Below are 72,089 nucleotides of genomic sequence, written 5' to 3'. Positions count from 1 at the left end.
TCTAGTTGGGTAGGATCATAGTAATGGACGCGTAGTAACTGGAAGGGGGAGGTGCCGGTAGCCCGAAAGTCCTAACTAGGTAAGCATTCGTATACATCCCAATCAACCGAGGGGCCAGTTTGCTTATCTGGGGACCAAAGGCGAGAGTTCCCAAACCTATAGGCCAAAGCGTGTCATTCACATTACTTTTGAGCCATCAAAATACCCGACCTTATCAAACGTATCTGAAAGGATACACTCCAAAATGGCCAACTCATTGGACTATTAAGTTCCCTAATGGGCCTAGAAGTGGGAAAGAAATGTGAAAACTTAGTTTTGTGGGGGCCCACGCAAGTGCTACATGTTTCACATTTAGTAACCATGGAAAGCCCAAAAGGTGCCCAACACTCCTAACCATGGCCCAACAAGTGTTTTACAATTATTTTACCCAATAATGTCTAAAAACTTTATTTCCATAATCAATTTACAAATAACTCACAAGTCCATATGCGTGTTTCTCGTAGATGGCATTACGACCCCCATACGCTGCTCGCAACAACAGAAGGCTAGCTGCCCTGGTCGCCAAGGAGGTAGCAAACGTCATCCCAACAATTGCAACCCAACTTCATTCTCTTCAGCCACAAGCTCCAGCAACAACTCCTCGTTGCTCGTTCAAGCACTTTCGTAACTGCAATCTGCCTTACTTCAAAGGCACCGATGGTGCCACCGCACTCCTCACATGGATTGAAGAAATGGAGAGTACTTTCATCCATAGCGAGTGTCCTGAGGACCTGATGGTCCGTCATGCTACAGGGTGCCTCCTAGGTCATGCTCTCACATGGTGGAACCTAGAAAAACGGGCAAAGGGAGAGGCTGTTGCCTTGGGAATGACCTGGTCAAAACTAAAAGAACGCATGATGGAGAAGTTCTGCCCTGACAGCGAATTGCAAACTCTCGAGGATGAATTCTGGAATCTGAAACAGGAGGGAGGCGACAACGCGACCTACACCAATAGATTCCATGATCTCTCGAGACTCCTACCTCACATGGTTCAACCTATGAAAACTGCAATACGCCGCTACATCAAAGGGTTACCACGCCAGATCCGTGATTCGGTGACCAGCAGCAGGCCATCTACCCTAGAATCCGCCATTGAATTAGCAGGTCAACTCAACGAGGACAATGTGAACGATGGTGTCCTCCCACGCAAGGGTTCAAAGATGTCAACTGAAAAGTCGACCCCTGAGACCCCCCTAATTGTCAAGTCCGAGTCCTCCCACTGACATGACAAAAAGAAGCGGAAAAGTCATCACCACAACCATGCTGTTATTACCCCTGCTACTCCTATCACCCAAGTCACCCCACCAGCCCAACCAAATAAAAAGCCGTATACTGGACCTCACCCCCTCTGTAACCACTGTAACTATCACCATATGACCACCAGCCCGTGTCGCCTCTGTACGAATTGTGGTCGCTATGGCCACTTGGCGGACACATGTCGTGCACCAAAAACTCAGCGACCACTCTATCTACCCTCAAATCAGCAAACACAAACCCGATATCCAACTGGAACATGCTTCAACTGTGGTGACCCCACCCATTTCAAAAACGCGTGTCCTAGGTTAGTCAATATCATCAACACCCAAGCCCAGGCAAATCCAACAATGCAGGTTCCAGCTCCCAAAGGCCGAGCCTTTGTCATTACCGCAACCCAAGCAAAGACCGATAACAAGGTCGTAAATGGTACGTTTCTCATAAATAACTGCTACGCGTCAGTACTTTTTGATTCAGGTGCCGATAAAAGTTTTGTGTCTTTGGAATTTGAGCCCATACTTCACACACCTCGCACGATTCTTAATGAGTACTTTACCGTAGAAGTCGCCGATGGAAAATACGTTTCACTCAATGCAGTCATCCAAGATTGCACTTTCGATTTTTCCGGTCATAAATTTTCTGTCAATTTAGTTCCTATGGAACTTGGTAGCTTCGACATCATCGTAGGAATGGATTGGCTATCCCAAAACCATGCTGAAATAGTATGTTACGATAAGTTCATTCGTATTCCTCTCGCCGACGGTCAAAGTCTTCGTATTTATGGCGAGACTCATTCGAAAAACCTTAGTCTTATGTCATGTACTCAAGCTCGATCATATCTACGAAAAGAATACATGGCTTTCTTAGCCCATGTGGTGGAAACAAATGTCAAAGAAAAGAAGATTGAAGATATTCCGATAGTACGAGACTTTCCCGACATCTTTCCCGATGACGTATATGGACTCCCTCCAGTACGTGAGCTAGAGTTCCGCATCGATCTTGTTCCTGAGGCTACTCCCATAGCCAAGTCTCCATATCGGTTGGCTCCAACCGAGATGCAAGAATTGGCAAGTCAGCTCCAAGAACTAACCGATAAGGGATTTATCCGCCCTAGTACTTCACCCTGGGGAGCCCCGGTTCTCTTCATCAAAAAGAAAGATGGTTCGTTTCGTATGTGTATCGATTATCGGGAGTTAAATAAATTAACCATCAAGAACCGATATCCGTTACCTCGGATCGACGACCTTTTTGATCAGCTTCAAGGAGCTTCATGCTTCTCAAAAATTGACCTTCGCTCGGGTTATCACCAACTTCGAGTACGGGAAGAAGACATCCCCAAAACCGCTTTCCGAACCCGCTATGGTCATTACGAGTTCACCGTTATGCCTTTCGGCCTAACAAATGCCCCTGCCGTATTCATGGACTTGATGAATCGGGTATTTAAACCTTATCTCGACCGTTTTGTTATCGTCTTTATTGATGACATCCTCATTTACTCCAAGACAAGGGCAGAGCATGAAAGACACCTTCGCCTAACTCTCCAAACGTTGCAAGGAAATCGGCTCTACGCCAAATGTTCGAAATGCGAGTTTTGGTTAAATGAGGTACAATTCCTTGGTCATATTGTAAGTGACAAGGGTATTTTAGTCGATCCCGCAAAAGTTGAAGCAGTCCAGAATTGGAAAGCCCCCCGTACCCCCAAGGAAATTCGGTCCTTCCTTGGTTTAGCCGGCTATTACCGGCGTTTCATTTCAAATTTCTCAAAGATTGCTTTACCGCTTACTTCTCTCACTTGCAAGGGTACACCATTTGATTGGGGACCCAAGCAGGAATACGCTTTCCAAACCCTTAAACAAAGTTTGTGTGACGCTCCGATTCTTACACTCCCTGAAGGATCCGAAGATTTCGTGGTATTCTGCGATGCCTCCAATCTCGGTCTAGGTTGTGTTTTGATGCAAAGGGGAAAGGTTATAGCTTACGCATCACGACAACTCAAAATCCACGAAAGGAATTATACGACTCATGATTTGGAGCTCGGTGCCGTGATTTTCGCTCTTAAAATTTGGAGGCATTACCTTTACGGCACTAAATGCGTAATTTTCACCGACCACAAGAGCTTGCAACATATTCTTAATCAAAAGGAACTCAATATGAGGCAAAGACGATGGGTCGAGCTCCTAAATGATTACGAGTGTGAAATACGCTATCATCCGGGCAAGGCAAACGTCGTAGCCGACGCGTTAAGCCGAAAAGAATATGCCCATGCGTTTCATCTAATATGTTCTCCTATCTTGTCCAATATCAGGGACCGAATTCGAGGAGCCCAACACTCGGCAATTACCGAAAATGACATGCCCACGGGAATTGATGGGGAGTTGGAAACCAAATCTGATGGTATTTTCTATTATCAAGATCGCATCTGGATCCCAGATCGTGACAATCTTCGCATATTCCTGATGGAAGAAATCCATAAAACCCGATATTCCATTAATCCGGGCACTGACAAGATGTATCATGGCCTGAGAACCAATTATTGGTGGTCGGGAATGAAAAATGATATTGCTTTATTCGTGGCCAAATGTCTTACATGTTCCAGGGTCAAAGTAGAACATCAACGACCCTCTGGACTATTGGTCCAACCAGAAATCCCCAGGTGGAAATGGGAAGCGATCGCCATGGATTTCGTAACCAAACTTCCCCGTACCACAAAAGGACACGACAGCATTTGGATAATCATTGACCGTTTGACCAAATCCACTCATTTCCTTCCCATCTGGGAAAATTTCAAAGTCGAAAAACTTGCTCGGATTTACATCAACGAGATAGTTAGTCGGCATGGCATTCCTCTCAGCATCATTTCAGATCGTGATGGGAGATTTCTCTCTCGGTTTTGGCAATCACTTCAAACAGCCATGGGAACCCGCCTCGATCTCAGTACCGCCTATCATCCTCAGACCGATGGTCAATCTGAGAGGACAATTCAAACACTCGAAGATATGTTGAGGGCGTGTGTCTTGGATTTCGGAGGAAACTGGGACTCTCATTTACCGTTGGTGGAATTCTCCTATAATAACAGTTATCATTCTAGCATCAAGATGCCACCATTTGAGGCATTGTATGGCCTTAAATGCCGATCTCCTATTTGCTGGCATGAAATCGGTGAGTCCCACGTGATTCGCGCAACAGTGGATTCTCCAATCGTTGGTCCTGAGCTTATCCAGGAAACAACCGACAAAATCACTCAGATTCGCGATAACCTTCTCGCAGCTCGTAGCCGACAAAAGAGTTATGCCGACAAGCGACGCAAACCGCTTGAATTTACCGTAGGTGACATGGTCATGTTAAAAGTGTCCCCATGGAAAGGTGTGGTTCGATTTGGACGCAAGGGTAAATTGGCACCACGCTACGTAGGCCCGTTTAAGATCATAAAAAGGATCGGACAAGTAGCCTACGAGTTGGATCTACCAACAGAGCTTAAGAAAGTTCACCCGGTATTTCATATAGCCAACCTCAAGAAGTGTTTAGCAGACGAGAACCTTCATGTTCCTCTCGAGGATATCCAAATCGACGAGACAATGCAATTTATCGAGAAACCCTTGGAAATTGCTGACCGAAAGGAAAAGCAACTCAAAAGAAGTCGCATTCCCCTGGTTAAGGTCAGGTGGCAGTCGGCACGTGGACCTGAGTATACATGGGAGCGTGAGGATCATATGCGTACCAAATACCCACAACTTTTCTCTTAAGGTACTCTCTTCTTAAATTTCGGGACGAAATTTCCTAAAGTAGGGGAGACTGAGACATCCGCCTAAAATGGATTCGGGTCAACCCAACCCAATTGGAAATTTAATAAACCCTACTCAAGATTACTTGACGCTAATAGGATCAAAACCCATAGTATTGTACAACGTTATAACTATAATCAAAGTAAATTATGATACCATATTAAAATCAAATCAAAGTATAATGCTCTAATTAAATTAAAAGAATCAAACTTGAATTCTCTAATTAAACTTCAAATCAAAGTAGATTGTTATAATCAAATAATAACCTATCTTTTATAAAACTCCATTTTTATAAACTTTACATTAAATTTTATAAAACTCTATTTTTTATAAACTTTACTTTAAATTTTATAAAACTCTTATATTAATTATGTAAAAGATGCTTGTGTTAGTGGGAAATTATGAATACCACCAAAAGCAAAAAGATTATTCCCATGGTCTCCCACTCACACCTCCCATCCACTTTCCTTTCCTTTTTCTCCCAACACATTATTCTCTTCACCACTTAAATCTTCTCTATTCTTTCTCTCACTCTCAATCTCGAAATTTCCTCCAAGAATACTCATATTCCATCCAAGAACAATCTATTATACTCAAATCTTCATCCCTCTTGAAGCATTCATCAAGGTATGTTGTTAAAAGTTTCAAATTCATACAAGAAACAAATTAAATCCACCAAAATATCTAAAACTCATTTTTTGCATAAACCTGATTTTTATCAGAATACCATCAATAAAATAAGAAGTTCTGGAAATTTTCAGAAAATAACTTATTTTTATTGAATTATCATAATTATTACAATAAAGTAGGGCAATAATTCACATAAAATACTTGTTGCATTCAATAAATTCTGAGAAAATTCTGGGATGACCTGTATACTGATTAAACATGATATATGAAGTTTCATGCATTTATATTACTGTTTACTATTATTTATGATTTTATTGATTAATTAATAATTAAATATATAAAAAATACTTCCCATAGTCACAAATATCTGAAACTTATACACTGGGCTCTACATCATGTTATAAAACTATGGTTAATTTTACAGATTTTTCGAGAATCATTTACTATTTTTCAGGAATTTTGTGTTGTTTAATCATTAAAATATTAAATAAATACTAAAACAGTTCAGAAAAATATACAAATTTTACAGTAATTCATATTGTATGAAATAATGATTTCCTAATAATTTCATAATTTTTCAATACTGTTTACTATTTAAAACTATTTTCCTAAGTATTTAAGCATGTAAAAATGCATTTTAATGATTATTTCATATAAATAATTGTTAAAATCTGTAAATAATTATAATTGGGCAAGTTATTATTTTAATAAGAAATTATTAAAATCTGGCCTAAATTGAAAATATAAATTAATTATGCAAAGTAAGTAATTCAATTTAAAATTCATTTAACAAATAAATACCTTAATATTATAATCAAAATGAATTATTGTTAATTCATCAAATATAAGAATATGTGTCTAATTATTTATTAATACTCCATTCTCGTTTAGCAGTTCCTAAACCAAAACTATTAATTATATTAGGTTCTACGCCATTTTGACCCGAATCGTCTATCGTACGACACACGCATTTCGTTTTGGGACTAATGTGAGTAATCTACCCCATATTTTATAATTTTCAATACTTTTGGGGTGTATCATGTGGTTCTAATATGTTCCAACTTCATTTTATTGTTTTATCACAATTGAGACATTGTTGGGACATTTATACGTGAGTCATTAATTGTATAACTATTGTTTGTTTACGCTACATGTACTTGTAGTGCATTACCATTTTTAGTCTAATCTCCATGACTATGCCCGTATTCTTGAGGTACGTTATGGACAATAATAGCGCTATTGGGTTGACCACCCCGCCTTGGGACGCTAAGGTGATTGATCACACGTGGTTGAGTGTGTATGATGATTAGATGCTCCATCCTATATATATTTATATATATACATATGTATATATATAGGGTGAGGACTTATTGAATCAATTTTTGATTTATAAACCGTTATCTCAAGTACAATTGTTTGGCGACTTCAAAAGAAAACAGATTTCAAATTATAAATGTTTCAACTTCACAATTTTCTCTACTAAAATTTGATTACTCACCAACTCTCGTAGTTGACCTGTTTTTACCCATGATGCAGATTTGAAGAATGAAGAATGATGAAAAATAGGTTGTGCCTTAGAAATCCACAAGACAATTTAAATTTGATGTAATAAATGTGGTTTGCATTTGTATTTGTACTTGTATGTTGTGGATCTTGTTTGCATACTTAGTACTTAATTGAATCTAATCACATTATAACCTAGTTGTCATGAGACTTTGAACAATATATCACGCCTTGATCGATTCCGACAAGGATCGGGGTGTGACAGATTGGTATCAGAGCCCTTGACTATAGGGAATTAGGTTAATTGCCTTGACCTAGTCTATAGCCTCTAGGGTCCTCTCGTATGCTAGTTTATAAAATGCACACACAACTATATGCAATTCGCACTTAGAAAATCCTAGGAATACCTTTGTGTGTTAATTGCTCCCTTATGTGCATACGTATTACTCCTGACACTTATATGTGTGCATACACTTGTGAATATTCTCCACTTTCTCTGAAAATCACACACATACTCAAGTTGTTTAACAAAATGTATATACATATATGTATTCCTTAGAGCTCATAGGAAATTCAAAGTCATCCACTCTAGTTGGGTAGGATCATAGTAATGGACGCGTAGTAACTGGAAGGGGGAGGTGCCGGTAGCCCGAAAGTCCTGACTAGGTAAGCATTCGTATACATCCCAATCAACCGAGGGGCCAGTTTGCTTATCTGGGGACCAAAGGCGAGAGTTCCCAAACCTATAGGCCAAAGCGTGTCATTCACATTACTTTTGAGCCATCAAAATACCCGACCTTATCAAACGTATCTGAAAGGATACACTCCAAAATGGCCAACTCATTGGACTATTAAGTTCCCTAATGGGCCTAGAAGTGGGAAAGAAATGTGAAAACTTAGTTTTGTGGGGGCCCACGCAAGTGCTACATGTTTCACATTTAGTAACCATGGAAAGCCCAAAAGGTGCCCAACACTCCTAACCATGGCCCAACAAGTGTTTTACAATTATTTTACCCAATAATGTCTAAAAACTTTATTTCCATAATCAATTTACAAATAACTCACAAGTCCATATGCGTGTTTCTCGTAGATGGCATTACGACCCCCATACGCTGCTCGCAACAACAGAAGGCTAGCTGCCCTGGTCGCCAAGGAGGTAGCAAACGTCATCCCAACAATTGCAACCCAACTTCATTCTCTTCAGCCACAAGCTCCAGCAACAACTCCTCGTTGCTCGTTCAAGCACTTTCGTAACTGCAATCTGCCTTACTTCAAAGGCACCGATGGTGCCACCGCACTCCTCACATGGATTGAAGAAATGGAGAGTACTTTCATCCATAGCGAGTGTCCTGAGGACCTGATGGTCCGTCATGCTACAGGGTGCCTCCTAGGTCATGCTCTCACATGGTGGAACCTAGAAAAACGGGCAAAGGGAGAGGCTGTTGCCTTGGGAATGACCTGGTCAAAACTAAAAGAACGCATGATGGAGAAGTTCTGCCCTGACAGCGAATTGCAAACTCTCGAGGATGAATTCTGGAATCTGAAACAGGAGGGAGGCGACAACGCGACCTACACCAATAGATTCCATGATCTCTCGAGACTCCTACCTCACATGGTTCAACCTATGAAAACTGCAATACGCCGCTACATCAAAGGGTTACCACGCCAGATCCGTGATTCGGTGACCAGCAGCAGGCCATCTACCCTAGAATCCGCCATTGAATTAGCAGGTCAACTCAACGAGGACAATGTGAACGATGGTGTCCTCCCACGCAAGGGTTCAAAGATGTCAACTGAAAAGTCGACCCCTGAGACCCCCCTAATTGTCAAGTCCGAGTCCTCCCACTGACATGACAAAAAGAAGCGGAAAAGTCATCACCACAACCATGCTGTTATTACCCCTGCTACTCCTATCACCCAAGTCACCCCACCAGCCCAACCAAATAAAAAGCCGTATACTGGACCTCACCCCCTCTGTAACCACTGTAACTATCACCATATGACCACCAGCCCGTGTCGCCTCTGTACGAATTGTGGTCGCTATGGCCACTTGGCGGACACATGTCGTGCACCAAAAACTCAGCGACCACTCTATCTACCCTCAAATCAGCAAACACAAACCCGATATCCAACTGGAACATGCTTCAACTGTGGTGACCCCACCCATTTCAAAAACGCGTGTCCTAGGTTAGTCAATATCATCAACACCCAAGCCCAGGCAAATCCAACAATGCAGGTTCCAGCTCCCAAAGGCCGAGCCTTTGTCATTACCGCAACCCAAGCAAAGACCGATAACAAGGTCGTAAATGGTACGTTTCTCATAAATAACTGCTACGCGTCAGTACTTTTTGATTCAGGTGCCGATAAAAGTTTTGTGTCTTTGGAATTTGAGCCCATACTTCACACACCTCGCACGATTCTTAATGAGTACTTTACCGTAGAAGTCGCCGATGGAAAATACGTTTCACTCAATGCAGTCATCCAAGATTGCACTTTCGATTTTTCCGGTCATAAATTTTCTGTCAATTTAGTTCCTATGGAACTTGGTAGCTTCGACATCATCGTAGGAATGGATTGGCTATCCCAAAACCATGCTGAAATAGTATGTTACGATAAGTTCATTCGTATTCCTCTCGCCGACGGTCAAAGTCTTCGTATTTATGGCGAGACTCATTCGAAAAACCTTAGTCTTATGTCATGTACTCAAGCTCGATCATATCTACGAAAAGAATACATGGCTTTCTTAGCCCATGTGGTGGAAACAAATGTCAAAGAAAAGAAGATTGAAGATATTCCGATAGTACGAGACTTTCCCGACATCTTTCCCGATGACGTATATGGACTCCCTCCAGTACGTGAGCTAGAGTTCCGCATCGATCTTGTTCCTGAGGCTACTCCCATAGCCAAGTCTCCATATCGGTTGGCTCCAACCGAGATGCAAGAATTGGCAAGTCAGCTCCAAGAACTAACCGATAAGGGATTTATCCGCCCTAGTACTTCACCCTGGGGAGCCCCGGTTCTCTTCATCAAAAAGAAAGATGGTTCGTTTCGTATGTGTATCGATTATCGGGAGTTAAATAAATTAACCATCAAGAACCGATATCCGTTACCTCGGATCGACGACCTTTTTGATCAGCTTCAAGGAGCTTCATGCTTCTCAAAAATTGACCTTCGCTCGGGTTATCACCAACTTCGAGTACGGGAAGAAGACATCCCCAAAACCGCTTTCCGAACCCGCTATGGTCATTACGAGTTCACCGTTATGCCTTTCGGCCTAACAAATGCCCCTGCCGTATTCATGGACTTGATGAATCGGGTATTTAAACCTTATCTCGACCGTTTTGTTATCGTCTTTATTGATGACATCCTCATTTACTCCAAGACAAGGGCAGAGCATGAAAGACACCTTCGCCTAACTCTCCAAACGTTGCAAGGAAATCGGCTCTACGCCAAATTTTCGAAATGCGAGTTTTGGTTAAATGAGGTACAATTCCTTGGTCATATTGTAAGTGATAAGGGTATTTTAGTCGATCCCGCAAAAGTTGAAGCAGTCTAGAATTGGAAAGCCCCCCGTACCCCCAAGGAAATTCGGTCCTTCCTTGGTTTAGCCGGCTATTACCGGCATTTCATTTCAAATTTCTCAAAGATTGCTTTACCGCTTACTTCTCTCACTTGCAAGGGTACACCATTTGATTGGGGACCCAAGCAGGAATACGCTTTCCAAACCCTTAAACAAAGTTTGTGTGACGCTCCGATTCTTACACTCCCTGAAGGATCCGAAGATTTCGTGGTATTCTGCGATGCCTCCAATCTCGGTCTAGGTTGTGTTTTGATGCAAAGGGGAAAGGTTATAGCTTACGCATCACGACAACTCAAAATCCACGAAAGGAATTATACGACTCATGATTTGGAGCTCGGTGCCGTGATTTTCGCTCTTAAAATTTGGAGGCATTACCTTTACGGCACTAAATGCGTAATTTTCACCGACCACAAGAGCTTGCAACATATTCTTAATCAAAAGGAACTCAATATGAGGCAAAGACGATGGGTCGAGCTCCTAAATGATTACGAGTGTGAAATACGCTATCATCCGGGCAAGGCAAACGTCGTAGCCGACGCGTTAAGCCGAAAAGAATATGCCCATGCGTTTCATCTAATATGTTCTCCTATCTTGTCCAATATCAGGGACCGAATTCGAGGAGCCCAACACTCGGCAATTACCGAAAATGACATGCCCACGGGAATTGATGGGGAGTTGGAAACCAAATCTGATGGTATTTTCTATTATCAAGATCGCATCTGGATCCCAGATCGTGACAATCTTCGCATATTCCTGATGGAAGAAATCCATAAAACCCGATATTCCATTAATCCGGGCACTGACAAGATGTATCATGGCCTGAGAACCAATTATTGGTGGTCGGGAATGAAAAATGATATTGCTTTATTCGTGGCCAAATGTCTTACATGTTCCAGGGTCAAAGTAGAACATCAACGACCCTCTGGACTATTGGTCCAACCAGAAATCCCCAGGTGGAAATGGGAAGCGATCGCCATGGATTTCGTAACCAAACTTCCCCGTACCACAAAAGGACACGACAGCATTTGGATAATCATTGACCGTTTGACCAAATCCACTCATTTCCTTCCCATCTGGGAAAATTTCAAAGTCGAAAAACTTGCTCGGATTTACATCAACGAGATAGTTAGTCGGCATGGCATTCCTCTCAGCATCATTTCAGATCGTGATGGGAGATTTCTCTCTCGGTTTTGGCAATCACTTCAAACAGCCATGGGAACCCGCCTCGATCTCAGTACCGCCTATCATCCTCAGACCGATGGTCAATCTGAGAGGACAATTCAAACACTCGAAGATATGTTGAGGGCGTGTGTCTTGGATTTCGGAGGAAACTGGGACTCTCATTTACCGTTGGTGGAATTCTCCTATAATAACAGTTATCATTCTAGCATCAAGATGCCACCATTTGAGGCATTGTATGGCCTTAAATGCCGATCTCCTATTTGCTGGCATGAAATCGGTGAGTCCCACGTGATTCGCGCAACAGTGGATTCTCCAATCGTTGGTCCTGAGCTTATCCAGGAAACAACCGACAAAATCACTCAGATTCGCGATAACCTTCTCGCAGCTCGTAGCCGACAAAAGAGTTATGCCGACAAGCGACGCAAACCGCTTGAATTTACCGTAGGTGACATGGTCATGTTAAAAGTGTCCCCATGGAAAGGTGTGGTTCGATTTGGACGCAAGGGTAAATTGGCACCACGCTACGTAGGCCCGTTTAAGATCATAAAAAGGATCGGACAAGTAGCCTACGAGTTGGATCTACCAACAGAGCTTAAGAAAGTTCACCCGGTATTTCATATAGCCAACCTCAAGAAGTGTTTAGCAGACGAGAACCTTCATGTTCCTCTCGAGGATATCCAAATCGACGAGACAATGCAATTTATCGAGAAACCCTTGGAAATTGCTGACCGAAAGGAAAAGCAACTCAAAAGAAGTCGCATTCCCCTGGTTAAGGTCAGGTGGCAGTCGGCACGTGGACCTGAGTATACATGGGAGCGTGAGGATCATATGCGTACCAAATACCCACAACTTTTCTCTTAAGGTACTCTCTTCTTAAATTTCAGGACGAAATTTCCTAAAGTAGGGGAGACTGAGACATCCGCCTAAAATGGATTCGGGTCAACCCAACCCAATTGGAAATTTAATAAACCCTACTCAAGATTACTTGACGCTAATAGGATCAAAACCCATAGTATTGTACAACGTTATAACTATAATCAAAGTAAATTATGATACCATATTAAAATCAAATCAAAGTATAATGCTCTAATTAAATTAAAAGAATCAAACTTGAATTCTCTAATTAAACTTCAAATCAAAGTAGATTGTTATAATCAAATAATAACCTATCTTTTATAAAACTCCATTTTTATAAACTTTACATTAAATTTTATAAAACTCTATTTTTTATAAACTTTACTTTAAATTTTATAAAACTCTTATATTAATTATGTAAAAGATGCTTGTGTTAGTGGGAAATTATGAATACCACCAAAAGCAAAAAGATTATTCCCATGGTCTCCCACTCACACCTCCCATCCACTTTCCTTTCCTTTTTCTCCCAACACATTATTCTCTTCACCACTTAAATCTTCTCTATTCTTTCTCTCACTCTCAATCTCGAAATTTCCTCCAAGAATACTCATATTCCATCCAAGAACAATCTATTATACTCAAATCTTCATCCCTCTTGAAGCATTCATCAAGGTATGTTGTTAAAAGTTTCAAATTCATACAAGAAACAAATTAAATCCACCAAAATATCTAAAACTCATTTTTTGCATAAACCTGATTTTTATCAGAATACCATCAATAAAATAAGAAGTTCTGGAAATTTTCAGAAAATAACTTATTTTTATTGAATTATCATAATTATTGCAATAAAGTAGGGCAATAATTCACATAAAATACTTGTTGCATTCAATAAATTCTGAGAAAATTCTGGGATGACCTGTATACTGATTAAACATGATATATGAAGTTTCATGCATTTATATTACTGTTTACTATTATTTATGATTTTATTGATTAATTAATAATTAAATATATAAAAAATACTTCCCATAGTCACAAATATCTGAAACTTATACACTGGGCTCTACATCATGTTATAAAACTATGATTAATTTTACAGATTTTTTGAGAATCATTTACTATTTTTCAGGAATTTTGTGTTGTTTAATCATTAAAATATTAAATAAATACTAAAACAGTTCAGAAAAATATACAAATTTTACAGTAATTCATATTGTATGAAATAATGATTTCCTAATAATTTCATAATTTTTCAATACTGTTTACTATTTAAAACTATTTTCCTAAGTATTTAAGCATGTAAAAATGCATTTTAATGATTATTTCATATAAATAATTGTTAAAATCTGTAAATAATTATAATTGGGCAAGTTATTATTTTAATAAGAAATTATTAAAATCTGGCCTAAATTGAAAATATAAATTAATTATGCAAAGTAAGTAATTCAATTTAAAATTCATTTAACAAATAAATAACTTAATATTATAATCAAAATGAATTATTGTTAATTCATCAAATATAAGAATATGTGTCTAATTATTTATTAATACTCCATTCTCGTTTAGCAGTTCCTAAACCAAAACTATTAATTATATTAGGTTCTACGCCATTTTGACCCGAATCGTCTATCGTACGACACACGCATTTCGTTTTGGGACTAATGTGAGTAATCTACCCCATATTTTATAATTTTCAATACTTTTGGGGTGTATCATGTGGTTCTAATATGTTCCAACTTCATTTTATTGTTTTATCACAATTGAGACATTGTTGGGACATTTATACGTGAGTCATTAATTGTATAACTATTGTTTGTTTACGCTACATGTACTTGTAGTGCATTACCATTTTTAGTCTAATCTCCATGACTATGCCCGTATTCTTGAGGTACGTTATGGACAATAATAGCGCTATTGGGTTGACCACCCCACCTTGGGACGCTAAGGTGATTGATCACACGTGGTTGAGTGTGTATGATGATTAGATGCTCCATCCTATATATATTTATATATATACATATGTATATATATAGGGTGAGGACTTATTGTTGTTGTTATCAATTGTTAATCAATTTTTGATTTATAAACCGTTATCTCAAGTACAATTGTTTGGCGACTTCAAAAGAAAACAGATTTCAAATTATAAATGTTTCAACTTCACAATTTTCTCTACTAAAATTTGATTACTCACCAACTCTCGTAGTTGACCTGTTTTTACCCATGATGCAGATTTGAAGAATGAAGAATGATGAAAAATAGGTTGTGCCTTAGAAATCCACAAGACAATTTAAATTTGATGTAATAAATGTGGTTTGCATTTGTATTTGTACTTGTATGTTGTGGATCTTGTTTGCATACTTAGTACTTAATTGAATCTAATCACATTATAACCTAGTTGTCATGAGACTTTGAACAATATATCACGCCTTGATCGATTCCGACAAGGATCGGGGTGTGACACCCATTCCAAGATCGGGTTGGATATTATTTGGATAACATTATAGGGCCATCCACTATCAGAACCAAGCCATCGATGGAATCTACTCGCATTTTCAGATTTGAACGCCAACCCAACATGCCACCACAAGCGCCATATATTCCAACTTGGGAAGAAATTTGGGCCTCACACAATTTCGGGGCCGTGTCGAGTGGAGCGTAAGGAGATGGAGATAGAGATGACGAGTGACTTACTATCCTTTTTATTTGAGTTTTTATTAGTTTTTATTTTTGGTGTGTTTTAATTTGTATTTTTATTTGTTTTGATTGTTTGAAATGATGTAACCGAATGTTGGAATATTGTTTTCTTGCAACCTAGGAGTTTGTTTTGTTTGCAGAATTGTTGATTTGTAGAGAGAGAGAGAGAGAGAGAGAGGAGGAGAGAGGGAGAGAGAGAGAGAGCAGTCGTGAGAGTTCAAGTTAATAACCAAAGAACACAATTTTTGATAAGTGTGGGGTGATATTCGTGTGCAAAAAGAGATTAGAGGAGAATTTGAGGTTTCCCACACGCAGAATTTGAGGAAGAAATGCACTATGTCAACATCCAGTTCTCACAATGTGAGCCTTTACAATTCACGTCGTGAGATAGATACTATCACGATCTGGAATTTAATTTATTCATATTCACGTCGTTAAGGCTTAATTCTTACAATGTGAGCCATCAGATGTCGTGTTTCTGCACTTCCTTTCGACTTAATAATGTGGCGTATGCTTTCCCACGTTATGATTGAAGCACAAAGTCTTATTTGGAAGCTTCTTGCGCCACACTTTTTCGAAGATTCAAGTCTTTGGTGCACATTTTATTGTAAAATTCACGAGTACCAGCAAATGTCCAGTTCCAGACAATCTAATCGAGATGTTCAAGATTTCCCACAAATGATCAGAATTCGATCTCGCCACTACTACCCCAAGGGAGTCTGTTCCTTTTTCTCCCTTTTGTTGATTTTTATTGCATTAATTGTTTTAAGCATACAATGATGGCATTGTGTGAAATAAGTTTGGGGTAGGGGTCGAAAAAGGATTTTCAAGCATACAAATCATTACGATGAAAAATGCTAGAATTTTAAAAAATTAATAGGCTTGCAAAAATAGTCTAATAAATCTAGTCATTTTAATACTATTGTATTTGGGCTAGTTTGTTAGTATTACGTTGGATGATTCAGAGAGAACCCTAAGATTTAGTTGAGCAAATATGTTATAGTGTATTTCTGGCTTCCCAGTCTTAGTGATATCGTGGAACAAAAATGCAAGCCTGTTTAGTTTGAGGGACATAAAAAGTTTAGCATCGTATACTAAAAATATATCCAGGAGAGCTTATTTAGTCATTGCACTTTAGACTAATACATTTAACCAATAAAGGTTGAAGTTAAGCTCCCTTGCTTAAGCACATATTTTTATTTTTAGGATTTTTTTTAGTTTCTGAGTGAAAAAAAGTGAGTTGTGAAAAAAGAAAAAAAAATAGAAAAAATAGAACATAAAAAAAGTTAAGAGTCTATAAAGCCATGGAGATCAAGAAATATTATGAAGAAAATTTCAAACAGTTCCAAATTATTGAAGACTCAAAGCTGAAAAAGTTCACGAATAAGGCAACATTGTCAAGTTATTATTGTAATTTTTTTTCTAGGTTATTTTACCATATGTATGCTTAGGAGCTTAACCAAAAATACCTTGAGGTTAAAAAAGTTTTTTGGGGATGGATTTAGAGGGATGCATAAAATGAATGTTTTCCAAAATAAGGGGGAAACGTTTATGAGGATCGTACGTATTTAAGGTTGAGAGGTAATTAGGATTTAGATATAAATACATGCATTAAGGTAAGGCATAATTAGTGGCTCAATTTGGATTGTCTTGTGTAATATTGGTGGGCAAGGTTCTATAAATAATATTAAAATATAAGTTTTGCCTGAGGGCAAGCAAAATGAAAGTGTGGGTATTTTGATATTGTCATATTTATACCTATTTATAGGTATTATTTTAATACATTTTAAGCTATAATTTGGTTAAAAGGAAAGATCTTTGGTACCTATTGAGTTAAATTACATTTTGCAGCAAAAAAGGACACTCTTGAAGAAAAAGGACCAAAACTGGCAAATACTGGAACCTGGAAGGACTGGAGATGATCTGGGAGCTTAATGGAGCTTAAAAGGAAGAAAAATCAAGCAAACACACTCCCTACGACGTGGCTAGAGAATACCATTGCATGAATCTTAGAAGAATCTCGATCATACGCATAATAATGAAGCTCACGACGTGAGCACTAGAATCTCACATCGTGAGGATGGAAGTTGTAGAAGATAACTACGCGTAATGCAAGTTTCCTTGTCAAACACGAATTCATATTGATCTCACGACGAGAGACCCTAATTCTCACGACGTGAGATACGTTTTATGGAAACTATAAATATCCTTATACATATTGTAAGTCCTGAAAATACTTTGATGTATCAATCTGATTCACTTGATGGTGCGGAATCCCAATCAAGTGAATGATGCAAGATAGAATATAGAACAAGAACAAGAACACAAGATGATTAATCTTCAAATACACACTATATTCAATATAGTCTGGTACATAAGATCTTGATAACACACGTTCTCTCTTGTTTTCTCTCCAAATCACGTTCTAAGCAATATGGCAGCCCCCAAAACGACCCACACTCATATCTAGGCTAAAATAACACTATTTATACCTAGACCTAATAACCAAGCCCAAGCCCAAAACCCAAACAAAACAATATAAAGCCCAACCGAAATCACATGTGATTTCGGTCCAAACAACACCAAAACATGGTGTTTTCGGTCCAAGACCGAGAACTCTAATAGCTTATGAAAAGAAAAGTATAAACCACAATTTATGACCTAAAAATCTCCCCTTTGGTTTATAGCTTTCTTTTCTCAAAGAATAAACCATAATTTAGTCCTAACAATCTCCCCCTTGGTTTATTGCTTTCTATTCTTTTCAGACTTCCTTGATCTTTGGCTTTCAGCTCTAATCTTCGATTTCTTCACAACTTCAAGATGAACATATGAATTTTTGCATGAATGACTTCATCTTGAACAGTTGGACTTCCTTCAAAGAATTTGACTTGGAACACACAGTGGGTGTAAGGCTTCTTGTAAAGGTTCTTGTAAAATCAGCACTTCCAGCTTTGAGAAACTTCAGAGATAATAACAGAGAGACCGATTCTTCTAGATCACATCAGCAAGTTCATTGATAGCAGCAAATTGATTGAGGAGGCTTCAATGTAATTTGTCACATAATTTCACGTACAGCTTCACCTTGCTTCTGGGGTTGAAAGATTGAGTGTTGAAAAATAACCTTTACTTCTTGTTCCTTCGAATGAGAATTCTTCAATGATCACTGTTGCGCCTTGAAAAGTAATCATGACTAAAAGTCCCTGTGGATCACAGAATCATAAAGACCCTTCTCACCACAGTTGTTCAAGGACCCAGCCTTGGCTCAGAAGGAGACTACTTGCAGTATCTGTGTGAACACGGAGGAACACACTGCGATTTGTTGAGTATCGGAGAACTACTCATGGTTATTTCGATGTTAGCCCCTGCATATCCTAGATCATAGACCTCAATGCAGTTCTTCAAGTTAAACAGGTTAACTTGGCCATTGGCGAGACGTTCAGCGATAATTGTTTCCTTGTTGGGTGAATCGCCCTAGTGTCGTGACAGTTCTTAGGTAAAGAAAGCTGACAAGACCAATTTGACAATATGTACAATTTCAGACTTCCAATTCCTTAAATACGACAATTCTTAGAAAAAAACTGCCTAACTGACATTTTGTACAGTGTCACATCAGGTATGAACCATTATCCATCAATTTCATGGGTGAAAATATCTAGAACATTAAAATATTCACCGTCAATTGAAAAATGGATGGATTTCGGATTTTGGGTTTCACTTAGAATCATAGTGATAATGACTTCCAAGATCATAAACACATAATTTTTGGTAACCGTCAGCCGAGTTGTTTTATACTCGAACCTCAAGGGGTACCGGTACGTGGAAGTGATTTAATGGAGAAAGTTTAGATATGGGTGAAGAATGGTTGGGTGTTTCACATTAGTCATGGTGAAAATGACTTTTGATCATTAACATTTGATGCGAAGACTCCTATCAAGACTGGTATATGTCTCAATATGAAAGAGTCTATCACTCGCATCTGAATCCTCCGTCAATTCCTTTCCAAGTTTCTTCTCCTTGCTCAGAAAATTTTGATACAATCTCCTGGAGTCTCTTCTTCTTAAGAATTCACATTTCAATACAAAAGAAATTTTGAGATAAAAACAAAAGTAAAAATAAACTTAGAACATGATAAAAATAACTAAGAAATAAAAATAAAATGAAAAATACACTCAAAATAAAAATAAAATATTTTTGGATTTTGATTTTTCTGAAAAAGAAATAAAAACATAAATATATTTTTGGATTTTGAATATTCTGAAAAAGGAAATAAAACTAATATAAACATATTTTTGGATTTTTAAATTTTATGATTTTTTTTTATTTTTTTAATCCCCCCCCCCCTAAATTTGTGCATATAAGACAGTATGAACAAATTTAAGAAAATCATAAATAAAATGCAAAATGTACAAAACAAGAACTTTTGGGATCAAAGTTATCAGGCAATTTAACTTGCCCTTTAGCACTAAATCTCATATCACTTCCCAAGAATACTTACGAAAGAAAACATATTTTTGTAGTTTTTTTTTATTTTTATAATTTTTTTGTATTTTGATTTCTCCCCCTTAATTTGTGCATGGGAAGAAAGAAAATAAATAAATGCGCAAATTTAAAAAATTGTCTTCAAAACGAATCATTTTATGAAAAACTTAAAAGTATCGAGAAGAGAACTCAAACTGTAATTCAGCAATTGAAGTTGCATCTAGATGATCTGAGAACAGCACGCAGATGCAATAACATGTTCAGCCTTAGCTGTGTTTCAATTCCAGAACGAAGTTAAGATATTCAACACGCCGTTAACACAGCCCCCAGTTGTGATCCTTTCTTTCTTCCTTCCCACAAAGGATACATGCTCTCAATTAAAGTTCTGAATGTAATGTAGTTGAGAGATGTCTCCTATCATGTGCCTGGAACAGCCACTATCAACAAACCGAAGTCTGATGATATTCCTCCATAGTTGGTCCAACACAGAGTGCGGGATTAGTTGGTCTTTGGAACCTAGTCCATTTTAAAGTTTGGTTGACCTTTATCATCTACACAAGGTACTCTCTCCCATGACATATCATGTTTATCAGACACAGAAGATGAAGAAATGTTAGAATCATTATATGATTTAGGAGTGTGAACTTTTGGTACCCATTTGTAGTCAGGTTTAACTCATTTCTTGTTTGAGCGGATGGATGCCTCAGCACTCGTTTTAGAACTTGAAACTGGTCGCTGAGATGACTTCGAACTAACTGATCTTCGTTTAACTGAAGCATCTCTTGAATTTGGTTTCTTGTCCGACATTCCCTTCTTGTCCTTGGGAGTTTGATTCTTGGCCCTTTTCGCATTCCAGTCACCATTACGTGATTGTGACCTTGAAGGATTTCTTTTGGAGGATCTCCCTCTTGGCGCGTTCTGCCAACCTTGTCTGTAGTAAGGAACATACAAATGATGTGGGCAATTTCTGGCAATGTGACCGAGAGTCCCACAGTTAAAGCAAGTCTATCTTTTCATATAAATCAGATTGTGACTTGGTCCTTGTCCAAAAGAATTTTGTTTCAAGGGACTTCCACAAGCACAAGCAGAAGAACATTTAATAAATTGTTTAACAGACTTTTGTGGCTTGGGTTTTTCCACAGTGGGAGTATCAGCATTACAAAATTTTGAATCATTATCAGCAGAACTAGAATCATTTTTGTTCTGCTCATGCTCATCTTGCACTAGGACCTGCTCTGCACATGAAGTAGAGGCATTAGTATTGTTCACCTCAATATTCTCAGTTGGGCCAGATTGTTCAGTCTTAACTGAAGCTGGTACAGGGGGCTGGCCATATTGAGCAGATATCTCTACCTCATTGGTTTCAAGGGGTGGGGTATAGTTGTCATTGAAGGGAGGTGGAACACTCTGATACCCTAGACCCTTATTCTGATTATCTTTAAATTTGAATTGTTTTTCAATCATGGACACAACTACCTCACTTGACACGTCAAATTTCTTAAAGTTAAATTCAACATCTTTATATTTAGCTTTTAATGCATCAAGTTCGGTAGTTAATTTGGCAATATCCTTTTTAGCATAATCATAACGTTCACACTTTGTGTTGTATTCTTCTTGAAGTTTTCTAAAGTCCTTGGTTTTGGCCTCTAATAGATTGTTTCAAAGGTTTTTGGCCCTTCCTGAGAATATATCCTTCATACCTAAGGTCCTCATTGTCTCTACGTAATATATCAATTTTATCACGAAGAAATTTAATTGTATCGCTATAGGCTTGAGAACAGGAAGTTTCATTGACCTCTTTTGTGATTGATGAACTCATTATTCACAAAAAAAATAATTTACCAAAAATAGAACTGATTGTGAAACCAAGAAAAATGCCCTTTGATCTGAAACCTTGAAAGTCAAGCTTGAAAGTCAAACTTGAAAGTCAAACTTAAAAGTCAAACTTAAAAGTCAAAATTGAAAGTCAAAGGTCAAACTTGAAAGTCAAAAGTCAAACATGAAAGTCAAAGATGAAATTGAGGTGAACAATACTAATGCCTCTACTTCATGTGAATAGCAGGTCCTAGTGCAAGATGAGCATGAGCAGAACAAAAATGATTCTAGTTCTCCTGATAATGATTCAAAATCTTGTAATGCTGATACTTCCACTCTGGAAAAACCCAAGCCACAAAAGTCTGTTAAACAATCTGTTAAATGTTCTTGTGCTTGTGCTTGTGGAAGTCCCTTGAAACAAAATTATTTTGGACAAGGACCTAGTCACAATCTGATTTATATAAAAAGACAAACTTGCTTTAACTGTGGGACTCCCGGTCACATTGCCAGAAATTGCCCACATCGTTTGTATGTTCCTTACTACAGACAAGGTTGACAGAACGCTCCAAGAGGGAGATCCTCTAAAAGAAATTCTTCAAGGTCACAATCGCGCAATGGTGACTGGAATGCAAAAAGGGCCAAGAATCAAACTCCCAAGGACAAGAAGGGAATGTCGGACAAGAAGCCAAATTCAAGAGATGGTTCAGTTAAAGGAAGATCAGTTAGTTCGAAGTCATCTCGGCAATCGGTTTCAAGTTCTAAAGCAAGTGATAAGGCATCCATCCGATCAAACAAGAAATGGGTTAAACCTGACTACATATGGGTACCGACTACAGATGGGTACGACAGTTTCCCAGTGGAACAAGGATTAAAATTAGATAAGGACAGTGGTGGACCAAAGGTAGATATGATTCGATACATAAGGCTAGTGAGGCGATTACTCTATTTACAAGCTACTCGACCAGATGTCTCTTATGTAGTTAATATGTTAAGGAAATTCGTAGCTCATCCACGTGAAGCCCATATGGAGGCTGCCATTCCTTTTTTACGATATCTAAAGGGCACCGCTGGACAAGGAATTTTGATGCCATACGAAGGAAGAAATGACATGGTTGTGTAATGTGACTCAGATTGGTTAGGTTGCCCTTTCACCAAAAAATCAAGAATCGGGTACCTCTTACTTTTGGGTGGAGCACCAATCTCTTGGAAATCCAAGAAGCAATCTATTATATCACGATCATCCGCAGAAGTTGGATACCGATCAATGGCAACCACGGTCGGTGAAATTCTATGGATGAGATGGCTGTAAAGGAATTAGATGTCACACAAAGTGGACCAACACCCTTATTTTGTGACAACCAAGTTGCACGACACATCACAAACAATCCTGTCTTTCATGAGCGTACAAAACACATAGAAATGGATTTTTATTCCGTACGCAAAAGAATCAAATCAAAGGAAATACAACCACTAAACATCAACACCAAATTCTAAATTGTTGATTTGTTCACAAAGCATTTAGGGCTCAACAGTTCAATTCATTGCTTGACAAGTTGGGCATTCACAATCTTCATGCTCCAATTTAAGAGGGAGTAATGGAATCCTTGATTCTCTGGTGTATATTTGTCCATATATTCCATTTCCTTATTCTTCTCATATTTGCTATATTTCCCTTTCTTGTTTATTTCTTATATATATATATATATATATATATATATATATATATATATATATATATATATGAACCATATTAGTCATATCTTGAATTTTAAGAGATATAAGTTATAAAGATTTTTGCACAAATCAATTATGCATAAATAATTCATTAATAGCTGCCAAAAGTGTAACGACTTGAAATAAGGAAAATAATTAAGAAATTCAATTTGGAGCAAAATGAAAATTTTAAAATACTAAATTCATATATATAAATTAATTTATATTTCTTCAACTAGACACCAAAATTAATTAATTACATCAATAGTATAAACATACAATATACATAAAAGGTAAAAACATAAAGATATAAAAAGTAATTACATCAAGAATAAAATCGAATAATTATTTCCCCGTAAGAAACTATTTGCCAAAAAGATATTTATCATCGGCGTTTTACGCGGGCACAGATCTTATATATATATATATATATATATATATATATATATATATATATATATATATATATAGAGAGAGAGAGAGAGAGAGAGCTAGGTTCAGGTATTTAAAGTAATTATTGTGTTATTGTATGCATAAATGTGGGCCATTCAAAATTTAAAATAAAAATAAATAATTAAATAAATAAATAAGGGTAAATAGGTAATTTGATAATTCGTTTCCACAAATAATATCCTATAATTATGGTAACCATTGACTTTTTAAAACCACCTCCAATGTAAACTGTAACCCTAATCAAACCATCTCCAGCCGTCACCTCCATCTTTATGCCTCCCACCACCGGCCGCCATGTAACATCCCAAGTTCGGAAGCAAGAAGTTGAAGGGTGCTAAGTGAAAATAAAGGAAGGGACTCGGCGAGTAGGTCTCTTGACTCGCCGAGTCGAAGCGGGTGCGTGACACGGGGTTAAGTGGCCTGACTCGGCGAGTCGGCGGCTGGACTCGACGAGTCAGTGCTGGTCGAGGAAAAACCCTAATCTTCGGGGTTGCACCCTATTTAAAGGACTTAATGTCCTCCCCTCAGCTCCCTTAGCCCCCTTTGAGACCCAGAAACCCTAGAATCGTGAGTGAGAGCCATTGGAAGCAAATTGGAGCATTGTTAAGTGTTTTGTGAAGAGATCTTGAAGATCAAGAAGCTTGGATCAAGGAGATTTGTGGAGATTCAGATTACTCTTCATCTGGAGGTCGTTTTGGAGGTAATGAATCGTTATCCTTGGCTTTCCCCTTTCTAGATCCATTTTCATGGAAGTTTTAGGGCTTGTTTGGAGATGATATGATGAGATCTTGGTGTATAAGTTAGATCTGGAGTTGAAACTCCAGATCTGAACTCTATTTGGATCAAAGATGCAGAAAGCCCTTTTGGTTGCTATGCAAAAGCCTTTCCCCAAGAGTTAAGTCCCTTTCTAGCTTGGTTTTTGGTATTATGGGGCAAGAAGCACGTAAAGGTAGCAACTTTATGTTGCTAATGGACTCTAGAGACCCCGATCTATTGTTTGGAGCAAAGGAGCAGCTCTGTGTCTCGAGATTTTGGGAATGCACGTATGGACTCGACGAGTCTGGGAGATGACTTGGCGAGTCGGGCTAGAGATCAGACTTTGAGTCACGTAGTAACTCGGTGAGTCGCATGGGTGACTCGACGAGTTTTATGATGATGAGCTTGGACTCGACGAGTTGGAAGAACAACTCGGCAAGTCTATTGAAGATTGTCGTGGACTCGGCGAGTCTGGTCGCAGAACCCCTAACCCCTTTTGGTTAAGACGCAGATCAGTGAGTCGAGGGGTGACTCAGTGAGTTGGACAGGATGGGACTCGGAGATCGTTGGACTCGACGAGTCTTAGGGTGACTCGGCGAGTAGACTCGGGTTATGGGAATTTCTGAGTATAGGGACTCGACGAGTCGACGGGTCGACTCGGCGAGTAGAGTCAGTCAGGGAGGTTGACTTTGACTGAGGACTTTGACTTTGACCAAGAGTTGACAAGTTGACTTCCAAGGGTATTTTGGTGATTTTGGTATTTATGGAATTGGTTCTTTGGTAGTGTTCGGTGGTGGAGTTCGTGTCGGTGATCGGAGCAGCTGATCTTATCCTTTCAGTCGGCAATTGCGAGGTGAGTTATCCTCTCTATATCGACAGGGTCTACGGCACCAAGGCCGGCCCTTTATCGGATGGAAATCCGGGTATTGTTTGTTATGTTATTGTTTTGCTAGATCTGCATCCTGGTATTTAGGATGGTGTTATGTTAGTGACCTGGTTAAGGTCGGTACCCGGGATATAGGGTAATGTTATGCTAGTGACCGGTTAGGTCGGAATCCTGGTTAGGATGTTGATATGCTATGTGATCTGTTAGACTGTTTGTCTGGTTGAGGATTATTATGTGATTGATTGTTTTATGTGCACATGGTTGTTTGACGGGGGCTGGGTTGAGGCGGGTCCTGCTTTGTGCTGAAGGCCAACATACCCAGGGCAGACCGAATATTCCGAAGGCCCAGCGAGCGGTCCGGATAGGCTGAAGGCCCCAAGAGGGTGGACCAGACGTGTCGAGGCTCGGGGAGTGGACCAGGCCGACTGAAGGCCCGGTGCGGGCGGACCAGTCATACTGTAGACTCAGAGAGTGGACCAGGTGGATTGAAGGCCCGGTGCGGGCGGACCAATCACACTGTAGACTCGACGTACATGGCTAGACTCGGAGGGTGGACCAGGTGGACTGAAGGCCCGGTGCGGGCGGACCAGTCACACAGTAGACCCGATGTGCATGGTTGTTCTATTTATGATATGTTATGAGTGTGATATGTGTGGTTGGTATTTTGGGGGTAACTCACTAAGCTTTCGGGCTTACAGTTTCAGTGTATTGTTTCAGGTACTTCAGGAGATCGTGGCAAGGCGAAGGCGTGATCGTACCGCTCCTCATGTTTTATGATTTATATGATATGGTTCTGGGGGATACTCTGATGTTTAAACTATTTTGAAAACGAGTTGTATGAACGTAATGGTTTTTGAATGATTAAAATGTTTTAATTTGGCTCAAATTTTATGGGTGTTACACGCCACCCTACCCTCTTGCTCCTCCGACCACCGTATCCACCGCCATGTCGAGGGTTGTTGTTGCTATCTTTTCATGAAGGCTGAAGACAGAGACCGACGAGGGGTTGCGCCATTTCAGTCGTGTGTAAGGAGGAATGCACCACAGCCGCCTGTCGCTGCAGTTGCTGCCGCTCGGAGACGCATCCATCGCCGGACACCGCGACCTTCTTACCTGAGAAGGGGGTTGTGGAGGAGCCGCTGCCATTGGTCAAAGTCCGCTGTCATCATTCTTCTTATTCTCTTCTTCCGCTAGCTGCCACCTGTGTCAATGACCTTCTTCTTATATGTAAAGTACAAAGTGAAGGTAGTTTGTCACTATTTTCATATCAAATTTACTTCTTCTTATATGATAAAAATCAATTTGTTTATGTAGATGATTCAATGGATGATATTGGTGAGATTCCAATTCTATTGGAATGGGATCACGAATTCCAATTCTGTTGGAATGGAATCACGAATTCCAATTCTGTTGGAATCACAGAAGTTGATGCTTGAAGAACGGACCACAAAATTGAAAGTGATTCTAAGCAACATTATTCTTTTAGAATATATTAGTGTCGTTGTTAGATTTTGATGTTTTCTTTCCCGTTTTGAAAGTTTTTTTAGTTTTATTCTTTAACAATAAATGTAATTCTTAATAATTGTTACCCGTATTCTATAAGAAATAATGTATTTTTTGTTTTTATTCTTCAATTGATTGTTCAAGAATTTGTTATTCTACAAGAAGTTTTTAAAGTCATGATCAAGAAATATGTTCAATAATATTTTTATTATTTATGGTTCAAGAATATTTTTATTTTTGAATATACTCATAAACATATTCTGTCAGAATGTCCGAATTAAAAGAATTATAATTCGTAAAATCGGATTTTTAAAATTAATAGAATCTATGATCCCTTAAAAAATGCAATTTTCCTTTATTAAATCTATATTAATTGACTAAATTACCCTTGTAATTAATTAAGATGATATTTTTCAATTATATTTAATTCAATAATATATATTAATCACTTTTTATTAAAATAAGTAAATTTGATTGGCCCACGTTTATGGATACAATAACACAATAATTACTTTGAATAGAATAACCTAAGCTGGATGTATATTGATCTTTTTGTTTATTTTATTGTTTTAAGTAGGTTAATATTTTTCACGGAGTGTTTGAATGTCTATCATTTTTATCTATATTTTCTTGAACTGTAGTTAAAATAATATATATTATTTTTACAAAACAAAAGAAGTATGGCAAAACCAGACCATTTAATAAATTAACAATAAAAAAAAAAGCAATCCTCAAGTATATGATATTTCTCTTCTGGAAAAAATAAAGAAGAATCTCTAATAATTGGCGTTGAGAAAAGAACTGAAAAGTGTAAAAGTGGATTCTTGAGTTTACTAGTGGGAGACAAAAAGTGTTATCCCCATTCAAATTATGTCAATAAACCTCACACTATCCAAAATTTTCTTCGTTATATTTAATGATTTTAAATTATAATAAATTGATTATAATTTTTTTAGAAATAGGATTTGAGCAATTGTATTTACTTTTAAGTGTTTTTTTCTATCAAAATTAACCTTATAATTTCTCTTATATTTTATAAACTTTTCATACAAACATGTTACTTTTCTATTCTCATAAACATTCTATAAAACAGTTGATATATGAAATTTTCTTGGTCTTCATCATCTTAATCAGACGACATTTTGTCTACATTCATTTAAGTGGTAGGCATTTATTTGGATCAAGAAGCAGAAAGTTTGGAAGTCATTAGAACTAGGGCATAAACAGAGATCGTGCAACTACACACATCTTTCGGTACTCGATTACTTTGCCGGTGATTGTTTGTGGTACTCGATTACTTTGCCGGTGATTGTTTGTGGTACTCGATTACTTTGCCGGTGATTGTTTGTACAACCATACGTCACTCAAACAACGGTTCATGTTTGAGTAGACAATTATTCCTTCGTATAGCTAACGATTTGGAAGAGAAATATGATTTTTTTAAATTGAAATAAGAAGCTAGAGGTAGACAAGGTTTTACTCTCATACAAAAGTGTATGACCACAATTCGGATTTTGGCATATGGCATCACCGCCAACCCAACGAATAAATATTTGAAGATGATCTTTTACTCTCATACATCATGGGAATGTATGTATTTTGTATGAATATGTTATCGACCTTTACAACAAAATATATTTGCGGATAGAGATGAGCTTTTTGACCAAAAATCAAATAAGAACTAGAACCACGTAGGGGTTTTCGGTCCGGTCATCGGTTTTCTCAATCCATCATTTTCGGTTTTCGGTTTCGGGCTGTTTCAGACAGGTTCAAGGACCGGACATATTCTTAGAGAGAAAACTTTCCCAATATAACTGAACCAAAACTGATTGGAACCAGGTAAAGGTATTCGGGCATTCGGCTCAATGAATGTTTGGAGTAGGCTGAGGGTCGTTAGTCCCTAAGTTGTATATAGGCACAACCCTATAGTCAAATAATAGTCTAATAGAATAGTTATTTGGTTCCTGTCCGTGAACGTATGTCACACTGACAAAGCAGCGTTAATTCATTGTGTCATTTTATTGATTTCTTTGATTGCTTACGCAACAATATACCTTTTGCAATAATAACCGGACATAACAATCTTTCATTTTGTTTTGAAAACAATCTAATCTTTTTTTAGATTTTAATGTTCAAACTAGGGGTGTGCAAAAAAACCGAAAAACCGAACCGATCCGATCAACCAAAAACCGAAAAAAACCGAAACCGTGAAAAACCAAAACCGAAAAAACCGAAACCGAAAAAACCGGATATATACGGGTCGGTTTCGGTTTGGATATTTAGATATCCGTGGATACCCGAACCAAACCGTATTACATTATATATATATATATATATATATATATATATATATATATATATATATATATATATATATATATATACACTTTACACATTATTGAAGCATTAGTTCATTAAATTAAATGTTTTTATTTTAGTCCAGCATATATAATTGATACGTATGTCTTATGTTATGATTTATTAGTTGTGGTTATTAATGGAACATTGAAGAATAATCTGCTATTTGACCAAATTAGACTCTTAATACATACCCTGTACCAGTTAGCGGCTTTACACCTCTTTTGTTTTTTTTTTTCTCAATTTTTTTATATTTGTTTATATTATTATGCATGATATGTTTTGTGTCAAATGTATAAATGTATGGTATCTTATTTATGTCTATGTATCATATTTATCATTTTCTTGGTAATGTACGATGTTAGAACTCCAACAAAATTTGATTTTTTAGCGGGTAACCGTGAACCGAACCGTGGTTACCCGCCTTTATACAGTTCGGTTCGGTTCGGTTTTTTACACAATTCGGTTCGGTTACGGATAGTGAATGTAAGGTACCCGTCCCATGGTCACGGTTCATAATTTTATTATTATCCGAACCGAACCGCCCCGTGAACACCCCTAGTTCAAACCATTAAGAACACCATAAACGACGAAAATAACAAAACGAAAGAACTGTTATACAAAATTAGAAAATTTGGTCAAAATAGTTTCTTTTTGTCAAAGATATGGTTTTATTTTTGAAAAAAAAAAGTGATGTTTTTTCCAAAAAGAAAAAGCCTATTAGTCATTAGAGGCATGTTGCCAATAGACCTATTAAAATAACTAGAACAATTTTTTTGAATTAAAAAAAATTATTTTAAACCAAAAATATAAAACTATAGAGTATTTTACATAATTAAGGGTTTTAAGTTTTAACGATTTGCTTGGCTCTTTGGTGAACTGGCAGTTGTTCATTTGTTCCCAATTAAGGATTTTTAGCACCATCACGAAAGAGCAGTTCCACTTCTCAAAGAACAGCCCTACCCACCAGTAGTACCACCTCCGTTTTTAACTTTTACATTGTCTTTCTCTCCAACAATTTCACGACCATGTTCTTATTTTCCCACTTTAAAATAAATTGTCTTGTAGTTTATGATATTTGTAATCAATAATTTAAGCATTTGTACATACATCATTATTCATCCAAACATACCCCTATGTATAAAGTATTGGTATAGCTCATAGCAAGTATTGATAATATATAACAAAACCAAACGGCATGATGTTTGAGGTATTGACATCGTTAAAACATGCATCTTCGTTTCAAAAAAAAAAAAAAAGTTAGCTTAGTTTAAAAATAGTAAAATATTTAAATATCATTAGATAAGATTAAATCCAAGAAAACTTAAGAATCATAGTTGATGTAATCAATATCTTATATAAGAAATATTTGAAACAACGTTCATCAAAAAAGAAAATTTAGCATTTCTTCTTACTATAAAAGTAAGAATAACAATATTGAACAATGTATGGTACAAAATGTATTTCTCCTGGTATGAAATAAGTTTGAATTACCAATTTTGTTTATTGAAATAGGAAGTTGATTCATAGGCAACAATTTTGTTTTATGCATAACAATTTATATTTTTTGAAATATTGTATTGGACAACTCTATAAAACATAAATTGTTATGTAAAAAAAAGTAAAAAATAAAAATAAAAAAATAAAAACTGATATATACAGATCATTTCCCATTGAAATAAAATCATTCCCCATGCACTTTGAGTCTTTGACACATTTATACATACAAGAAAGGCAAGTAGATGGCTGTAGAAGAAACTAAAAAAATAACGACCAAACCTTTCATGACAAACCATAATTATAAAATAGTTAGAAATTCAAACATGAAGGGATGCTTGGTTGGTATGAAATTTGTCGAAGTACTTGGAATTAGAAAGAATTATAATAAGTCTTGTAGACGAGAGAAAAATGAATATATATATATATATATATATATATATATATATATATATATATATATATATATATATATATATATATATATATATTGGTTCAAATGAAAACACAAAAAAATTAAGAACCATTTTTAAATGTTTTCATTAAAGACATTTTTTGACAAATCTAATATTTATATTGTATTAAGCAAACTATTATATTTTCTACTTTACAAACTACTTGCCATTTATCGTCGGACCACCGACGGACTAACATTAAATTCAATGACATTTTCCTGGTTGTATTTACAGTTTAACAGAACCAACATTGTAGCTCATTTTTCTTTGGTAATACTTTTTACTTTTCCAACCAAAATATATAAAATTTTAGTACAAAAAAAAAAATTATGTCTTGAAAAATTCAATTTTCTTTTTTCTAAATTGTAGATTTCTTTAAAAAAAATATATCGTGTATAAGAAATATTCACAGTTTAAAATATATTATTCACAGTTTAATAAACATAATAATTTACTAATACACAATTTAATATTTTCATGCATACATTCATTTATATTTTAACACAAAATTTATATAAAATATGCAACTTAATACAATCCATTTTTAATTTAATACATAAAAATCACAACATACAATGAATTATGCACTATTCACGTATTTAAAAAAAAGTCAAATCAAAACTCTACCAACACTATTAACTAGTACTACACACGTCACCATCAACCACTTATGTCACCGTCGCAACAATCTTTCCTTTCAAATCATATATGTATATAAAATTATTGATTGACAGTTTTAATACTATATGCACAATTTAATAAATCAATTAATTCTCTTATTCACAGTTTAATGCAAAACAGATATAAAAACTAATACATTTTTACAAAGTTATACAACACAAAAAATAAATATATTCACAAGAAAATTAAAATTAAAGTTTTTCATTGTAGCTATCATATATGTGTAAAAAATCATGCATAAAAGCTTAAAACTTATTAAAAAAAACTCATGCATTCACAATTTAAAACTTATGTATTTCGTTGAAACAATCTGATATGTATAAAAATCATGTATTTACAGCTTAAAACTTATAAAAAAAACCATGTATTCACTGTTTAAAAGTTATAAAAAATCATGTATTTATAATTTAAAACATATATTTACTTATTGGTAACAGTTAAAACTAACATTAATATAACTAAACAATAGATGAAATGTTAATCATAATTTTAAAACACTAAATTAACATTATTTGAGAAACACTAACATAAAAAACTATAAAACTTCAAAAAATCATATATTCACTACATTCATAGTTTAAAATTTATGTTTTTCATTGAAGTAGTCAGGTCTGTTTAAAAAAATAATGCATTTACAACTTAAAATTTATAAAACCATGCATTCAAAGCATAAAACTTATGTTTTTTTATTGAAATAATCAGATCTATATAAAAAAATCATACATTTACAGCTTAAAACTTGGAAAAGTTGACACATTTGTAGTTTAAAACTTATAAAAATCATGCAATTACAACTTAAAACTTATAAAAATTAATGCATACACAACTTAAAACTTATACTTTATTGGTAATAACATTTAAAACTAACAATAACATAACTAAAAAATAATTGAAACATTAAAACATCTCAATCACAACTTAAATAAACCTAATTTTTTTTTTCTGGAAATACTAACATAATAACATCTAAATTCAATTCACAACAAAATATCCATAAAACATAAACTGTGAATAACATGTTTTATGCAAATATTATAACAAATAAGAAACCAAACTTGGATTCATAACTTAATAGCAATTAAAAAATGATTAACAAAAGTAAACAACAAATGAGAGATTAAAATATTAAATTCACAGTTTAATAGAAGGAAAAAAAATAAAAAATCAATATACCTGATGTATTTTACCTATATACATATATGTAAAATACTAACATAATAACAACATCTAAATTCAATTCACAACAAAATAACCATAAAACAATATTTTCTCCGGTAAAATACATAAAAATACAGAAAGTAAAAAAAAACACACAATTTAGGTTACACATTCCACAACCTAATACACTTATTTTACAGTTTAATTTATATTATATTCACAGTTTCATTCACATTATATTTTCATGCACTCTTTCATACCTTAATTTACAATGTTCATTATTTAGACTTTAAAAGAAAACTTCATTGTAGTATTTAATCAAACACCTTATGTGCATCTTTTTTCCATAACTTCATTTTTTAAACTATACCACCAGATAACAAATCAGAGAGAAATATATCAAGGAGAGGAGGAGTACATATATGATGAACAAAAAAATGAGTTTTGAAACAAATCAAATAAAGAAAAAAACAAGTTCTGGAGGAAAAACGAGTTCAAGAATAACACCTTTATGTTACGATGATGAAGGCTGAGATTTATGCCTTGTGATGCTCCGATGACGACACAAATGGCAAGAGAACAAGTCTGATGTCGATCGGAATCGGGTTCAGATGGTTGCTCGTCAGAAATCATAGATTTGGACCGGACTCACAAATCTAGACGTCGGTGGTGGCGGAAATCATAGATCTGAACTTGAGCTTGCATATCTAGAAGACAAAATGAAAGATCTAGAGTTTTTGACTCCATATATGAGATCAGTGGAGTCCGAAGGTAGATCTGAAGCAAAAAACATTGGCTACTCGACATTCCGACGACGGAAGGCAGTAGAATACGGCGGCGGTAGGTGGAAGAAATCATAGATCTGGACCGGAACTCGTAGATCTGGACGTCGATGGTGGCGGAAATCACAAATCTAAACTGGAACTTACACATCTGGACAACATAAGACAAAGAACAACGTCGATCTGGTGGTCACAGCTCCATCAATAGAGTTTTTTACTCCAGATCTGAGATCAGTGGAGTTTAAAGGAGGATCTGAAGCGAAAAACCTTGACTGCTCATCATTCCGACGACGGAAAGCATCAGATGACGGTGGGGGTAAGCGGCGACGGTAAGCGACAGGTGGCGGAGGCAGGTGGCAGAGGTGGTGTTGGGTTTTGTGTTCTTGAGAGAGTTTGAGAGGTTTTAGGAAAGTTTTTTTGTAAGAAATGTTTGAAAATGTTAGAAATATTGTTGGATAGTAGACAAAAATAAACTAAAATTAAATGGTTCTTAGGTTCTTAACTTTTAGGGGTTCTCATTTGAACTTTTACCTATATATATATATATATATATATATATATATATATATATATATATATATATATATATATATATATATATATATATATATATATATAGAGAGAGAGAGAGAGAGAGAGAGAGAGAGAGAGAAAGAGAAACAGGATCGGGTGAGGACTCTTTTTAAAGCGAGGACTCGTAAGGACACCTTAAAAAAATCTAAAAAAAATCTAAAAAAAACAAATTACAAAATCGAGCATAATACTACATCGGAGAGAAAAAAAATTGGAAAAAAAAATGGATCATTAAAATTGAAGCATTGATCATTTTTATGATCCATGATTCAACTTTTATGATCCATGATTTAATTTTAACGATGCAAATTTTTTTTTCTACTTTTTTTTTCTCCCAGCTATAGTACTATGCTCGATTTTATGATTTGTATTTTTTTTATGTTTTTTTTTTCAATTTTTTTAAGGTGTCATCACGAGTACTCATTTTAAAAAGAGTCCTCACAGGAACCGGACCTTATATATATATATATATATATATATATATATATATATATATATATATATATATATATATATAAAGTTATTTAAAGGGAATCGGCTTTATCCCTTCCGATTCCTCATAGATATCTCTTATTTTTTTATACATATCTTAGTTTTCTATTTTATTGAGGATATCTAGTTGTCAATATCTATTTGTTTTTCTTCAAGTATTGTATATATAACCCCTTTGGGTTTCTTGATGAATAAGATGAAAATAATATTTTAAACCATATACTTCAGTTTTTATATGGTATCAGAGCAGGGATACCTTACCTGCTGAACGACCATGACATGAGGAGAAACACCCAGCATCAGCTTTCCACCAAAAATCCATCATCGGATCCTACTTCACCCTTCTACATCCATCCTACCGACTACCCTCGATAGATCCATGTCAATGAAGTTCTCAGCGACAACAACTATGTCGACTGGGCAAGAGAGATGAAGGATTTTCTCTTTGCAAAGAATAAATCGGGCTTCATTGATGGAACCTTAATCAAACCAGCAGAAGACGGCGTGGAACTACGGGCTTGGGAACATTGTGATGCTCTAATACTAGGGTGGATGACAGATGTGATGGATAAGGAGATACGAAACAGTGTTAAATATGCTAACACATCCCAAGAAGTTTGGGAAGATCTGATAGAGCGGTTTGGAAAAGAAAGTGTGTCTGGCGCGTATGAACTAAAACAGACACTAAGAATGCTGAGACAAGATAATGCTACCATATCAACTTATTTCACTAAATTGAGAGCTGTTTGGGATGAGATCCATACGATTTCACCGATTCCAAGATGCACTCGTGGAAAGTGCACATGTGATCTTGCAAAACAACTCGTTGAGTCAAGAGAAAGAGAGCGTGTCTATGAATTCCTTATGGGACTCGATGAAGTCTTTGGAACCATTAAAACCCAAATCTTGAGCACCAAACCAATGCCAATTCTTGGAACCACATACCACCTTGTAGCAGAAGACGAGCAACAACGAAGCATATCCTCTTCAAGAAGAAACATCACTGAAGCTGCTTCCTATCAAGTACATAACCAAGCACCTGACAAAACGAATTCAGAAAAACGATTCAACACTCGTGAAGGCCCCAAATGTAAACACTGTGGAAAGAATGGGCATACCATTAATGGGTGTTTCGAAAAGATTGGTTACCCAGAATAGTGGGACTCTCGCAACCGAAAGCAAACAAGAGACCAAAGAAAGCCTGTCAAACCAAAACCAAAGGCAGCCAATGTCGAAGCCGAGTCTAGCACAATACCTAGATTTAATTTTTGAACAATACAAAAAATTGATTAAGCAACTGAGTGAACCCATAATGAAACCAGAAGCCAACATGGCTGGTAAGTTTAATTTTAATACCCCTTGGATCATTGACTCAGGTGCCACCGAAAACCTTGCATGCAACAAATCCGCTCTTTCAAGTATTGAAAAGTCCAACCAAGAAGTTCCTGTTAGCATACCAAATGGTGATAATGTTCCAGTTCAAGGAATTGGTACTGCATGTCTTCCAAATGACACACAAATTGATCGTGTTTTATATATTCCTGACTTTAGATGCAATCTTCTTTCTGTCAACAAAATCACGAAAAATTTCAATTACTTTGTGACGTTCTTTCCTGATATTTGTCTCATACAGGACTTACACTCGAGGAAGCTGATTGGCATGGGGAGATGTGAGAATGGTCTATATCAACTGGAAGGAACGAACAAAAGAATTGAAAAAATGACGGTAAAGTTTGATTCAGATATTTGGCACATAAGGTTAGGGCATGCATCCAACAATAAACTTCAACACATTAGTTCCATAGGAAAATGATGCGTGCAAATAGCTACACCTAATTTTAAATTTATAACCTAACTATCTTAACTAACAAATTGCACCTAGGCAGTGTACCTAGTCAGACTGTAGTATAGCTTGGGGTAAGTCGGGTGTCGATCCAGGGAACGGTATTGACTAATTGATCTACTTACTATTAAATTAACCTAATTATTAACAAGGGAATGGGTTTTATCTAATTTTGCAAGTTTAGATTAACTTAATTCTTAATACAAAATTCAATCAATTACTAAAACACTTCTATTAGTTTGAATCCACTTTCCCTCAATGGTTTATAATTTAGCTATGACAATTACTGTTGGTACCAATTAAGATAGTATTAGCAATTTAGTTCTAAATCTACTAACATCAATTAATTCATGAAAGTCTATGTATGGTCACACAATAGTTAACACAAAATCAATTATTGAATATGATTGGGGCCATGTAAGATTGATTTCATAAACACAATTATGGTCATAATATGAGTTCTCTAGCACAACCTAATTCAATGATCCAATTACTTATCTAAGATTGGTTTGATCTTAGCTCTAATAAACTAGTGTTCACTGAATTATTAGGTATTCATATTCATGCAGCTTCATATTCACTAACTACACAGAACAAGAATTTAAAGCAACCAAATAATAAATCAAACATGCTAGGTTCAATCAATCTAACACAAGCATAATACCAACAAGTAAAGTCAAATCTAATGTATTAAAATCATGAGTTCCAGCTTCATCTAGCTAACAGAAGCAACTAAATTTAGCTGGACATACTAGCAATTAAACAAACATAAATCATATTAAAAGCATACTAAATGTACCAAACTATAAGTCAACTTATGAACTTCTCTTCTCCTTTTGTGTTGATACCCTATTCCAGAACTTCTTCTCTTCTGAAATTCGTCTTTAGGAACCCTCCAAGGCAACAAAAAAGTCTCCCAAGTCGTAATGGACAAGGGTTTATATAATTTCCGATTTTTCCAATCTCACGTCGTGAGCCAATAAGCCTCACGTCATGAGTGCGATAGTAATGTATTCGACATGGACTCTTCTTTCATCCGGTGCATATCTTCTAGAATACTCCACTCACGTCGTGAGTCTTCCATTACTCACGTCGTGAGTACGTGTTTTGCTGAGTTTGTTTTATTCTTCTTTCCTTGAAGCCTCCAAAGTTCCATGTTTTGTCAATTTTAGTCCCTCTCTTCGAAAATGCTTCTATTTGGCTGTACAATATAATTTAAGCTTATAAGCACCAATATTCTATGCAAATAACCAAATTATTAATAAAAATGTAAATAAATATTGCCTAAAAATATGTATAAATATGGCAATATCAGAAAAGTAGTTAACGTTGAACATTGTGATTCTTGTGTAAAGGCAAAGCAAACTCGACCTCCTTTTTTTGATAGTTCTATAAAAACTACTGCTTGTATCTATCTTATACATTGTGATATTTGGGGAGGTTATCATGTACCCTCTACCTCCGGTGCTCATTATTTTTTACCATTGTTGATGATTTTAGTAGATGCACGTGGGTATATTTGATCAAAAACAAATTTGATGCCAGCAATAGCTTGGTAGTTTTTTGTAAAAATGATAAAAACTCAATGTAGGAAGGAAGTCAAGAAAATTCATAGTGACAATGGAGGGGAGTTTGTCTCAAATCAAATGGTACAATTCTATGAAGATAATGTAATCATTCATGAAACATCTTGCATACACACACCTCAACGAAATGGGGTAGTTGAAAGAAAGCATAGATATTTGTTGGAAGTAGCACGAGCCTTACGATTTGAAGCAAACCTACCAATAAAGTTTTGAGGAGAATGCGTGTTAACAACCACCTATATCATAAACAGATTGCCATCCAAAATACTGAAGAACAAGACACCCTATGAACTCTTATTTGATCGAAAACCAACTTATGATCATATGAGAGTCTTCGGGTGCTTGGTTTATATAAAAGAGAACAAAGCGTCAAAGGATAAATTTGAAGAACGGGGGAGGCCTTGCGTTTTTCTTGGCTATCTACCAAGGCAAAAAGGTTATCGTGTCTATGATTTAAAAGAAAAGAAAATTTGTGTTTCAAGAGATGTGAAATATATAGAGTGTCAATACCCTTTTCGTGACGCACATCTTGAAACCAATAATGATTCTTCCAGCCCAGATCATTGGCTAACACCAACCGATTATGATCAACCGCCTAATCCGGAAATAAGTAGTGAGCCACCGGAGCCTAGTACTGATCACACATCACCCACAGAAACAGAAAACCGAGAAGATAACCTTGGTCAAACTTCCACTGACAGAAGCTCAAAATAGGATTGTCATTCTACTACCGTTCCAGCGCAACAACATCGACCAGAACGTGTTCGAAATCTTCCTCAACGATTTGGATATTATGAAGTGCAATTGCCACCTTCCTTAGACCATTATCTTCCCAACGTCAATTCAGCGTCCTCAATGGTACATCCCTTATCTCATTTTATGTAACACCCCGTTTATTTAATAAATAAATAGACGAAATTAATGAATGAATCGTAGCCCTAAAATTAATAATTATATAGCAAGGTGTTGGTTTTGGGAATCCAAATGCCATAAGTTGGATTATTCGGGGGTCAAAGTATAAATTCGAGATTTATTTTGTAAAGATTTTAGAAGACAGGGGGATATTTGGTAAGTATTAGACCTAATATGAAAGGATTTATGAAAAAAGGGGCTAAAGAGTTAATTATGGAACTCATTTGAAAATAATTGTAGAGGGAGGGGCTACTTAGTAAAATATGGGACTTAATTTGTAAGGGATTTCCATGGATGGGGTCGAAATGGTGAAATATGGACTGGGTTTGAAAAGAGATTAGGAAGGAGGGACCAAAGGTGTACAATGGACGAAAGTTTTATATGATCAGGTATTAAACCCGTCACTTTGCTTCACCATGTTAACCCTAACCCTAGAGCAAACCATCAGCCGCCACCTTCACTACTCCCCTTCTCCAGCCGCCGCCACCGCGCCACTTGCCTCTTCACCATCATAAGTCCATCGCCACTGTCGGACGACGCGCGTAACCGAGGAAGAACCACCGAGATCGGTCAAATGAAGCGGTACCGACTGGAAATCGGAGATGTTGTGGCCGCCATCCTTCTTCTGTCCGACGACTCTTCGTCAGGCGTTGCATCTCAGCCCCGTTGGCGTCGCCGTTGCTCGACTCCGTCGAAGACAAGGGTGCCGCCGGGATCTATACTTCAGTTGTTGTTAATCGCCGACAGCCATCGTTATGGCCGCTAGTACTGCCGTTGCCTTCACTGTTGCACGCCACCAGGTGGGCTGTGATTATGTTTGTGGTGTGTGAAGGATAGCTTAGCCGGAGATCGAGAGAAAAACCCACCATGGCAGCCGACCATGGTGGTTGTTGCCCTGAAACAGTTTTCGGCCACCACAAGACACCGTGAGGTGGTGGCTGTGTGAGTAAATATTTGGATGGGTGTGTTTGTGAAGTTGTTTGCACAGTATATGGTCAGAAAATCAAGATCAGCCACCACCACCGCCGTGAGGTGGTGGCTGCCACCGTGTACCACCACCGGCCACCACTAGGGTGGCTGTGTGTGTGTGTTTAGTTGGTGTGTGTGTATGTTTAATTGGAATCTTGTGTTGTATGTTGTATTTGGTAAAGGAATAATAAAAAGAAAAACTCAAAACCACCACCGTAAGGTGGTGGCCGTCGCCGTGGGCCGCCGTGTGCCGTCGTTGACCACCACTACCCGAGGTGGTAGTAGGTGGTGCCCATCTAGCAAAACCCTAATGGGCCTAAGGACTTAGATTTTGGGCCTAATTGGATTGTAATGGGTTAGAAACCCTAATTAGGGTTTAGAAAACCCTAATTTTGAACCACTTGGGTTGTGGTGACTTGGTAAGGCATGTGGAAGATATGGTGGATAACCTATTGACCCATGTTCAAATCATGGCACCACTCAGCCCTTGTGGCCATGGAGGTTTGCCTGCAGTGACTCCAGGGCATGAGGCAAAGCTTCATGTTTGCAGCGGCGGATTAGTCGGTGCGCGAAAGCTGGCCCGGAAACCCTCGTTAGGGAAGTTCCCTTTCCAAAAAAAACCCTAATTTTGGGATTATTGGTTTAGACTTATCGGGACCCGCATTTTGGACCATTGGAGTGAAGATATGACTCAAGCCCGATTTCATTGTACGTTTGGGCTTAATGGATTAAGTCCTTAATGGGTTAAGAAGGAACACTTAACCCTAATCGTCATTTCATGTGAAAAACCCTAATTGGGTTTTGGGTTCTTATTAGGCCATTTATTGGACTAAGCTGATGTGGGCCTTTGTAGGCCAATTGGGAACATATTTATGGACTAAGGAAATTATTGGGCTTTAGGATAAGGCCCATTGGAAAGGCTTGGGCCCAATTTGGAAAATTAGGCCATAAGTGGGCCATAATTGGGCCTTGAGGATTATTAGCTATTGGGCCATCAGAATGCCAATTGTTTGGACAAGAATAATTGGTTGGGCCTTAAAGTAAGTCCATGTAGAGGTTTGGGCCCAATTTGGAAAAATTGTCCATATGTTGGGCTTTGGCCCATTACTTTTCTATTGGGCCTTTGGAGTGTGAGTTGGACCTTGGGCTTGGAACCCAATTATTAAATGGTTATTGTTTGATGTGGACAGTTTGGGAATCTGTTGTAACGCCCGCAGATCCGTGCTAGTCAATTTAGAGACGATGAGCATCAAAAATGAGTTTTAGATGGAAGATTATTTAGAAGGATTAATCTTAACCAAGTTGTAGTATATATTACAAGGGTTCCGTACATATAAAGAACGCCAAAATCCGAGTTATAACGAAGAAGTTATGGCCCGTCGAAGTTTTAAGGCAAAACTGGCACGGCACCGGGAGACGTAAATAGTGAATTTATGGTAGAAGACTTTTTAGCCTTAGTGATCTAAACAAAATTTGTAGTATACGTTAAACCGAGAACATACAAAAAAAGAACGCCCAAATCTGACTTCGTATGAGGAAGTTATGAATTTTCTAAGATTTGGCATAGCAGTGCACGACCCGAAACTCGAATTTTAGTTCGAGCGGTTTTTAGCCTACGCGACCTAAATGAGAGTTGAAGATATCATTAATAGGAACTCAACGGTAAAAAGAAAGACGAAAACGGAGTCCGTATGTAGAAGTTATGAATTTTACGCGGACATTTAACAGTATAATCTCCTCCTACTGTTAAATTTAAGATCGGTCGGGAATTAGCCGACGGAGTCTAAATGAAAGTTTTAGATATTTTTTTTTACCTACGTGTGGATATAAAGAATTCCGAGAGTAGAGCTTGTATGTTAAAGATATGGACGAAACTTGGTCCCTACTCTTCGAGCGCGATAAATTCGATACAGTTTTGTAAATCTGAGATAGAATGAGAATTAGATGACGACGTCTAAATGAAAGTTGTAGTACTCGTAAACACCAACGCGTGGATATAAAGAACGTCAAAAATGGAGTTCGTATGAACGAGTTACAAATTATAATAGCATATTTACGTATTAAAATAAAGTATAAATCATATATACGTACACATTATGTATATATCATTAGAAAGGTATCGACGATGCGGTTATTATAAGACTAGTGTTGAGTACTTTCGACATTAGTTTAGTACAAATATCGTTAAATCTATTTAAAATAGTATTATGAAGGGGTGTTTAGTCGTTTATATAACTATAAGGTCATTAAGTAATTATGGAGGGTAGTTTTTGTAAATTCAATTACTATAAATAAGAGGCTTGGGCTCTCATATTTCTTGCACCATTCTCTTGATTCAAGAGTCTTTCTCTTCTTATCCCCCGAGCATTTCGAGTCCTCGTGATTCGACTTCTTTTTCTGTAGTTTTAGTATAGTAAGGTGAGCGTTGAAGTGCTGCACAAATCTTTCCTAGAAAGATTCAGCGACGAAGTTCTGCCCCTGCAGAGCCCGACTCCTAGCCAAAACCCCTTGTTTCGTCGAAGGAAATTATTTTTATGAAGTGAAGCGCTATCTGAGTTCGGAATCACCACCTTAACAAGTGAGTGCATAGTTACTTTCATCTTACACATAGATATGAAGTATTTAATATAAATTACGTGCTATGTGTGCATATTATCTGTGTTCTTGATATCTATGATATATGAACGATTTATACATGTTTTAAATGATTTAAACTGTATATGTACTTTATATCTACGGAAATGTTGGGTAAAACATGGGTGGATGAAATAGTTGATGTGTGATAAAATGATGAGAGGCCTCAATGTTTAAGATGATCTAGCCATCTAGCGGAGTATAGATGACGACCACTGACTATTCTAGACAGTCCAGTGGAACGCTAGCAGGCTCGTAACTTGTAGATGTTTTTGAACTACATATTCACTAGGTATTTTTTTGAACTAAGTGTTCACGATATGTTTTGAACTAAGTGTTCACCAGATGTTTTGAACTGCGTGTTCACCAGATGTTTTGAACTGCGTGTTCACCAGATGTACCCTGTTGTATAAACCCTGACGACTATACGACTTAGTGCCTGTTGTATAAACCCTAGCGACTATGAGACTTAGTGCCTAAACCCTGGCGACTATGCGACTTAGTGTCTGTTGAGTAAACCCTGGAAACGATGGATTTCGTGCCGATTCCTTAGGATGATCCTTAGGAATGAATGAACGAGGAATAACTAATTCTTAGGGTAGATCCTTAAGAGTAAAGAAGATAATGGGGATGGATAATTGGGTTGATTGTTTGATGTCTAAACATAATAATTATATTATTGTGGGTTGAAAAACCTATTTACTCACCAGGTTTCCCAACCTGACCCACTCCAGTTTATTTGTATCACAGGTGTCGATATGAAGTTACATTACACTGAGAGATTAAGGAGATGTAAATCACTAGTGATAATGAATGTAAGTTCTGTTTATGCTTATGTTTCTGTATTGACAATGACATCCAAAATGTTTTAAAATGAATAAAAATAAATTTCTTCGGAAATGCTTTGATAACGTATTTATCATGTTTTTATGGGAATAAATTCCGCAACATTTTTATTAAAAGAGGTACTCTGATTTTTATAAAGCATAAACAAAATCGGTCTTTTCTGGCCGTGAAAACGGGGATGTCACATCTGTCATCCAGCAGCTAAAGTTTTATCCGCGGGACTTCAGCAGTGCCAGGTGAGTCTCCTCACCATACCAATGGGTCTAAGGCACCAAGGCCGGCCCATTTTATGATATGTGGTATACTAGCTGAAGTTGTATTATGTGACATGCTAGCTGGTTATGTGCTAGGAAGTATGTTAGCGGTATATGTGTTATGCTTGTATGGAAGACCATGGGAGAGCCCATGGCACATGGATGTAAAACCATGTGGAGAGCCCATGACTTTCCTACTATGCTGTAGTGTTTATGGTAGATTCATTACTGATATGTCTGGTATGTATATATATATATATATATATATATATATATATATATATATATATATATGGTATGCTAGTGATTACGTGGTATGATAGTTGTCTTTGTGATATTTGCATGGAAGACCATGGGAGAGCCCATGACACTCGTATGTAAGACCATGTGGAGAGCCCATGGATTTTCTATCAAAGACCATGGGAGAGCCCATTACACTTAGTGTAAGACCATGTGGGGAGCCCATGGCATCCTGGAGTAAGACCATGGGGACGAGCCCACGACATCCATATATGTTGATATGCATGGCTATGTGACTGATATGGATACGTGATTAATATGGTTTATGTAGCTTTTATAGCTAATATGGATTATGTGATTATGTGGACTGTGTGGGGTATACTCTGGGAACTCACTAAGCTTCGTGCTTATAGTTTTGTTTATTGTTTCAGGTATCATTGGTTTGAAAAAGAAGGGCCCGGATTGATCGCAGTGCACACACCCATGTTTTCCGCATTGAATGATTTTGGGATGGACTCTGATAAATGTTTTGGATGTTGGAATAAAAGATATCTATGTTTTGACTATATTAAAAATGAAAATTTTACCCTTGATTTTTGGGTCGTTACATTTTATATCATATAAAAATTTCTCTAACACACACAAAGCCTTTTTAACTGCCATCTCAACGCACGATGAGCCCAAACACTTATCTCATGCAGTCAAAGACATCAAGTGGCGAGAAGCCATAAAAAACAAAATTCAAGCACTTGAAACCAACAATACTTGGATCTTGACGGACCTTCCGCATGGAAAGAAAGCCATCGACTCAAAATGGATTTATAGAATAAAATACAAGCCCAACGAAGAAGTTGAACGTTATAAAGCGCGATTGGTGGCTAAAGGTTTCACCCAGATCGAAGGGGTGGATTTTCATGAGACATTTGCACCCATCGCTAAGCTTGTGACTGTCAGAACGATATTGGTTGTTGTTGTTCATCGAAAATGGATAATCCATTAATTAGACGTCAGCAATGCCTTTTTACACGGTGATTTAGACGAAGAGCTATACATGAAAATTCTACAAGGTTTTGCTAAAGTTGGTGATAAGCGTGTCTGCAAACTGCAAAAATCCTTGTATGGATTACGACAAGCCTCTCGTAATTAGTATAAAAAGTTCACTGATGTGTTGTTAAGCGTTGGCTTCCGACACTCCAAAGCTGATCATTATGTTTTCATCGTCCAAACACAAACTACTTTCGTGGCTGCCCTTATATATGTCGATGATGTTATTCTTCTCGGTAATGATATTGATCGTATTAACAAAATAAAGGCATATCTATACAAATGTTTTAGCATAAAGGACTTGGGTTCGTTAAAGTTTTTCCTTGGATTTGAGGCAACTAGAACTCCAGATTGATTGGTTCTTAGCCAACGAAAGTATACGTTGGACATTTTAGCGGATTGTGATCTTCAAAGATGCCGACCTAGCGCATTACCAATGGAACAAAATCTACATCTTGACAAAGCGGATGACACGCCTCTTGCAGATGCAAGCTAACTTCGGCGGCTTATAGGGAGACTTCTATACTTACAAATTACTCGCCCAGATATTACTCTTGCTGTAAACACTCTGAGTCAGTTTGTTTCATCTCCTCGTCAACTACACTTTGATGATGCTATTAGAATCCTTCGTTGCCTCAAGGAAACACCAGGTCAAGGTATTTAATAGCCCTCCAATGGCGACTTTACTCTCAAAGCCTTTTGTGATTATGATTGGCTTAGGTGTTCCTTGACTCGACGCTCCAAAACCGGGTACTTATCACTCTTGGTGATGCACCTATTTCCTGGAAAACAAAGAAACAGTTTGTCGTCTCCTTGTCATCCGCTGAATCTGAATACCGTGCTATGGTCTCTTGTGTTAGTGAAGTTTTATGGCTACGATGGTTGTTACAAGAACTAGGTGTATCTCAAACCGGTCCCAATTCTCTTTATTGTGACAATCAAGTTGCTCACCACATTGCTAACAATCATGTCTACCATAAACGTACAACACACGTCGAAATGGATTGTTATTTTGTACGTGAACGTATTGACTCTCAAGAAATTAAGACATGCTCCATCAGCACCACTGAGCAGGTTGCTGACGTTTTTACTAAACAACTTGGTGCCAAGCAATTTCGTTATCTACTCAATAAGTTGGACGCTCGTGATCTTGACGCTCCAACTTGAGGGGGAGTAAAGGGAATCGGCTTTATCCCTTCTGAGTCCTCATAGATATCTCTTATTTTTTATACATATCTTAGTTTCCTATTTTATTGAGGATATCTAGTTGTTTTTCCTTCATGTATTGTATATATAACCCCTTTGGGTTTCTTGACGAATAAGATGAAAAGAATATTTTAAAACATATACTTCAGTTTTTATATTATGTTTTTTGATGGTATGAAACCAATGTATGTTTTTTTTTGTGTGGATTTACATTTAGTAGACAACAATTTTGTCATTTTAGAAAAAAAAAAGGTTTAGTAAAATGTTAAATGATGTCCTGAAATTTTCATTAGAAAAACTCAAAAGTAAAATATTATAATTTGCTAGATTTTACAGAGTAGAATGATTTGATATGAGAGAAATTGAAAGTACTATGAATTAGTACTAACTGCTTCCTATTACATCATTGTATATTAATAATTTATTTTGGCATTATCTACATGTTCAAGTGCCATATACGGAGTAGAAGCATCGTCAAAAACATAAATTCTAAATCATTTATTAGTTTCAAAAGATCCAATTGAATGAGAAATTTGGCTAAGTTGAATGGAAAATGTCTACAATGAGAAATTTGGCTAAGTTGTATGGAAAATGTCTACAAGATCTATAGATACATCTATTTGGAAGGAAACATACATGTTTAACCCTTCTTTCTTTTTTGTTCTTATAAATTCCTAGCTGTGACAGCCCCATATAGAGTCATAAGTATCATTCGATTTGACAAGACAAGATATGAACGATTGTTAACAAACCCTAATAAGAGAGAAACCCTAATCTAGAGCAGAGAGGACTTGAGAGCAAAACACACAGTGTAAGATGAACAGATTACTCGATAGTACTCGCAATACACATACACAAAGATATATATATATATATATACATATATATATACATATATATATATATATATATATATATATATATATATATATATAATAAGCCGTAAACTCTATCTAAGACTGGTGGGGGTGGTACCGAATTCATCACCGCCCATCTCAGAAAAAATATTGTCCAACTTTTTACACTTCTACCTCACTTAATCACCAGCTTTTTACCCTTCTACCTCACTTAGACCAACTCCAATGGACCTCTAAAACACCATTTTAGAGGCCATTTTCACTCCAATCAACCTTCAAATATCACACCATTTTTATGTTAGTTCATTTTTTACACCAAATATAGAGGCCAAGAATGAAAGACCTCTAAAAAATACAATTTTAAAGGTTGGTTGGAATGAAATCACCATTTTTGTGTTAAACCATCACCATTTTTATGTTTATGGTTGGAGAAGCTCTATCACCATGTTTGCAAAGCATGAGAAGTGGAGAAAAAACAAGAAATAAGGGACAAAGAAGAAATTGGCAAGAGAGAATGGGCCCCATAAAACAAGTCATACCCCAAACCATGTTAACTTAATTAAAACAACAAGCCGACATAGGTCTCATCCTTCTAATATTGAATAAATAGTTATAGGAGTTTCCTTTATGGTCACTTGGGCTTCATACACAATATGATGTTATTAGACTTTTTTATAAAGAACAACATGGGATTTTATTAAGCTAGCAGTTACATCTAGGAAATAGCAAGTTTAGGGTCTTACAGCCAACCTACCCAATTACTCTTACCCTTCCTATTACTATTGCTAACCCATAAATACGAGTGGATAAACTTTTATCAAATAACAATGCCTTTTTACAAAGTTGTTACCAAACAATAAAGAATTTCTAATCCACCAAATAAACATGAAATACATTTACAATGAATCTAAAAGCAATATAGACAAAAAAAAAAAAAAAAAACCCCCCAATTAAACAAATATAATTTTTTTTTTACAAAAATAAAATTTTAAGTAATTTAACAAACATTGATTATTGATTCCACAATGTGAAGCAGTTCACCGAATTACAAAAGAGTTCATGCTGATACCTAAGGGTTTTCAAACCTATATTCTTCCTATTAAAAAATATAACTTTATTATCAAAAACAAGTCTATACAATAATTTTGAAGCAAAAAGGGATACAATATTAGAAAAATCATCACAACGAAATTACATTGCCTTTAATTTGAATCCTAGGCAAAGAATTAGGCACATTTTGAACCATTTTCTCTGTTGATTCCAAGAATACAAAAATGTACAACACTTTGCATCCGAATGCAATACATGTGTGGCAAATTTATTACCCTAACACCAAAATATGGCATTTTCTCTATGAGTGCTCCAACCACATTTATTCCGAAGTTGACAAAAGAAAAATCGAACTTGTAAACAAAACAGGTATATAATCAAAGATCAAGTAAAAAAAATGTGATGAACCGATATGAAACTGCAAAATGAAAATTTTTATATGTACCAAATTAAGTAGGGATCCACATAGTTTGAATTTCAAATTTCACAATGGAACTCATTTTGTGATAAATAGTCTAATCTGAATATTCTAAAAAAAATATGTTCATTTTGTAAAGAATTTTCTTTTCTAAAATATAACTTTTGTGATTTATTCAAAATATAGTATTTAATTTACCTTGTTCATTGTCGCGGAGAACTCGTGTGCAATTAATAAAAACGAAAACTATAAAAAAAAGAGTAAATTACACGAATGGTCCCTATGGTTTGGGTTAATTTGCGCGTTTGGTCCCTAACTTATTTTTTTAACTCGGAAAGTCCCAACTGTTTGTTTTTGTTACGTGCTTTGTCCCTACTGTTTGTTTTTGTTACGCGTTTGGTCCCTATCTTACCTAAAAAACAATTATTTAGATAGGGAAAAATGGTGGGGTAGGTAAGGTAAGGTGAGGGATGTGAGGTTGTGGGTGTGTTTATTTAAATAAATTAAAAAATCAAGGGCAAAATAGTTTTTTTAGGTAAGACAGAGACCAAACGCGTAACAAAAACAAACAATAGGGACCTTCCGAGTTAAAAAAATAAGTTAGGGACGAAACGCGCAAATTACCCTAAACCATAGGGACCATTCGTGTAATTTACTCAAAAAAAAAAGACAAAACTGCAAAAATAGTCCACTTGGTATGTGTTTTCAGGAAAAACGTCAAAAACCACTAAACTTTTGGATTGATGGTCCTTTTCGTCAAGTTTGTTTGTGTTTTTGATTTCTGTCGAAACTAAAAAAACTATTAAACCTTTAATATATTTGTTTTTCATTTATTTTTTATTTTAAAAAAAATTAATACTTACTTTGTCAATTTTAATAATTAGAAAATAAGAGGTAAGTCCTCTCTCTCTCTCTCTCTCATACACACACAAAAACACACACTAATATATCACTCAAAAAAACATTACCTCTTTCTTTCCACCATTTAAACACACATATACACCTTATACACACATCATCATCATCAAAGAAATCACTTCCTTCCACCGCCTCTGTTATGTTGCTTCTCGGAAAACACCACCAACTCCTCCCTCATCTACCGTCGAGCAATTATAGTCACTACCAGTAAACCGTTGCATTCACTGTAACATCCCAAAAATTATGAGGTCAGAATTTCGATTTTTAATTCAAACAAACATTAATTAACTTTAAGTCAAACATTCATTATATTTTTTCTAATTATTCAAAGGTACTTTATAAGAAAACAGATATCAGAGTACAATTCCAAAATCATCATAATGCGAAAATATGGGTGGATGCGCTGCGATCAGGTCGGACCCTTCCCTTTCGATCCAGAAGTACCTGAAACCATAACCATAAAAACCATAAGCACAAAGCTTAGTGAGTTCCCCAAGATACCACATACCATACATACCATTGGGCCTGGCCCTCACATTGGGCCCAACCCACCATAATGGGCCTAGCCCTGCCAAACCAATGGGCCTAGCCTAATCATACAAATGCAAAAGTCACAAAGACAGTTAGCACCTACATAACATACAATGGGCCTAGCCCTTCCTGATCCATGGGCCTATCCCTACATACAAATGGGCCTAGCCCAGCATACAAAGGGGCCTAGCCCGACATTCCATGCAAGAGTCACAAAGACATCTAACATATCAAAACCTAGTGGGCCAGCATTGGTGCTTTCGACCCACAAGAACAGTGAGGAGACTCACCTGTACTAATGATAACTGACACAACACTCGATCCGCGGTGAACACTGCTCCTCACGCTAAACCAAAACCAGAAACAAACCCAATCAATAATTAGGGTTTAACCCAAACCCATGGTCTAGTCCATTCCTTATCAAGATAAGGGAAAATACCATTTTCCCCTTTTTATACAAGCCCAACTAGACTAGGCCCAAGGCCCCCTAATGGTCCAAGGCCCAAAATCGACCCATTGGGCTTCTGCACAGAACGACTGACGTTCCTCTCTACGATGCCTGGCGTCCAAACGCTGAGCGTTCACATGCAAACGCCTAGCGTTTGCTCAGTGTTCACCAACTTCCAAACCAATAACATAATGGCTTAAGATATCAAGTCCAAACTTCAGATCCATAGCTAATAGAACGTCTAAAGACATAAAGTTGCTAACTTTGTGGCCATGCATGGCTACAATAAGCCCAACACCAAGATCCTAACTCAAGGTCAACTAAAAGGCTCCAAAACTCTTGCATGAATGATTATGAAGATCCAAGATCATATTTTTATGTCTCAATACACCTCAAAATGTCCAAAAGGACAGTCTGTACACTCAAGAGTATACCATACTCATAAAGGCTAAGACTTGGGACCAAAATCCAAAGGTTAACAAGATCTAATGAAATACAAGCCAAGTTTAGAACTTTATACCTCTTGGAGGTTGCTAGAATGATGAAGATCCCAGATCTAAAGCTTCTACAAGCTTCCAAGCTTTACCGCCACCCTCTTCTTTCTTTGGAACACACAAAACACACACTAAAGCTTCAAAATGCAACAATGGGGATAAGGTTTGAAAGAGGGGTCGATCTAAGGATGGAGGCTGATGAGAGAATGGGTTTGGGGCCATAAGGATGCTTAAATTGGGTGCAAACACTAAAAATTAGGGTTTGGTCTCTGCGTGCAAACGCCTGGCGTCCATCATAGAATGCCTGGCGTTTGAACGCCTAGCGTTCTATGCCAAACGCCTGGCGTTTAGACCAAAGTGCCAAAAATTTAACACAACAAAGGTCTAAACTGAAAAGTACTTTGAATCGGGTGTTACAACTCTTTCCCACTTAAATTAGATTTTGTCCTCGAAATCATTCCTTACCATCCCAGGTACGCCAGACAGCTTGAACAAACCAACCACAACCCCGATGCGGAGCGAGTAAGCAACCCCGGGCTTATAACAGTCTTCCAAAAAGAATGCAACCGAACCCATCCTTGGCACGACTCCCAAATCCTGACGATAAACGGATCCTTACTCAACTTAACTTAACCCCTGAAGAATAATCATTTCTACTCTGCCCAAAATCTGATATCTTAAAACTTGTCTGACTCCCCGACAGATAGCCCATACTGAACCACTGCTAATTCAACCCTACTTCGTATTCCAAATTGATCATCTAACTTCTGATTACCTTGATGTTTCCACTGGAAAACAGAATCACCGACCATTCGCTGTTGCCGAAAACTTTTCACTTGATAAAAGGGATTAGATAATCCTTTGAGTAAAAGACTCATCCTGAAGTTAACGAATACATGAACATAATGAACAACAAGAGGCAATCTGGGAGTTAAACCTTCTAGCGCTGAACAAGTCATTGATTCCTTAACTGCCGAACCAATACGCTACTGTTATAATTCTGAAACCCCTTAACTTTCCAGACCTACACACAGGTAGAACCATTCCAAAGCATAATCACAAGGGCCTTTTCTACCATCAGAACTGAAAACATCCCTTTTGACCCTGAACCCTTCAGTTGATGCCCTTGACATACATATTCCTTAATTCATATCTTGCTGAAATAAAGATCTTGCACATATACACTAACGATTCCCAATGCGAGTCTCAACCAAAAGCCAACTCGGTACATAACTCATAACCTGAGATCCAAGGATTACACTTTCATTTCACCCAAAATCTTCTGATTCACGACAACCATTCACTCAACTGGGATATAAAATCCCCAAACCACCATTGAGACTGCCAGTCTCGCACATGGTCAAGCCACCAGGTTCCTGAGATTCCAACTGATAAGGCTACCTTAGCCTATGTATCACTTTATGCCACCCACTGACCACATAATTATCCCAATAAAACCATGATCCAATACTTTGACCCAACCGGTCTCTACCAGGTCTCACATACACTGCCATAATCATACGGGCCTTGCCTACGGGTCTCACCCAGTCTATACCAACAAACGGGCCAAGCACACGGGTCTTACCCCATCGAGAGCTACACAGGCCTAACCTCGCCTCGGACCCCAATGGTCCTCCTCCTATTACAGAAAAATGCTCTCCGACAATATTGTCCGCCTTGCCCAAGGCACGAACTGATCCTCCTTTATACCAACCACCACCTCAACAATGGTTTATTTCAATCTAGCGAATACTACGATCCCATCGCAGACTTACAACATTTCCACGACTGCCTAGTATCCTGGTGAATGCTACGGCTACCTCGTAGTCTTACAACACTTCCATACTATCTACTAATCCAGTGAATGCTACGGCCACCCCGTAGTATTACGACACTTCAATTCCACCATGGTCACTGCCCATGGTCTTACCACACCTCTACCATACCGATCAAAATCGAAATGAGTCGAACCCGCATCCAACTATATCCCAACCATGTGTTTGGGTCATGCTTCGAACCCCAAATCCTTAATCATACAAGAACAGGCAGAGAGGCCCTAACACCACCTCGATCTACATCCATCCACATACCCGCCATGCGTCACTACAAATGTGAAACGAAACCCGAATATCCTTCCTTGTGCAATCCTTTAGACCAACGATTCTCCCCCACTTGGGCTCGACTACGTCCTTCCAATCCATAATATTTGATGGATTTCCAATCCATCTCGCAACCTTGCGATTCAAATTGTCGACATCTTGAGCTTACAAATGCCAGCGTTCCATTATTAGCTAATCTCAATAATCGCACAACTCTTAAAATCCAGATGAATACTCCCTGAAATCTCAGCAAGCCCATAATCTCAATCACTTCCCATGATACAGCACCAAATCCTTAGGTCCTTTATGCTGGTGACAAAGACTATAACCCTTGACCGGAACTGGCGAATCTTCACTGCAACTTCCCATCCTCAAAAGGATCTATGAATTCTAACCATCTTTAACTCTTGCGATTATAAAATTCCCCTGGCATTTCCAATGACCAAACAAACTCATGCGACTGCCATCACCATCTTCTTGCTATCGCTCCTTCCCTAGCAACGGTAGTGATTAGACCCAAAGGTCCTTCCATAGATGACTTTAGATCCTACCGGAACAAAAGATAAAACGACTAAACTCTGACTTCATTGGAGAACTAACCATCTAATCCGACCATAGACCTTCCAAACGATACCCCTGAATTGACCCCCATCAAAGATCCGGAACAACAACCGAACAAGCTGAATCCTGCTCAGCGAGATACGACCCACTAATGACTCTTGGCATGTGAAATGGCATATAACAATTCTTGATGATATAACCCAAGTAATAACATAAAACTAAACCAAAGATACTACTTATCCAAACCAAAACAAGATTCCAAGGCAATATAAATATTGTTAATAATCAAGAAGAAAGCAAAAGATAACATACCCGTAATAGCATCTGATGAAACCCTGGCCTCCCCTGACTGACACTGCAATGCCCGGATCCTCGCTGTTGGGACTCCTATCCTACCCTCACGAACGTTAGTGATCCTCAAAGTAACTGGAGCAGGTGCACTCACTTCTCCACCCCTCAACATCGGACAGTCGTCCTTCTTGTGGGTCACCTAGTTGTAGTGAAAACACATCGGAGATGACCCACGGGGAAATCCCTACTAAAATGACCCATATGACCACAACTGAAACATCCTCGACCTTTCTCCCGACATCCCCCCTCATGGATCCTCCCATAATTAGCACAACGACCCCGACCCTGATGGCCTCCAAAACGTGAATCCTGAGTCCTGGGTCTCTTCACATGGCCCACTGAAATCTGAATTTGCGCTGACTTCCTCTTCCCGAGGTGCTCTAAATCATTGTCACGCTCTCGGGCTCTCAGGCTCATATCATTCAGAGTCTTAAACCCTGACAAACTCACAAACTCCCTGATGTCATCCCTCAACATGTCATGATACCTCACCTTCTTCATCCCCTCTTCTACAGCATACTGCGGAACCAACAAAGTGATGGGTTTTAGTATAATACAACATCCTATGGTGCACATACAACCCTAAATACCTTGAATCTATGTTTTCACTAATTATACATGCAAAGGTGTTTCCAAGGTATTAAGACTATAACTAGCATGCAAAGATGTAAACTACACAAGATACTAGTTAGAGTAACATACCTTTTATGTGGCTTGAAGTCTTGTTGTATTTGGTGTTGCTTGAAAGACTTTGGCCTTTAAGAACTTAGTGCCCCAAGTGTTTCACCTCAAATGGAATCACAACTCACCTAGAACAAAGGTGACTCTTGAGAGAGAAACTCCATGCACCAAAAACACCATTATTCTCTAAGAACTTCTAGTCTTCCTCAAGTGGTGATTTTGGGCAATGGAGTATGTATTTATATGTGGCATTTCAAGGTTCATGGGTATAACCCAAATCCATACCCATGAGTGTTATGATCCATGGTTCATGTGGCCCAAGTCTTTATGTATCCATACATAAACTTGGTCCAACATGGATCATAAGCCCAACACACACATATATATATATATATATATATATATATATATATATATATATATATATATATATAACTAATTACCATAATTAGTCCCCATAGATTTAATTAGTCTCTTTTGATCACTAAATTAATTCCAAATTAATTCTTGATCAATACTAATTAAAACATATGATTACATATTAATATATTAGAACTTATAATATATTAATAAATCATATATAACCTTCTCTCAAGAGTCAATCCTAACAAATTGTCCTGGTGTTATGCAACCCAAATGGACCATGCTACTCTCGAGTCGAATACATACCAATAATAGTTATGGGCTTAGACATCTAATCTAACAGTCTCCCACTTGGATAACTCTAAAACTATTATTGCGTATGACTCCAAGATCCCGACTAGCAATCGTATCTCTTAAAAGCCGCTGTCGAACTCTGACCTAGTCAATGACATGTCCATTAGATAAGGGATCATATATTCCTCCATTCTAGATATCATATGGACTGAGACATAGATTATAATCATTCTCTCTGTCCATTTGTTGTTTCCCGATTTTCGATTGATGACGACCGACTAATTGAACAAATCAAATCAGTCCAGGCCCAGCCGAGCACTTACGTTTGTCATCACCAAATCATCGAGGGGCCCACAGATATCGCTTTTATCCCTCTAAGGGTAAAAGGAATGGATAAGCTTCGACCCAAATGTTCGCTTGTACTTACTCATCAAATTACACACAACGATATGTTTTATAACAACCAAGTTACTAGTTGCGTTTACATATGTCAACGTGCAACCGATGCGTAACTACAACTCACACGTCTCCGTTTGAAGAATATAAGATATTATCGTCTCATTATCACTCGTGATAAAATCCATGAATTGAGTCAAATGAGTGTGGGTTGAATCTAATACTCGAATCTTATTCCAGGAGCACTCATGAATATTGTAGCTATGTCTAGGCCACCTAGACAAACTACAGACCTATTCATGACAGTCTTCCCTCATACCTACTTCCAAAGGATGATTGACTGTGGAGAGTTTGAATAACCTAGTTATTCGGGAAGTCAAAACATGTAAAGTGAAACACATGAATAATACTAATCCTATATGGCCCCAAGCACCTTTGAGAGTAAATAAAACACCTTTTATTTAAACACCATATTGATTACTCATTATTCATTGTATAATGTTTCAAATAATCAACTTTATACTTGAATCAAAACAATAGTCATGCCATGCTCCAAGCATGCACACTATGTTTGTCCAAACAATAGTTATGCCATACTCCAAGTATGCACACTATGTTTGTCTATGATCCTTAGTTTGTGAAATAGACCAATTGAACATGATTCCAATGATGCTCATTTCACAATCCAAATCCTTATCGTAAATGTAAGAATTCCAAAATCCTGCCATTTACCGAAATCTGTTAGATTCTAAACTTATAGGCATTGATCCTCTTGTAATGACTATGCACAAAGTCACAAAGACTTGTCAACAGACATTACAAAGTATTCCAATGGAGATCAATTCCATGGAAACGAAGTCTCAAATTCAAAGTACATTACTTTGAATATCCTTCCTGCATTAAGTTTTCTAATCTTACACATATTTAATGAATAACTTCCACCTATGAAACATTTCCATATTCCCATTTTGACTATTACTTCTGAACAAGAGTTGCCTCATTTCAGAATGTGTCAATATGGTCCTTTCCAAAAATTTACACCATACTTCCAACTGTCCATGAGCAACCAATCTTTGGTAAACCTCAGATTGTCCTCGAAAATTGCTTAATCATTTTAGTGATATCTAATTCCAGACCTTTTCCCCTCTTAATGCCCTAGGCATTTGGAAAATTTAGAAAGGATAAATATTATAGCATATGTAATCGATCCTATATCTGAAGCATATAGGACACGATTCATGATGTCTCACATAAAGACATAACCCGAGACTAGTCTTTTGCTACAATATTTTTGATTTGCCATGTTTTCATAATTCGACTATGAAGAGGGATGACGTAATCATAATCGAATTTTGAGAACGCAATATGTATAGAATTTCCTTATGTTTGAACCATTCCAACATAAAATTCATATATATATCCTTGACTAAAGACGATTAAAACTCAATCTAAGCTTTTAGAATTGAAATGAAGTATAATTTCCTCTCTCTTAATTATAGCAAAACAACTTTTCAAACCCTGCAAAGTCACGAATTGCGAATTTTGTTTTCTATAATTAACACTTAACATAAAAATCATGCCCCCACTAACATGATAATTATTATTAGCATAACACTTATGCTCCCACTAGCTTTGACATGTATCCAGAAATCAGCTGGACTTCTAGAAATCAATACTTTATTGACTTTCTTACCAAAGTTCAGATTTCTGATACACGATGCTTTGATAAAACTTTATCAAAATCATACACCTTTCCTTAGACAGCTCATATGAGTGTCTAAACAATTTTTAGAACTATGAAAAGGGATGCCGTAATAATAGTCTCAATTGTTTGGATCTTTCCCATTTCTCACAAGTCCATGTTAGTGTGTCGGTTACCCACACACGCTCCACTAACGACTTTGAGAATGCAAATATCACAATTGCTATCTACTTAAAATCTACTTAGTGAAAGCGTTTCCTCACCATAATTTTCATGAATCGGAGAGAAACCTTATGACACTTAGATTTTATATGGTGTATGTGTTCCTATCCATGTGAATTTGTCATAACCACAAGAGGAGGTTAGTGACAAATCCAAACGCATATGGACTGAACTTGTGCAATCTTAACTTCTTGCCACTTGGTAGCATAAGGGCCTACCATTGCTTCCAAGTAGTTATGCAAACAATTGAGAACTCATGGAACTCACATACATAGTCAACTTTGACTGGAATGGACACATAAATAAGAATATGTCAACACGATAGGTTATAAACCTCAAGTCGTGTGCTAGTGATAAACAACACCCTTGATTAGTTCTTGAGACTTTTTCAAGATCTTTAAGACTCCCACTGACCTCTTGACATATAATATTCTCTTGTCAAGAACCATTCCTTGACAAAACAAATATTCAAGAGTTAGTGCAGATTCATATCAAGATAAACACTTCACTCAATTGGTCTTAGTTGGTCTTTGTTTTATCGAAAAACATCACAACTTACCAATTTCAAATGTACAGGAGTAAGGAAACATTTTACTCTACATTTGACAAGTGTTATAAACCTTCTTAAGATTATGTCACTCAAGTTACAATCTTGGAGTATGACTCTAAGACTTGTTTTGGAACGAAGTATGATTCATCTTTTTGATTTAACCAATTTCAACAATCCACGATTCCTCTTCTTAGCCAAACAAATGCACTAAGATGTCCTTAGAGAATCAATTGTGATATGGTCTCATAATCACTAAGATAATCATAAAACAAGTTACTCAAGTACTCTCCCTTCTTTTCAGATTGGACAAACTTTTATCTTTCTACCTAATTTGATTCTTCTTATTCGTTCTGCCTTACATTGAAACTTTACCAATGTTTCAGAATTACACTTAAACTTGTAAGTATAACCATATTCACTAAACTTTAGTAAATCATGACGAATAGTCTTATCGATCTTTGTGGTGGACCTTGACCAGTGCACAAGAATGTGTACTCGATCTATTAGTGCTTCACTTAACTCATATATACATGTGAACAAGGAATTAGTCTTAATTTCCCAAAGATGAAAATTCTCATTCATCATACAATACAAGTTGCACGATTCCAAGTTTCTATCCAACTGAAACTTGGGTGATGAGAATCTTTCCTTATTTGGTAAATTATGACACTACCACAAACGAAAGAATCAAATCCATTTTCCAATACTGTTATTAATGGGATCACATAAACAACAATTTTCACTAATGCCATTGTAAGGATATTTTAAAATAAATAAAATCAAAACTCTTCTTTTTATTTTAAAACTTGCGGAAAAACTTATCCTTACAATGCAAATGCATATGAAAACTATGTTGTTATCTATTCCTAAGCAATCTATCATAACTCTTAAGCAACAACTCAAAAGTCTGATCACCGAACCATACGATCGAAATCCATCTTCGCGATCAGAATCAGCATATTCTTCCTTTAAGCTTCCTTTCTTTTCTTTGATTCTTAAAACATCAACATGTGACCTAGTCACATCATGTAATAAGAATATCCAAATAGGAACTTAATAGAGTTAGATAGTGGACTTTACCCGAAGTAGAGTCAAACTTTTTGACATTACCAACTTTATGATCTTTCAGGTAAATAGGGCAGCTTCGCAACCAATGCCCCTTCCTTTGGCAATAAAAACATATGGACTCTTTGGGAATGGTACACGGGACTATCTCAGACTTAGCATTTCTCTTTACCATTTGGTCAACTGAGTTGACTATGGCCTATCCCTTACCATTTGGTCAACGTCCATGGAAGTTTGGGAAGTCGATCTTCCAATCAAATTTGCTTTACCAGTGCTCCAAATCATTGCTGATTTAACAGCAGCACCAAGCAAATAGGTAAGATCATTAAGGGTCATGTCATGGTCTGTCATATAGTAGTCCTAAAGGAACTCACTATGTGACTTAGAAAGTGATTGAAGAACCTAGTCAATAACCAAATTCCTCAAGACTTTCACACCCAACTCTCCCGGCTTGTCAATATGTGACTTCATCTCCAAGATGTGAGCACACATAGACTTTGCTTGCTAATAGGGCTTGAGTGACCTTGAACTATTCAAGAACTTGTGGGTTAGGGAGAATAATTGGAGGAGGTGGAGGAATTGAAGTATGATTTCCATGATCCAACCACGGGACATCATCTTCATTTGGAAAGCTTGTTCCAAGGGATTTGGGATGATCATAGTTGTCTGAACTAGACAATGGGAGAAATTCAAGTTAGTTGATTTAAGTCCTTAATATAACACCCAATACGAAATATTAAGGCTAGGACCCAACACAATATTTTATAACTTGGAAGAGGAATGTCGTAATCCAAGCTATAAATATTTGAAGGTAGGCGAATGACGATTCACCAATTTCCACCATGAAAAACGAAAAAGGTATTAGGTTTAATTGGTTTGAAACTCCGAGATCTTTTGAGATTCATTGAACTATTCAATGGCATGTTTAAATCTCGATTGTTCCCTCTCAAGTTTGTGACTGGGATGTCGAGGATCATAAACAAGGTGTGAATAACCATGCAAATTAACTTGGTACCGTTAATATTTATCACCTAATCGATGTGCCGGTTACCCACACGCGCTCCACCGATCTATGATAAACATTAAGTCACCCTTTGCCACTCTTACTAGTCCATGTTAGTGTGTCGGTTACCCACACACGCTCCACCAGCGACTTGGTAAGGTACAAAGTGTAATTTCATGGGTTAGCACCAAATTCACATTTTCCTAAGTAACTAAGATTGGGAATTTATAAGTGTTTTGTTACTTAGTATTTATCATTATACTTTTAATGAAGGGAGAATTAATGTCCTGTCAAACCCGTTCGGCTAACAACCCTCCACCAGTCAAGGAAGCGGTGGGTGAGAGTGGACACCCATTAAACTGTCATTTTATAGGCAGTAACCTTATACCCCCCCTTATAGACCGACTTCGTGAATGAGGCCTACTAACGGTAAGACTGACTTTGTTCTGATACATATATATATATATATATATATATATATATATACACATAACTATTAACTATTAATATTATAATAGTATAAGGGTTGAATTTTAACTTTTAAGATTCTAAGGGTTTAACTTGGAATTAAAGTATTCATGGGGGGAAACTTTACAAATTCCAAAACTTGAGGAAAAGTTTTGAACAATTCAAAAACTTTTGGTTTCCATAACTTATGAGTTTAAAGTAGTTTTAATGAAAAAACTCTTTAAGTTCCATAACTTGAGGACAAGTTATGAAATACTTTAAAACATTTAAAAAAATGAGACTCTTCATTTTTCATAACGTATGGAAATCTTATGAGTTTTAAAAATCATAAATGAGTCTTTTCATATAACTTGAGGACAAGTTACAAAAACACATTTTATGAACAACTTTTAGATCAATTTGGATCGAAAACAAATTATCACATAATTTTCCTATTAATCTAAACTAACTCATAAGAACAAGATAATTCAAATCAAACAATTTTCATGTAATTAGCCTAACCACTAAAATAATACAAAACATGAATCTATTGACAATTATCTTTTGAATTGGATTAGCATGAACATTACCACATAAAAAATAGGTTTATAAGTTCAAAAACAGCTTAGGGTAATGTTCCTAGTCCTATTCCAGCCAAAAAACTCGAAGATATGCTGTCAGGGGGTCCAACTCGCCGAGTCCATGAACCAACTCGACGAGTTGGATGAATTTGTATATGGACTCGTCGAGTCCCTTCATGGACTCGTCGAGTCCCCTGTCCAGACAGCAAAAAACTTTGATTTTTTTAGCCCTTTTCAGCAATTTGCATCAAGTATAATTGAAAACAACCCATGGATCTGATACCACTGATGGGTTTTAGTATAATACAACATCCTATGGTGCACATACAACCCTAAATACCTTGGATCTATGTTTTCACTAATTATACATGCAAAGATGTTTCCAAGGTATTAAGCCTATAACTAGCATGCAAAGATGTAAACTACACAAGATACTAGTTAGAGTAACATACCTTTTATGTGGCTTGAAGTCTTGATGTATTTGGTGTTGCTTGAAAGAATTTGGCCTTTAAGAACTTAGTGCACCAAGTGTTGCACCTCAAATGGAATCACAACTCACCTAGAACAAAGGTGACTCTTGAGAGAGAAACTCCGTGCACCAAAAACACCATAATTCTCTAAGAACTTTTAGTCTTCCTCAAGTGGCGATTTTGGGCAATGGAGTATGTATTTATATGTGGCATTTCAAGGGTCATGGGTATAACCCAAATCCATACCCATGAGTATTATGATCCATGGTTCATGTGGCCCAACTCTTTATGTATCCATACATAAACTTGGTCCAACATGGATCATAAGCCCAACACATATAGATATAACTAATTACCATAATTAGTCCCCATAGATTTAATTAGTCTCTTTTGATCACTAAATTAATTCCAAATGAATTCTTGATCAATACTAATTAAAACATATGATTTCATATTAATATATTAGAACTTATAGTATATTAATAAATCATATATAACCTTCTCTCAAGAGTCCATCCTAACAAATTGTCCTGGTGTTATGCAACCCAAATGGACCATGCTACTCTCGGGTCGAATACATACCAATAATAGTTATGGGCTTAGACATCTAATCCAACACAAAGCTCTCTCCCGGAACTTGGTAGTGATCTCTGTCACAGTCTCAGTCGTCTGGCGAAGGTCCTGAAACTCCCTCGCCAACTGCTGCACCTCTATAGCTGGTGAAAACTCGACCCTAAACCGGGTCACAAACTCATCCCAAGTCATCATCGCCAGGGCTTCGCCTCCCAAAGCGAAGTCCACCTCCTCCCACCAATCTCGAGCTCTGTACTTCAGAAGATAGGAGGCAAATTTGACCTTCGACTCCTCGGGGCAGAAGCGCGTCCTAAAATTGTTAGGCATATCCACTAACCATCTCCTACTAGCAATGGGGTCCTTCTCCCTAAAGAACTCGGGAGCTCCACAAGCACGGAACTCACGGAAGGAAAGAGTGCGAGCTCCAACAATAGACATAACCTCAGTACGGAATGTGCCCAGTCGTTCATCCAAAATCTCCAAAATCCCCTACTTGACCGTACCAAAGATCACAGGAGTCTGCTCCAAAATATCGCGGGTAATATTCGACGAGATGAACTCCTGCATTCGCTCATCAACCGACATAATACCTGCACCTGAGCCCGAACCCGAACCCGAACCTCCTTCCTGAGTGCTCATCACCATTCTGAAAAACAACCATGCAAATGATCAGAACATACTCAATAATCTACATCCCACATGCTTCCTAGATTCTCCAAGACTCTCTCCGATTCGAGTATGGATCCTATGCTTCAAGCAGTACGGGCCCAATACTACTTTCCACACCTATCCACACTTTCCTTAAGAATAATCTTGAATCCTCTAAGTCACCTTCTCAAACTGATACACCAAATACTCGCTAAACAACGCAACTAAACCCACTGAAGCACTTCCTAGGCTTTCATAGGTTTCCGACCTCACCCTGCCATCAACTACTGAATAAATCCCCATAATATCAGTTAACTACCTCATGAGTACAATCACATACAATAAAGTTTAGATAATCCTTCGAGTAAAAGACTCATCCCTACAACGGTTAGACTCAAACAAGAGCTGTGCAATAGGGTCAAATCCATCACTCTGAGATTATTCAACCTTTGTCACATGTGACTTAACATATTCACTTAATAGCTAACTCACATCACTTAAGAGTTCCATAAAGCACAAAGCAAGCACCATTCGTGCGGTGGCACTCCAATCCATAGAATCTCCAAAGAACATTCACACTCACATACTACAACTCATGCTAGGAACTTCCACTCTCACTGTCGGTTGCCTTATGCATAAAAATTATACACAATACATGATCAAATAGACTGTCGAATAAAAGACTCTACCCTAGGACCACAACCAAACGAGGAATAGGAAATAAGTCCAACTCAATCATTCTAGGGCTATATGAGCCTCATCGTATACAATTTTTAAAGCATACACTTAGCAAATACTGATACCAATAGATATTCCCAATCTAGCATAGCATCCAATGCTTACTAGGCTACAAGGCATCACATATCATGCCAATATTGTTGGATTTGGTGTCTAAGTTCATAACCATTTTTGGAATGTACTTGACCCGGTTGGCATGGTCCATTTGGGTTGTATGGCATTGCAACACTTGGATAGACTAAATGAGAGAAAGGACACTTATGGTTTATTAATATATTATAAGTTCTAATATATTAATAATATTATTTAATTAGTATTGATCAAGAATTAATTTGGTGATCAAAAGGAGACTAATTAAATATATGGGGTTGATTGTGTAAATCATCCATTCTTTTATAGTGGGCTAATGATCCATGGTTTATTAAGTTGGGCTAAAACCCATAAGGTGCTCCATGGATAGTCCATGGAGGTTATAAACCCATGGATCATGGAATATGAAAAGCCATGCACATTAGGGTTTACATGGTGTAACCCTACTTGTGACACAACTATAAAAGGACCCCATGGGCTACCAAAATCGGCACTATGTGTAGAACAAGAGGGCTAGCCGATTTTGAGTGAGTGTGGACTTTTCTCAAAGTTATTCCAAGAGTTTTGGTGTTGTGTGAAACATTTGAGGCATCATACTTGAGGTGCTAGGCTTACAAGGTTCTCAAGGAATCCAATCAACAAGAAAGGTATGTTCTCCTACTAGCTTTATGTTTCAAAGTTCCCCATGCCATGTTAGTTAGGTTAAGAACCTTGGAAAATCAAATTTGCATGTATCTTAGTAAAACATAGATCCAAGGTTTCTAGGGTTGCATGTACACCTTAGGAGTGTTAGCATGCTCAAAACCCTTCAGTGGTATCAGAGTCTAGGCTTGTTTTCTTGATACTTGATGCGAATTGTTGAAAAAACTCAATATTTCTGCATTCTGCTGAGTGAACTCGCCGAGTCCATGTAGGGACTCGACGGGTCCATGTGTTATTTCATCCTACTCGTCGAGTAGGTTCTTGCACTCAACGAGTAGGAGGCCCTGAATGCATATTTTCGAGTTTAGCTGCTGGAAATGGACTATAAACATTACCCTAAACTGTTTTGGTCTTATAAAACTTGTTTTAGATGGTGAAATGGTTATGCTAATCCATTTACAATGGCTATTATCAAAATTTCAAGTTTTATATGTGTTTATATGATTCTTGAAATTGTTGATATAAATGTTCATATGCCTATGCGTTGTGTTAGATCATAGGAATTATTTGCAAATTGTTTGTTAGTTAATTCTTGATCATTATGTGTTTTAATGGAATCCATAATTTGTCCTCAAGTTATGGATTACCAAAAGTCACTCCTTTTAAAGTCCATTAATGAACACATAGGTTACATAAAATGAAGAGTCTTCATTTTAATAAACTAATAACTCATAAGTAATGAAGTTGAAAAGTTTTGAATAGTTACAAAACTTGCCCTCAAGTTTTGGAACATGTGAAGTCACTTTAGAAAACTTTAGTTCCAACCCCTAGAATTTTAAAAGTTAAAATTCAACCCTTATACTTTATAATATTATAAGTTAATAATATATATATGTGTATAAGAACAAGTCGTTTTACCGTTAGTAGGCCTCATTCATGAAGCCGGTCTATAAGGGGGTATAATGGTGTTGCCTATAAAATGGCAGCTTAATGGGTGTCCACTCTCACCCACCGCTTCCTTGACTGGTGGAGGGTCGTTAGCCGAACGGGTAGGATAATGACTTTAAATCCTCATTAAAAGTATGATGGTTATAAAGTAACTAAATGTTTTTTTATAAATTCCCAATCTTAGTTACTTTAGGAAAAATGTGAATTTGGTGCTAACCCATGAAATTACACTTTGCACTTTCCTTAAGTCATTAGTGGAGCGTGTGTGGTTAACCGACACACTAACCTGGACTTAACAAGGTAGGCAAAGGGTGGCTTAAGATTTATCATAGATCGGTGGAGCGTGTGTGGTTAACCGACACATCAATTAGGTGATAAACATTAAAAGTACCAAGTAATTTGCATGGTTAATTCACACCTTGTTCTGTGATCCTCGGCATCCCAGTCACAAAACTTGAAGGGCACATTCGAGATTGAAACATGCCATTGAAAAGTTCAATGAATCTCAAAAGAATCTAGGAGTTTCAAAACCAATTAAAACCTAATAATTTATTTCGTTTTTCATGGTGGAAATTGGTGAATCGTCATTCACCTACCTTCAAATATTTTATAGCTTGGATTACGGCATCCCTCTTCTAAGTTATAAAATATTGTGTTGGGTCCTAGCCTTAATATTACATTTGGGTGTCTTATTAAGGACTATCTTTATATTTAATCTAAACTTGTCCTTCTTTCTTTTCAGATGTCTTCCAACAATACTGTTTCTGGCTCAAACCCTACCGACTCCTTCTCTCTCATGAACCTTTGTGGGAGAGTCATCTTCGATGGTTCCAACTTTATGGATTGGATCCGAAACATCAGGATGGTCACTCGCTACGAGGACAAGGAATATGTCCTCGACAAGGAGCTTAAGGAACTTGATGAGTCGTCTGCTACTCCCGAGGAGATCGCTGAATACCGGACTCATGAGAGAGATGCCACGAGAGTGGCATGTATCATGTTGGCCACGATGACAGCCGAGCTCCAAAAGTCCTATGAGGACTATTACCCTTTTGAGATGCACCAGGACTTCATGGACCGCTACCATCAAAGTGCTCGTCAAGAGAGGTATGACATCATCTCCTCCATGATAACAACCCGGATGAAGGATGGTGAACCCATCACGGGCCACATGCAGAAAATGCAAAGGTATGTGGACCGTTTGCTGAAATTGAATGTGAACTTCCCCGAGGAGTTGGTAATTGACATCATTTTCCACTACTTACCTTCGTGTTATGATCAATTTCGGATGACATATCACATGAACAAGGAGGAAGTTACACTAAGCAAACTTCAAGGAGTTTTGAAGACCGCGGAAAGTGGTCTTAAAGGTAAGTAGGTTGTTACTACTCCTACTCCTACTGCGGCCCCTGTCTTGGCAATCGGGCAAGGTAAAGAGAAGAAGAGGAAGAGCCCTTCGAAGGGTACCAAGGGAAAGTCCCTTGATGGATCCTCTTCAAGTGGAACCAAAAAAGGTTATGTCATTCCTTCTGCCAACCCTAAAGAGGCTGAATGCTTCTATTGCCATGAAAAGTCGCGCTGGAAGTGAAACTTCCCAAAGTATCTGCAAGATGTTAAGGATGGGAAAGTAAAACCCAACCATGCAGGTATTTACACTATATTGTCTAATAACTCGCCCTATTCTAATTCTTGGGTCCTTGATACAGGTTGTGGTATTCACATATGTTCTGATTTGCAGGGACTAAGAAGAAGTGAGAATGTGGAGCATGAGAAGATAAACTTAATCATGGGGAATAGGAAAGCTTCACCTGTCACCAATATTGGAGTTTATTCTTTGTTGCTAAGTAGTGGGTTAACATTAGATTTGAATAAATATTGTTACTCGTCTGAAATGGCGAGAAATATTATTTCCTTTCATGGTTTGTACAAACAAGGTTTTACCTTTTCGCTTGATAATTAATGTGGTGGTATTAATGCTTTCTTTAATAATGTTCTTTATTTTAAAGCATTACCTTGTGATGGTGTATATGAAACTGTGTCGGTTGTAGATATCCTAGGAAATAATGTGTTGTGTATTGATTCTTCCACTAGCTTGGATAAAGCATCATTATGGCATTGTCGTCTTGGACATGTAAGCAAGAAACGCATAGGCCAACTCCAAAAGGATGGAGTCTTGGAGTCATTTGACCTAAAGTCTGATGATAGTTGTGAATCTTGTTTGCTTGGGAAAATAATAAAGTCACCCTTCACTGGCACTTGTGCTAGGGGTGAGGGTTTGTTAGATCTCATACATAGTGATGTGTGTGGACCCTTCAGAACCGCCACAAGGGATGCTAACCGCTTCTATGTGAATTTTACTGATGATTATAGTAGATATGGATATGTCTACTTAATCAAGCATAAGTCAGAAACCTTTGAAAATTTCAAAGAGTTTAAACAGGAAGTGGAGAATCAGTTGGGCAGGAACATTAAGATGCCTCGATCCGATCTAGGTGGTGAGTATCTTATTACATAGTTCCTTGACTATCTTAAGGAATGTGAGATTGTCTCACAATTGACACCTCCCAGGACACCATAGTTGAATGGTGTGGCTGAGAGGAGTAATCGGACCTTGTTGGACATGGTTCGTTCCATGATGAGTCGAGCTTCGCTACCAATCTCATTTTGGGGGTATGCCTTAGAGACTGCCGCCCATATCCTTAATCTAGTCCTTACAAAAAAGGTTGCCAAAACACCTCATGAGATGTGGAGTGGGAAGGTTCCCAATCTAGATCACATCAAGATTTGGGGTTGCGAGGCTTTCGTGAGGCGCGAAACTCACGATAAGCTCGAACCTCGAAGTGAGAGGTGTATTTTCATCGGCTACCCTCAGAAATCCTTTGGTTACCTCTTCTACAGACCCAGTGATAATGTGGTCTTTGTAGCAAGGAGAGGAGTCTTTCGCGAGAGTGAGTTCATAAGCCAAGGAAACAGTGGGAGGAAAATTAACCTTGAAGAAATTCAAGAGTCAAATGGTGAAGGAACCTCAAACCCTAGCAATCAACCTGAGGAGGAAACTCATGTTGATCCGACTGAAGAGTCTGTACCTCTGAGGCGTTCCACGAGAGTTAGGAATGTACCTGAGCATTACCATGGTTTCTATATTACTGCGGAAGGTGATACACTTATCAGTGATAACACACTAGTAAGTCTGGATTAACCTAACAGTTACACGGAAGCCATGGCTGGCCCCGGGGCTGCTAAATGGAAAGAGGCTATGGACAGCGAGATACATTCCATGTATGACAATCAAGTTTGGAACTTGGTTGACAATGTACCAGGTCGTAAGACAGTTGGGTGCAAATGGATCTTCAAGAAGAAGACTGACATGGATGGTAATGTACACACTTATAAGGCGCGGCTGGTTGCAAAGGGCTTTTCTCAAACTCCGGGAGTTGATTATGATGAGACCTTTTCACCAGTAGCAAAGATAAAGTCTATTAGGGTTATGTTAGCCATTGCTGCATTTCATGATTATGAAATATGGAAATGGATGTCAAAACCGCTTTCTTAATGGAAAGTTGGCTAAGGATGTTTACATGAGTCAGCCAGAGGGTTTTGTCAGTACAGAGTACCCTAATAGAGTGTGTATGCTTGAGAAATCCATCTATGGATTAAAGCAAGCACCTCGCAGATGGAATCTTTGTTTCGATGAGAAAGTCAAAGAGTTTGGCTTTTCGAGGAGCGAAGATGAGTCATGTGTATATGTCAAGGCTAGTGGGAGTATAGTTAGCTTTTTGGTATTGTATGTGGATGGCATACTACTCATAGGAAATGACATCCCAACTCTGCAGGAAGTGAAGTCCTGGCTTGGGAAGCGTTACGCTATGAAGGACCTTGGTGAAGATGCCTATGGAGATTTTATGTGATAGTGAAAGTGGAGTTGCCTTAGCCAAGGAACCAAGGGATCACGGAAGATCCAAAAACATCGACAGAAAATACCATTTCATTAGACATCGAATAGAAGAAGGACTCCTCGTGGCAAAGAGGGTATCATCGGATTAGAACCCAACAGATCCCCTCACGAAGGAACTGGGTAGGGTTAAGCATCTTCAGCATGCGAGGTGCATAGGGCTAAAGGATGATATTAGTTTTTGAGATTAGATATCTTTGAATTTTGTAAAGTGTAATTGACATTTGATGATAAATAAAAGTGGTTGTTTATTTATAAGTAAAGTGTTGCTATCTTTTGTCAATCGTTTACTATCATTTCATTTTGCATGTTTTGACTTCCAGAATAATTATGTTATGGTATATCATATTATTCAAATTCTCCACAGTCGGTCATATGTTGGAAGTAGATATGAATCAAGACTGTCATGAAGTTAGCTGGTAGATGTCTAAAATGTAGGACATAGCAAAGGTTGCTACAACATTCATGAGTGGTCATAAGTTCTGAGTATTGGATTCAACCCACGCTCACTTGTATCACTTCATGGAATTTATCTCGAGTGATCGTGAGACGGTAATATCATATAAGTCTTCAAACCTAGAGATATGAGTTGTTGACTATGAGTTGGTTATACATTGATTGTACGAAAACACATTAGTAACTCGATGTTATAAAACGTGCCTTTGTGTATAATTCAACAAGTAGTAGAACAAGCATATGAGTCAAAGTTTATCTGTTCCTTCTTGGATTAGAAGCGATATCTGGGCCCCGCGATGATTTTGTTGTGACCTATGTACCGGGCCCGGTCAGAACTAAATTGATGTGTTCGATTAAGTTCTATGTCAAACAAATCGGAAATCGGGTAACAAACTGCTGGACAATAAGTACGACATTGTTCCATGTATTTGTCCGGCTGATATCGTGAACAGAGGATTATATGATCACTTATCTTAAATTACGTATCATCATCATCTCAGTTCCACGAGACTTGAAAGAGCTACGATTGCTGATCGGTTCCTGAAGTCATTCTTGCAGTTATAGTTATTAGACTTATCCAAGTGGGAGACTGTTGGATTAGGTGTCTAAGTTCATAACTATTTCTGGAATATACTTGACCCGGTTGGCATGCTCCATTTGGGTTGCATGGCATTGCAACACTTGGATAGCCTAAATGAGAGAAAGGACACTTATGATTTATTAATATATTATAAGTTCTAATATATTAATAATATTATTTAATTAGTATTGATCAAGAATTAATTTGGTGATCAAAAGGAGACTAATTAAATATATAGGGTTGATTATGTAAATCATCCATTCTTTTATAGTGGGCTAATGATCCATGGTTTATTAAGTTGGGCTAAAACCCATAAGGTGCTCCATGGATAGTCCATGGAGGTTATAAACCCATGGATCATGGAATATGAAAAGCCATGCACATTAGGGTTTACATGGTGTAACCCTACTTGTGACACAACTATAAAAGGACCCCATGGGCTACCAAAATCGGCACTATGTGTAGAACAAGAGGGCTAGCCGATTTTGAGTGAGTGTGGACTTATCTCAAAGTTATTCCAAGAGTTTTGGTGTTGTGTGAAACATTTGAGGCATCACACTTGAGGTGCTAGGCTGAGAAGGTTCTCAAGGAATCCAATCAACAAGAAAGGTATGTTCTCCTACTAGCTTTATGTTTCAAAGTTCCCCATGCCATGTTAGTTAGGTTAAGAACCTTGGAAAATCAAATTTGCATGTATCTTAGTAAAACATAGATCCAAGGTTTCTAGGGTTGCATGTACACCTTAGGAGTGTTAGAATGCTCAAAACCCTTCAAATATATCATTCAATTCTTGAATGTATCCCTAGCCTCATCCTAGCATGCAATTCTCATAACATATAATCATAACAAACATGTATGTGTATTATGGGAATAATTTACTTGAGATCGGCCGATTGCAGGCATCACACCCCCTTTCTCTTTACAAAATCCTTTTAGAAATTTATTCCCTTTTTCAAAATCTTTTTAGAAACTCATTTTCTTTCAAAAGATTATCAATTCCTCAGTTTGAGTTCATACATACCCGAGAGTGTGCCTGAATCCATCAAACTAAGGCTCTGATACCAACTTTTAACATCCCAAAAATTATGAGATAAAAATTTCGATTTTTAATTCAAACAAACATTAATTAACTTTAAGTCAAACATTCATTATCCTTTTTCTAAATATTCAAAGGTACTTTATAAGAAAACAATTATCATAGTACCATCCCAAAATCATCATAATGCGGAAACATGGGTGGATGCGCTGCGATCAGGTCGTGCCCTTCCCTTTCGAACCGGAAGTACCTGAAACCATAACCATAAAAA

At 37.2% G+C, this 72,089-nt stretch overlaps 1 protein-coding gene across 1 annotated transcript; it reads left to right on the top strand.

Annotated features, from left to right (window-relative positions):
- Nucleotides 1-35,549: 35,549 nt before the first annotated feature.
- On the top strand, nt 35,550-36,278 carry LOC145139969 (uncharacterized). The gene has a single exon (XM_079073609.1). It carries the CDS (start codon nt 35,550-35,552, stop codon nt 36,276-36,278), a length of 729 nt encoding a protein of 242 aa, XP_078929735.1.
- Nucleotides 36,279-72,089: the final 35,811 nt, after the last annotated feature.

This window comes from Lactuca virosa, chromosome 9 (genome assembly GCF_052849685.1).
Source record: "Lactuca virosa cultivar CGN04683 chromosome 9, Lactuca_virosa_CGN04683_v6, whole genome shotgun sequence".
NCBI lineage: Eukaryota > Viridiplantae > Streptophyta > Magnoliopsida > Asterales > Asteraceae > Lactuca > Lactuca virosa.
This window is presented reverse-complemented; position numbering and strand designations above follow the sequence as displayed.

Coding starts and splice junctions, on each gene's coding strand:
- LOC145139969 (XM_079073609.1), top strand. CDS start 35,550: ATGAAGGATTTTCTCTTTGCAAAGAATAAATCGGGCTTCATTGATGGA.